This window comes from Melopsittacus undulatus, chromosome Z (genome assembly GCF_012275295.1).
Source record: "Melopsittacus undulatus isolate bMelUnd1 chromosome Z, bMelUnd1.mat.Z, whole genome shotgun sequence".
Lineage (NCBI taxonomy): Eukaryota > Metazoa > Chordata > Aves > Psittaciformes > Psittaculidae > Melopsittacus > Melopsittacus undulatus.
The window spans coordinates 92926540-92998628 of record NC_047557.1 but is presented as its reverse complement, the minus strand read 5'-3'; the positions used below and the strand labels follow the sequence as shown (position 1 = coordinate 92998628).

Below are 72089 nucleotides of genomic sequence, written 5' to 3'. Positions count from 1 at the left end.
CTACATGTTTTCCAAGCTGCCTCCTCTTAGCTGCAAAGACTTCAGCAGTTTTGCAAGACTTCTCCACTTCTCCACTAACTCCACAGTTTAGAAACTACAATTTGTTCAAGGTGCTGAACAGCAGAAAATCAATAGGAATTGTATACATTATGTACTGTCATTGCATGCTGGCATGATTCCCTTTGCATAACAGATTAGACTACATCTTCAACATGTTGATTTCCTAATAAAACATATTAATTTGTCTATGACAGTTATTGCCTTGAACCACCACAAATTAAGGATGAAGTATTTTATTTTTAACATTTTAATTTATATGCTCATCTGTTGAAGTACAGGCATTATTTTCATGCCAGTTATGATGTGCATGAATCAGATTCAGCTTGCTTGTAAACTCTTAGTCACTTGTAATTAAATAGCTTATTTTATATACAATTCAGGGCACAGTTTAACCGCATGTGCACTGTCCTGGCATAAGTGCAATTTCCCTTGCAGACCTGCACAATATGGGCACTACAAGCCTCTATTTTTATGCTTAATATTCAAAGTCATGAATGATTAACATTACCCAATAGAGGAAGAACAGACACAAAATCAGGGGATGGCTGACATAGGTCTGCTGAGGCCAACCTCTTCTGAGCACCTGTACCTCACATACAAACACATTTGCAGGCAAACATCCCCACGTTTTTCGGTCCTGGCTGGCCATGGTTAAACTCACAGCTGCTCACAGGGGCTGTGCCTGCCAAAGCACAAGTAACCAGCCCTGGTAACAGTGCAGGGCAGCCACTGGCTGAGGCAGCATCACCATGATAAAACATTCCAATCATATATCATATCCCTAAACTGCAGCACTCCCTCAAGGCAGGAAAGGAAGAGCAGATCCCTCCAGTTTGAGCACTCAGCAGTCAGAATTTTCATCAGCTTTAATATGTGTTTTATTACCCCCCATAGAGCAGGCAGTGCGAGGCTGCCTCTGAGAGAAGAGGACAAACTCTCTTGGCTGTATTCTGGTCACAGCTCCTGCTTGCAGCTTCCACAGTAATTCAGTGTCAGAGCATGGTTCCTCATTTTCATATTCCTATCTCATTTGTGTCATGGGGCCAAACTGGAACAGGAGCATTATTATGCCAGATATTGAAGGGAGGTCACAGATGCATACTGCAAACTACAGCAATTACTGCCAATGGGAACTAGCAGTCACTGCACAATGACAATGTGAGGCATTGCAGCTTACCTTTCAGCAGAGGTACGCTGAAGACTGCCTATAAAAAGTATGGGTAACTGCTAAAGATGATTGTGCTTCCATTTACAGAGTATCATGTAGTAATCAGGATACAGTAAAAATTAAAAGAAGAAGAATAGGAATAAGAATAACCTATGTTACTTACAGTACCCCAGCACAGACTGCTGGAACCAAAGTCATGGTGCACCATTCAGGAAGTTACTCAAGTATTCTGCAGAAAGGTCATTGCTTTCTAAATTGTGCTACAAGCAGAACTGATTGTAGCCTTTGAAAGACAGAGAAGCCACCAGATCACGGATTTTTCCCCTTACAACTAAGACCAAGTCACAACTATAAATCACTGTGGGCCATCAGAGAAACCTCTGGCTTTCTCAGGAAACTGCATTTTCTCCTCCAAAGAAATCCCACACTGTGTGAGCCCTTCTCTCACTTCACAGTAAAGCAGGTATATTAGGTACCTACGGTCAACCTACAGTCTCCAATTTCCTCACAGAACCCTAGAATGGTTTGGGTTGGAAAGGGTCTTAAAGATCATCTGGGTCCAACCCCTCTGCTGTGGGCAGGGACACCTTCCACTAGACCAGGTTTCCTTCCGGTCCTTTCAGCTGAGCTCAGTGCAGTCTAAATTCAGCTCTTGAACAATTAGTATTTCTACCCTGACATGAAACACATCAGAAATTACACTATTAATAATTTCTTGAACTTGTCAGCCACTGAAGTGTCAACCTTTTGATAGCTGAATTTTTGAGGTTGTACCCATAAGAGATGATATTAAGTTTTTCCATGATAGTTCAGGCATCCATTGGTTGCTAGGCAAACTTTTTAATATAGCATTGTGTTAGATGAAGAGGTACAAAAGGATTCATGAAAAATGTCAAAGATCCCCTTCCCTGAAGCAGTTTAACAAAAAGCCATTTAGAAAATCAAGACAAAAGATTGTAGATATTACTGAGAAATTTGAAGAGGGGGAAATGTACTGAATTATGCATCATTTGGCTGAGTTTTGCACAGCAAAATATTTATCAGAAAATTCAAAACAGTGGGTTTTTTCTTGAAAATTCAACAAAGCAAAACATGAAAATCTGCCAGTTTCAATCTAAATTCTTCCAAATCACTAAGCATCATTGTAGCTGCATTAGCAAAAGGACCACTTGGGAATTAAGGCACTATTCACAAGAGTCTGTCCTCTGGTTCTGACTAATATTTACTCTGTGATAAGTACTTAATTTCTAAATATTTCGCTTTCAGTTGTGTCTTTATTTTATCAGTAGACCTAAACTCACCAGAATAGCTGCACGGTATTGACGATAACAAGGGAGCATTTGTCACAGAATTCACATTTTTGTGTGTATAGCTACAGCTTTAGGCCTTTAATGGAGACTCTGTCAAGTGGCTGAATAAAAAAGAAAGGCCTATCATTAAGCCTCTTTCACCTCAGCCACCCTTTATGCCTGCAGCCCCTCCGCCTTCTTTAGACTGGCTCTCAGTGAGACATGCAGTTTGCTCCAATCTCTTTCTTGTCCCTGCACCACCTCTGATAACCCCTTCTAGACTTGGAGGAAGAAACATCTTTTCTTCAGATAGGAGATTAAAGGATTAAAAATCTCCTACCACCTTTCACCAGCAGGTTTGGCTGTCACGCTGAAATATTCACTTTCTTGCAAGTGTGTGAAGATTATTCATCCTTCCCCACCAAGTCTGTGCCACCCAGGAGCTTCCACTCCAGCTGCTGGTGGCAGCCAGGCCCCTGCAGCCCCATCACCACTGTGAAACCATTCCAGTGCATGTTGAAAGGATTTTGTGTCTGCTCTGTGCTGAAAGAAGCTCTTGCTCTTCAGTTCCAACCTACCTACTATCCTTCATGAACATCTGAAATAGGCACCAACATTTAGTTTGTCTCCTGAAAAACAAGGGGGAAAACATATGGGTAATATGCAGCTTGGTTTGCAAAACAATAATGAAGCATCTGGTAACTTCTCCAGGAAAAGAAATGAAAGCTGAGGGGATATTTTACAGAATTGGAAGCATACATAGGATGGAGTACTGTTATCCAGCATGTGTCTAAACACACATGGTCTCCTAGCACAGCTTGAGGAAAGATATTTGGTACATTCATTGTAACTCTCTGGCAAATGCAGCATAAGGCTACTCTCTTCCCGCCAGCAGGCACAGGAGCCAACCCTACTCCCATGCAGCCAGCCCAGGCATAAGATGTGCCTGAAAATACAGACAGCCAGGCTCATGACAGGGCTGCAGGCAGACTCATACCTTCCTCCTGGCATCAGCCAGCAGACCAAACCCCTCACAAGGGACTATTTCCTGCTGGGGCAATAAACCTATCCTAAAAATTCAGGTTTTCCCTATGTTTAAAATCTATCAAGTCTAATTCTATCTCCTGTTATGAGGAATAAGCAAATCCAGTTTGTACGATTGAAATCTGTGGCAACAAAAATATGCCTTCCAGACAGCCCTTTTATAGTATTACTATACTACCTATAACCATATGTAAAATGCCCAATTTAACAAGCAGCATATATTATGCACTACACATAGCCCATGTACAAGTATTAAGTAGTAAAGGTTGAGCTACACTATCAGCTGGTACAACAGACCCAGAATTTGCCTTAGTAGTGCAAGAAAGGAATACTAATTAGAGAACTGTAAGACAATTTATACCCAACTTGTTATAAAATATTATAAAAAAGATTGCTGCTGATAGAGGGAAGGGCATGCTGCTCGCATACAGTCAGCAAGATCATGATCAAAGCTAGGACAAATATACTGCAAATACCATATAATGTGCAAACACTTCTAAGGTACGCATCAGAATGTGAAGTATCATCACAGCAGGAGGCTGGAAGCACATTTGGTGTAGCCTCATTTGCTAGCATATCACAGCCAACTAATAAACGCATTTCCCAAAGACAGGCAAGTTCTGCTGGGCTGGCCTAGCACCATTAAAAAGCTGTTCTGCATACAGCACGCAGCAGCCATCCAAATATGTGTTACACTTTCAGCACTACATGTAAAACATTGTTAGAGCATGGTGCTTTTTTGCAGAAATTAGCCGTGGGAGGGCACTTGTCAGCAGGCAGCCCTGCATTAGCAAGGAGGATGGTTCAGCAGCAGGCTGCAGTTAGGGTCCTGCAGTTCGGGTCCCTGCTTGCACCTACTGCAGCAGCAGGGCTTAGCTGGTGCTCCTCATGCCTGGGAGGCTGGGACACTGAACCCCCACATCCCACAGAAACCAGAGAGCGTTTCATCTCAGATGCCTCAAGTTAGCCGCCACCTGAGCTGAACAGATTTTTCTTTTAGGTGCTGCCTGTTTCCCTGAGCAGCAACAACTCTGCCTCAGTTTCCCACTGTTGAGCAAATCCTACAGGGAATGGGACAAGGGAACAGCCATGCTACAAAGTGCCTGTGCCTGGGGGTTAAGAGTAAGCTCCAGCCACACACGATTGGCCTCAGGTGTCACATCAGCTCACTCAGCTCATGAGCAAAACACCCACACTGGATAAGGACAATTTCGTACCTCTTCCCCAGCTGTAGATAAAGTTACGCTCTATTGCTGAACTTGGTTTAGCTCTCTGCACCTACCATTGTAGACAGACTGCTGGGCTCCTGAATACCCATGTACTTTGAAAATTAAAAGAAGGGAGAATTTGGCAGTTTTGACAATTGCAGCCTTAACCCAAAGCAGCCTTCCGTACAACTACGTGCAGCGCCTAAGCTTGCACATTTCCGAGGAAGAATTAATTATTAATAACTTAATGCAATAAGAGCTGCTGTTCTCATTCTCCTCACAGCTGTCAGGGGGGCACAGATGCAGCACCACCTTCTGTAATTGGAATCTTTATTTTACAAACGGTGCAGTAGACTTATCTCCTTTGATCCCTGTGTAATACAATCAAGGCTCACTAATCAAAGCTCCTTCCCCTTTGTTTGCCCTTCAAACGCTGCAGAGAGCCTCTTCCTGCTGGATGTTGTTGTTGTGTACATTGCACAGTGAAAATGTGTGTGCTACAGCAGGCGTGAGAGAGAGGTTTTGTCCTAACTTTAAGGTATCTCCATTGTGCCAACTGGCAGCACATACCAGCCTGGCCAGGTGTTGTTCTCCTAAAAATACAATTAATAACAAATCTACAAACAGATTTCCTTTATGATTCTTGGTGCTACTGAATTAAAATACACTGAAGAAGAACAATAGTGCCTGGGTCTTATCTAGCTGGCAGACTAAAGCATGAGCAGAGCAAAACAGGTTCACTAAGCCACAGAAGTGAAGGAAGCACATGCAAATCATAACCTTGTTGGAAGCCCTTCAGGCACAGCTGGAGCAGAGGCTCTTGCTGCGATTTCAAACATTTGGGACTGCAGACCACCATCTCCAGTTGGAACTTTGTCCAATCTTAACCAGTTAGGGTGTTTCTAAGGGGAGACATTTTGTGTGAGCATTTCAGTCACAGCACTTCTGCCATTTCTGAGAAAGACCCTGAAAGAACAAAAAGCCAATTGTGCCCAGGTTAACTACAGATTTTTACAAGCTTTTTCTTTTTTTTCTTTAAAAGCAGGAATGTGTGCAGCAAGGAGACAAAATATAAACAGCCTTAGTTTTCATAACCTTCCTGATTTTAAGATAACTTCCTAAGCAGAGTTCATGCCCATAGAATATGTTTCCCTAGAATATTCCAGAGCCAAGACATTTCAAGGATGTCTGTGCTTTTTTTGCCTGCTTACTATAGCTGGTTCTAGGGGCCACAAAGGGGAACATTTTAAAATTAGAAAAATTTAGTGCCAGGTAATGAGGGACGGCAGGATAGATAAGGAGCTGGAGATAGATGGCACTGGCTAGGGAAGAAAAGAAATCAATAAGAAAATGAATGTAATGCCAAACAAGAAGTTTGGCTACAAGCAGTACAAAAGCCAAACACAGATGAATTGATGAATGAGCCATATACCAAGGAAACAAGCACTCACTTAACAAAGAGCAGAGTCAGTGGAATGCCGGAAAGCCAGTAAAGACAGAAGCGCTGGGAAAGCAGTGTGGACAATGTGAGGAGTTGAAGACTTAACAGAGTTGGACACTGTATCAGGCTTTGCAGGTGAGCCAACTACTTGCAACAGGAAAGCAGGACTACCCAAGTAATGATTTTAGCTTTAGGGAGGTGAGGAGCACAGGTTATGTTTGGATACAAACAACAGAGACAGGGCTTGTTTGAAAAGGGAAGGAAAAGCAAATGAGCTTTGGACAAGTGAGCAGTAGGTGTCCAAAGAGCACATCCTCTCCTTAGACTTAGCATCACATTGTGGGATAGTTATTACATGATGCAATTAATTTAGCTGTGCAGTTCTCTGGTAACCCTGCCATCCAAGACTAGAGCAGATTTTGGTGGTCTCTTTCTCCTCAGGGTGTGAGCAGGATCTCAGCAGCTGGGGCCCAAACAGATGTCACTGCTGCCATGAGATGTGGCCACTCTTCAGCCAGCAGTGGCAGAATAGGGAAGATTTTGGAGTCTTTCATAGACAGAACCTGTAACTGTAGGTGAAGCTCACCTGCCGCCAGACTTGCTGCACTAGCCCAACTGCTTTGCTCTTTGAGCACATAGGGAAGCACAAGCACCTTTCTTCAGTGAAACCAGGGTCAGGCCCACTCAGCTGGCTCTGTCCTGGTTCTGTGCCCTGGAGTGCCTTCCCACGTATCTTTCCTCTCTCAAAGAGGTGGAGAGAAATCTGGCAGTAAGGAGATGGGGGGCTTTGGATCAGTCTGCATTCACTCCCAAGAGCTCAAAAGCTTTCAGCTGCATCATATTCACATCTTTTTCTTGTCAGATGTCCCTTGATGAGAACAGAGCTTGACAGGAGGGGAGGAAGAAGGAAATTACATAAGCAAAACAAAAGCGCAATTAAATTCCCTCTGCAGATGAGCAGATCAGGTCTCTGCTGTTACTTTCTTCATTCTGTCACATTCTGGACTGTTCTTTAAGGAATTCTCTGTTAAATGAAACTAAGAGGACAGCTTAAGGTTTGCTTTTTCCAAGGAGTGCCATATGTCTGGTCTGTTTTGTTCACTCCTGCTGTCTTATGCCACTCTTACTAACGTGAGCATTGACTGGGTAAAGGGCAAAGCACGTATTTTCAAGCTACTAAAATGAAACCACCAAACTCATGGTTGAATTATGCAGAAAGAAAGCATGCTTCCACCAGCAGCCAGCCTCCCTGGAGTATTGCCCTCAGCTGTCTTAGCAACTGCTTGCAGCAGTAGCAAAATGCCAGCTGACTGATACTGTTAGCATTTCTAAGGCATCTCATCAATCACAGCTTCAATCTTTCCCAGTGAGTAACTTAGGAAAACAAGGCCATTCCTCCTGCTCTGATGATTTTCAGTGGCGCCATTATTCTGAGTTACTGACAGATGCTTAGTTTCTCCTGTGGCACAACATCTAGGTGCAAACTACTTTTGATTTAGCGCACAGATTAAGTCCTTATCCCATCTCGCTTTTCTAATTGGAAAGAGGCCTGAGGCAAAAATTGTCAATGATTTTTTCTTTCAAAATGGAGATGTGAATATTTTTTAGAGGCACACAGAGGATGTTGGTGGTAAACTGCATTTTCAACACCGCCTGGAGAAGAGACTATGAGGTTCCAATAGGAACGCTAAGTAGTATTACATTAAACTGCTGTACTTTAGTTCAAGGTTATTAGGCAGTACAACCTGAAGATACTCCTTATAGTGGGAAAACTAGATCTATTCCAGATATATTATCTGCATGGAAAATATCATTCTGACATTCTTAGAGACCAAGATAAACTCAAGTCAGCTACCCCAGATTAAGGTCTTTTAAGAAATGAAATGCAAATTGCTGAACTACAACAGGCCTCTATGGCCCATGTCCAAAGAGAACAATATTTTTATTAACTTATTTGCAATACATGCACCCTGATACATTGTAAGGCCACTACGAAAGGTGCTGAAACACTAATTTTAATTAGTAATCTAATCACCACTCAGAAATGCTACCTTCTTTCTCAGATCCTTTTAACAGCTGGCTATGAAATTCTAGACAATTTATCCAAAATCTCTTCAAGACTCTTAAACACCATGAGCATAAGTCCAATTGCTCATAAAAATTATGTCTGATTTTCTCTAAGGATTCTGATCAGCTAAAAGCTATGCCCTATTTCTGGGGCATGCAAAAAAAAAAAGGAAACAGCAAAGATTTAATGTTAGGAATAGAAATTATGAAGTTTCTTGCAAGTTGTAGGGAAAAGGAAGTGAATCTTTCAATTCAAAAATGCAAGGTAGACAAGAAGTCCTGAGCATTTGAATCAGCTGAGATCACATAATGGTGCAATCAAGCTTATTGCATTGACAGCTTTATTTCTCAACTTTTAACTTCATAGCATTTAGCACAGGTTTCAGAAAGGATTTTATATGGATGTTTAGTTTACTTTTAGGATATTTGATTATTTGGTGGGTAATTATTTGACAATGATTGTTTAAAAAAAATTGAGTTATAGCTACAGTAGAGGAAAACTGTCTCTGAATACCATTTTATTTCCATGAGAGTTATTTCTCAAATTTAGACTCCAGAAACTATCAATTTAATGCATTAGATGGATTTGCATGCATTTAAATTCATGATATAAAATACCAGCAACTGTGCTCACACAAAATTAACATGCACACATACGCTTGCCTACATTCACTCATTACAGTTTAACTGACCCTTATTGAAAGTTACTAGTGTTTTCCCAGGTTGAGGAAGTGATTTACATAAATGACCGCTAAGAGGGAGAACTTGGGCTCCAAGTTCTGCCTTCCTCAACCTACATTAAAACCTCACCAGGACTTCTGGAGGAAGCAATTCCACATCTCTGAAGCAATGTTTCAGACCACAAGCAGCTAAACTGGAACACACTGATAGTGGCCTGTATGGGAACATGTTTCTGCTCAGTTCAAGAAACAGTAGGTTTGAATCAGTTTGACTATCACAGAATTATTTCTCATTATATTAGCCACAGGGTTAATTAGTCTTATTTAGGAAGGCATCAAATATAAAATGAAATGATTTACAAATATTGCACAATCCTTAATGACACAGATTTTGAGAGTATTTTATCATATACCTTGGGGAAGACTTTGCACATGCAGTCAGGCAGATGGCTGGATGACTGCATATCTATATAGTTTATTAACTGTATGAGTTACTAATGATCCTATTTCCAGTCACTTTGACCCACGGCTTCTAGCTTTTATGCTCAAAACTGCACATACAATTGCTTAATCCCTGCACTCAGCTGCTCACCCCTCAATCTTGCATGACCCAGATCCCTGCATGCAGTCAGCCAGTGCAGTTCCAATAAATAGGGAGCAGACAAAGATGTCCTGCTGGTGAGCACTCAGCAGGTGCAGAATCTGGCTACACATTCTGGCTTTTCTGCCACAAATCCCCAGTCACAGTGAACAGTTTTCCAAACCCTGTCTTAGGTGCAATTTAAACAATCATTCCAGGTTAAAAAAGATGAACCATTAAAGCATTTCTACGCTATTTAAGGTCTATGTAATTACGTGAATTAAAATTGCTAAATGAGTTGAGGCTTATGATTGAACGTGTCACTTCAAGAAACCACACTGTTCTATAGTCCCTGAATGTTTGGCCTTCAGGCTCACACATCTGTGCTACGTGATGAGCACACATTCGCCATCATTGAGAAACAAAAGGCTGATCTTGTTAGCATGTATTCAGACATCCCTCACAACTGTAGTGAAGAAGAGAAATGTCATAGTCTGGGAAACAGCAGAATTTCTATCAGATGAAAATTCAAATAGAGAAGTTGTTGGGATAGAGCTGGTTTTGAAGAAAGACTTCACAGAATCCCAGATTGTTTTGAGTTTGAAGGGACCTTAAAGCTCATCCAGTTCCAACCCCATGCCATGGACAGAGATGCCTTCCACTAGAACAGGTTGCTACCAAGCCCTGTCCAACCTGGCCTGAGCAGTGCCAGGGATGGGGCAGCCACAGCTTCTCTGGGCAACCAGTGCCAGGGCCTCACCACTCTCACAGGGAAGGACCTCTAACATCCTTCCTATCCTTTGCGTTTAAGGCCATTCACCCTTCTCTTGTCACTACATGTCCTTGTAAAAAGTATCTCTCCAGACTTGGGGACCTATAGGCTCAGTTTCAAACACCCTTTATATAGCATTCTCTAAAAACAATATTATACTTGATCTCTTATCTAAGAAAACATATTTCATCAAAGAATCAAACTAACAGCAGCATTTCTTTAAAAAGAAAAAAAAAAAAAAGAGTGACAACCTAATTGTGGCAAAATGTTATCCCTCCCATCAAACCCTGAGAATAATTTTATTGTGAATCACAGCAATGTTTGCCTGTCTTAACTGCAAAGGACATACCGCTTATATGATACAAACAATTCCTGGGAACAGACAAAAAAGTAAGGAAATATTACCCAGATTACTAAAGTGGCAGCCTGCTGTAATATGTGTATATGGTATAACTTGTAGAAAGTTATTCATGTATTTATTTGCTTAATGCAATGTCCAGAACATGAAATTATACTTTGTACTATCTTATCTACTACAGGTGTCATGGTTCAACCCCAGCCAGTAACTCGGAACCACACAGCCACTCATTCACTCCCCCCACTTCTTCCCCCTGCTTCTGCAGGGGTGGGGAGGAGAATCAAAAGAGTGTGACTCCCACGGGTTGAGTCCAGTAACTAAGGTATAACACAAAACCACTACTGCTGTCACCAATAATATGAAAGACAAAAACATAGCACTGCACCAGCTACAAAGAAGGGGAAAAAGGACTGCTACTGCTGAACCCAGGACAAGAGGGAAGAAGGTTAATGCAGGAGAACATATTAAATGTTATTTTCATTCTTTGAAATAATTGTGGCATTTGCAGAATCCTTCTGAGGAGATTTGCAGAAAAAAGTGCTTTTAAGTAACTCCACAGGTAGCCACATTAAAATAAATTCTCAGACAGTGAAGAGTTATTTAACAAAGAACTTGGAACAAAACAGCAGCCCCCACTGGAGACCATGCTTTCTGGTCTCAGGTTTTTTATGTTTTCAAAGCAGCAGCATCCACTGCACACCATTTTGTTCTATGTGAGCACAATAAGAAAATGTTCCTGTATTCACAACCAGATTAATTCAATATTTTCATATTGTATGTAACCTTTTAATACAATACAGTCTGCACAGTCATCTTACCCTGATGTCTCAATATTACCAAAAACTGAAACCATCACAAAATTGCAAAGGGAAGCTCAGCAAACAAGAGCAGGAAATAAACTGAAAACATCATAATCCTGTGGAGAGCTCCAGGGTTGGAGGCAGGGACTCATCCTGGCAACACATGGAAAAGGTTTATTCATCTGGGGCAGAGCAAACTGTCAGAACTCATAAGCCAGCATGGGGAAACCAGGTCTGAAAGCACAGCTAGGAAGAGCCCAGGAAAGTCCATCACCACTGGATAGATGGAAGAGCTCCATCTCCTGCCTCTGTTTGTTAGATGGGGCACTTTTACAGATCTATTTTTAATATGTATTGATTCAGTGTTGTATCCTCTCGAGGTAAAATAGCTAAAATATACAGAGGTGATAATAATGACAGATATCCACACAAAAGAGGGTGAAAGGAAAGAGAAGTATCCTGTATTTTAATCAGCAATTATAACATACATGGCAGGAATGTCTGGTCATACCACCTGGAGGAAGCACAGGAGTGGGAAGCATTTTTTCCCTAGATAAGATTATAAGAGAAGCATAGGGCTGTGTCAAAATTACTGCGTTTAGAAACTCCAGCCTCGGAACATTCTGGTGGTCTTTGTCAGCTCCAGGGAGGCTGCCTTGTTTGAATTACACTGGATGACATTATTCAAAACAGTTCAAGTTTATAATCACCAAATATCTGGTCTTCAGTTTCACTGAAACATTACATCAGTCTCGAGCTGACCACAAGGACAGGGTGATCCTAACAAACTCCTATTTGCTCACTGGCCATCAGCACGCAGACATGGAGATGAACTAGAAACCAGGCTTTTAATAGCAGTTGTGGACTTAGCTCAACTATGTAGATTTTTTCATTTTTACAATCTATCACTTTTCAGACTGAATAATAATGACCTGTTTCTATGTAAGACTCATGAAAAGCTGAATGGAAAAGCCAAAGTGATGGGAGCTTTCAGTGTGTTCTTTAAACATCAGTAAGCTAAGAACTGAACTGGTAGGGCCAGTAAATCTATGGCTACTGCCTGCTCATTAATCTTTACACCTACATTTCTACCTGTGAGAAGCAAGGCAGCCTTTCCAACCATGTCCACAGTCCCTTTCACGTCATGGTAACCCTCCAAGGAGGCCAGCAAGATGCTATTGAAAGACTTCTTCTGGCACAAATCACTGTGGCACAAACATAGAACTATTTTTCGTCTGACTCTGCTGTCATCTACATGGCCATATATTTTAGCTTTAGACACATTACATGCATAATGGAGAATACATAAATGAATACACAATGATTACAGATATTTATATGCATCCTGCCAGTGAGAGATCATGCCTATAATTCATATGTGGTAAAGGCACAAAATTATGATGGTTTTCCTACCACTGCCATTTATAATCCAATGGGAATCCATTACCATTTTATTTCTCATGTTGCAAGAGGCAATTTATGACAGTCTGTATATCACATTACAGTTTAGAGGTGATGATAATGTAAAGGCAGCCTGACTTCAAAATGGACTGATTCAAGAAAAACGTCATTTCACAAGCAGTATACTTGGTTTCTTGGAGAAATGAGGAATTACAGGTAAAGCTTTTTAAATTTTAGTGATGGCATTCACTTTAGAAAATCATTTTCATCACAATAATCTCTTTCTGGGTCATTTCATTTGATTTTCCTTTTAGGAGCAGAGGTGCAGTTTTACTTTTTTAATCACAACAGAACATATGAATTCAACCTATTTCAGAAGCTTTGAATAACTCATTCTCTAATGTTTTAGTTTGGTCATTCCCAAGCCATTTTGTTACCAATACAGAGCTGTTCCCAGCCCAAATGGAGATTTCAAGACTGTTACTATTTATCTACCTCTTATGTTGTGAGGCATAAGCTCTTGGTGCACTTACACACACTTAAGGCTTACTGTGATGCCTGTTTAGGCAGAGTTAACATCAGACAGCTGTAATATCTAAATACACAGGACTTGATGGGTTAGAGTCGTACCTGATATCTTCTACTTAGAAATGAAGTAGCATTTGTGATAACAACTATCCAATGTCCTTCACAAAAGCTGCCTGCCACTCCTGAATGAGATATGATATGAATGTTCCTTTATCACTGTTATTATTATTGGTTTTGCTATTATTTCTAAGGAGAAGTGTTCTTATTTCTAAGAAGTGTTCTATTAAATTCATTTAGTGCCTTAACAGCAACATAACTTTGTTCACACCTTTGCAAACCTACCACATTTGACTTTTCAGCTTCTTAAGTTTGCCATATTAAGGATAGTATTGCTATATTCTGGTTACAGTTTTTCAAAAGCAGTAAGTTCCATTCTCTGTTGAAGGGAGAAACCTGCCTTTCCACAGGCGTAAGTATTTCAGAGCAGATTCATAAAAATTGACAGCTAGCTAAACTTTATACATCTTGACCTCACTAAAAGTTCAGTTTCACCTGAAGCAGAGCCATTTATGCTGGCATAATAAGTATAGCTGAAGTCAAATTACACTTAATAAGCTAGACTGTATTTTAAAAAGATGAAATAATGGCTATAATATTTAATGTGCCACTTAACTGTCACATTAATAGTAAATCTATGAGTAAAGTTGACAAAGATACAATGGCTTAGCAGTTGCCAAACCAGACCATTACTGCTTTATGAGTAACACCAGTGAACAACATTATGTGAGCAATTCATATCTTTTCTTATGTGGAAGATCAGTCTCTTGAAATTCCTGAACAGTCCCAACTAAATGGGATTAGTCATGACTCCACTCAAAGTCAGTTGAGATGCCAGCAGGTGGCTCTAGCAAGTGCAGAACTTTATTCCATTTCTCAGGTTTAGTGGAATACCTTTTGCTATGTCTTCTACACAATGTCTAAATGGACTCAGGGGTCTGTTACTCTTATAGCACCTAAAGAAAGACAACTTCTTTTCAGCATCAGACAGGAATTCCTTGTTAGACTCACCTGCATCAGCAGAACGAACTGTTTTCAGATAGGGCACTTCCCCAAACCTCAGTGAGTAGGGTGGAGGTGCCACAGATCCAAGAGGGCAGGACATGAGACAGGAGTAGCCCAGACTTTGGTCAGTTTAAGCTGCCGTGAAGCTGAATACCCAGAGAGGAAACAGTTGAGGACTGATTCAGTATCCATACAGCCCCCAGCAGCTGCTGAGTGTAAGTACAGATAACAACTTTCCCATGCTTTGCTTTCACACCACACTGTTAAGGAATAAGCTATCTGAATCATATTTTTCCTATGTAACTTATTTTACTTTATATAGGTTATTGTCTAAGTTTAATGCAATATTAAATAATAAATACATGTGAATTATAAAATATGTAAAAAGTTAACATTTTAAATCCATTTATTAAAATTATTTTTTAAAAAAATCTGTCATTGGAAAATGAAAAGCAAAGTTTAAGTTTGCTTGCTGTATTCAGTGCCTGGTCTACTTCATTTTTATGTCTTGTCATTTAGTACCTCTTAATTGAAGGTCTTACACTGATCTGCACTGTATTTCCTGTCAGTATCATTCAGTTTATCCTTCATTTAGCTCACTGAATGTAAAGGAAAAAAAGGATCAAGAAGTGAAAATAGAAAAAAAAAAAAGAGGGGGGGGGGGGGGGGGGAGGCTAAAAATTCAGGAGAGCAAAAGTCTTAAAACTCAGGTCAAAATAAACCCTGGATTCATTTCTAATCTTTTCAGAAAGCCAGCATAATTCTTATGTTTACCTGTGCTGTGTTTATCAGAAGACAAGTGTTTGTTGGCAATATAACAAAGTATTTTCTCTAATTGTCAGCATTTTACACCAGGACTTGAACTATGCTTAGAGCTGTATGGCATTTGAAACAAAGAAATTATTATCTTGACTTTGACTTACCCTTTCAAAGGATTTGCGATGCAGCAGTTCAGCAACAACAAGCCTATGGGGGGTGCATTCAATTTTTAAATCTCTTTTCTAATGAAGGGTAATCTGTGAGTCCCAAAATTTGCAATTCATCTTTTTTCCATGTGATTAAGGGAGAGGTTTCAACACAAACAAGAGTACATTACACAAGTGTCTCTCCCTAAAACTGATGTTTTCTCTGTTACAGCAGTGTGACACAACTTCCAAAAAGGAACGAGCAAACATGATGAAGAAGAGATTCTTATTAAGGCTTTGAAAATGTCAGAAGAGGCAATAACATTGGTTTAACTAGTTTGGTTCTGCAAACATTTTGCCATTTCACAGAAACATCTCTGGTGTCAGAAGGGAGATAAAATTATGCTTTTGTTAGGTTTTCAGTGATGCATTTTAGGGCTTCTCCACCTATGAGGAGACTATTTATTTTTTTTAATATAATCCTGACAATGCAACACTTCATACTGAAAGAGTGCTTTCTTCTTTTCATATTAAGCAAGCTTAATATTGGACAGAGGTGAAGATTTATCTTCCACTATCTAACACTTAAACTTTCAGCTTCTGAACATTTCAGGAATGTCATCCTCAAGCTCTCTTCACTCACCAAGAAAATCTGCAATTGCCCAGATAGCCTTCTCTTTATGGCAAGACAACAGCTCGAGTTCCACCATGCCCTATTCATCTCTTCATTCACTGAACAGGCTGCCAGTACAGGTTTAGCAGATGCTACGTGGCCCATGTGCTTGAAACTATTTTTTTCCTTGGGCACTGAACATTGTTCTTCAGCCATGTGCTAGAACAAGTTAAAAGCTCCGCAGCCAGTTACAAACATGATGAGCTATTTGATCATTTGGATTAGAAAGCTTCTGAAGATTATACACAAAAACATGCTTGTTTACAATTATCTGCTTTAGGATGTATGCTGTATAAACCTGTGCATGGTGCACTCTGTGGAAAGCTTTCTCAATGGAAGCTGAAGCCCTTGTTTCTATCTTTAATACCGACCTCCCCCAACAGGAAGCTTCATGGACACTGTGGTCTGCTCAGAAATTCAGTTGCCTCTGGCCACAGATAACCATCCACTAAGTAACCCTAAATATTATCCTCTCAAGGTTAAAAAAGTGTGTTTAAGATTACTCTGGCTTTCAGGTCACATTCTTGCATCCTTCCTGAACTCCTGCTTCCCAGGAGATTCTGCCTGGTGATGGATACAATCTGTTTTTCCTCTTGTACTTAGAAGTTGATTCATTCATCACACTAGGTGGGGAGCATTTTTTAAGCACTGGAATGAGAGCTGATCAGCACAAAACAGCATGCATGAAAGATAAAACTGTGAGGAAAACAAACCTAGGTTAGGATTGAGGAGAAGTCAGAGAAGTGCACAAAAACGCCTCCTTGCAATACACGACACCTTGTATCACACAGCTCACTGTATCTCCTTCTCAAAACTCTGTAAATCTCAACTGCATGATATGTAAACCATGATACATTATGGTTTATTACCATTAAACTGGAATATCACCCAAAAAACCCAACATTCAGGGAGGGCACTCAGGACGAAAACTGCTCAATACACTGCCTGGATTAGTATTGTCTACATAATGAACCCAATTACATCAACAGAAATTATTACAAGAATTTTCCATATAAGTTTTCAATAAAGAGTGACTTTTCTCCATATGTATTTTCTGCTTCATGGTATCTACACTTGTCATCTTAACTCTCCCATATAACTGCTACAGTTTTCCTAGAAAATAGACCAGCTTTCACTGCAGCTGAAGTCGTACATATCATTACATGTCTCACCATTCAGTTTTCACCTCACAATCAAAAGGAACTAGGATGTAATCAACACACATCAAATAACAAAACTACTCATAAGATTACTGAGAAAATTTACTTCAAAATCAGAGGGAATTAATACCAGGGTTTGCCTTTGCACAGTATAGATATTCATACTTACCAAAAACTCTTCAGTCACGGAAGATTTGGCTTGTAGGAACAGCTAGGACTTTGGGACAGGTCACAAAGCTCAAAGAATGTAATTTTCATCTACAGGGGTAGTTACTGTTGTGCTGTACATACAGAAGCAAACCAACTATTTTAAAGCTCAGGTTGCTTAATGCAACAAAATGCCATAACACATTCTGAATTCAGAACTAAAAGCACCATTGGTATAGAAAATAAATTCAGTTCAAAAGATTAAATCTTTCTGCTACTGTTGATTTTCAAGTATCGCTAATCTACCCAATCTGTTACTTAACCTGACCGTGCTACCATTGATTTCAATGGACCAATGCTAATGATTTGATCTTTTTCTAAAGCTGTCCTTCAATACAGAGAAAACACAAACAGATGTCATAGCCACAGAAAAGACACTAACAGGGCAGAGCCACCTCCCTGCTGAAGTCCTGTCAGTATGTAAGGTGATTACCATATCTGGGGTCACCACAGCTCTTCAGGAGGAGATATCAGATACAGGCAAGGCAAGACAAAACCCTTATCTATTGTTGAAAACTGATACATACTGCAAAGGGAGTATGCTGGGTTTTTTTTAAATATGACTCTCCTATTTCCCTCCTCCAAGATCTCATATTTCTAAAACTTATTAGCACTAAAATACTAACAGAAAAAAAAACATTCTTCTCCTTTTCCTTAAATTTTGCCCTTTTTTCCCCAACAGCCAGTTTCTAAAGTATGAAAACAATTCCAACAGAGAAAAGCACACTTTAAAGGTACATATCTAAAATTTTACAACAGTCTATACCTTATTTCAGCAGAAGTCCTGACACAATGGGCTTCCTGTTCAAGGCTTTGTTATGCAACGGAAATCCTTTCAATAGAAGCATAGATGGGTCAAAACAAGCCACAACTACTGTATTTGGAGAGGAAAAAATCTTCCATTCCCATGTATTATTCTATTCAAAGTGTACCTGATAGCATTTGATGGCATTCCCATTGCATCTTCCCCTTGCACCACAGTACATGAGTTTAACTGAATGCCTTAAAAGAGCTAAGAAATTTGTAGCTTATTTTCTTTTCAATAAAAGTCTTGACCAAGGAAGGGGGCACTTCAGAAGTCATCCAGTAAGTAAGCACATGCAATATCATGGGAAACACTACTCTGGGGCTCTTGAACATCACAGCACTGCCTAGCAATTCCAACCTAGTTCCACTCCATAATGGATGGACTGAGATAGAGACAGAGACATCAACAAGGAGAAGAATAACTCACACCTGGCTTCATCTGGTATATTCTACATTCTGCTTTCATAAGTTTCAGAGATCCTTTGGCCCTGCACGTCCCTGCAATGATTCTTAAACCAGAGAAAGAAGAGATCCTGGATGACAAGCAGGCCCCCCTGAAGTGACGGTAAGAGTCCAACACGTGTATAGCATACAGCTTTGCAGCATCTTCAGCTCCAGCTTTTATTGCTGATGAGTACTTTGTGAGATTTGCATCATTTATATAACTGAAAGTAGCTACCACTATAGAGTTATATGATGCCTACAACAAAATGTTACCACTACAATTAAGACCAGAACTCAGCCTCTGCTTTTATTTTTTTTTCACTACTTTAGAAAGACACACTTCCAAGTTGTATCAAACTTCAGCAGTCCCAAAGCGACTGCTTCCTTCTTGTCTTTGGAAGTTTGAGGGGCACAGTCTCATTTGCAGTACAGAACAATCTGAAGGTGCTGCAAAGAAAGCAGGGCAAGAAAAAAGTAGAGGAGCTGCATGAGGGAACAGGAGAAGGATTTTGAGTGTATGTGGACTGGCAGGGAAAAAGGAGGAGGAAATGCAGTGTGCTGGCTGGAAAAGGAGGGGTAGGAAGGGAACCCTTAAACAGCAAAAAAAAAAAAACCAAATCCTCAGCACCCCAGGCTCTTGGCTGTACTTCATCAATAAGGATGCATGCAAACATGCTGCTTTGCCTAATAGGCAAAACTTCTACAGAAGCAGGTTTCTCATCTTCCATTAATAAGCAGAAGGAAGCAAAGATTGTTCCATAACTAAATTATTTTGGTTACACGAACTATGAATTCCTGCTGCAAAATATGTTTTTTCATATTTATTAACAAGGGCACATACCACAGCACTCTCATTTCTCATATGCCACTTGGTCTCTTGCTCTGTAAAGCCAAATCAAAATTCACAATTTCTCATTTTCCTGATGTGCGATGCATTAAGCTCTAACTGGGTAATGCAACTCTGTGACTACAGTTGCTCTTTATTTCCCCTTCCACCTCCAGACTGTCAAGGCAAAAAAAGCACAGCATTTCTTCAATGACAACCTGTGATAGCTGAACTGGTCAATCACTGCTAAAAAAGAAAATCATAGACTCATAGAATAGTTAGGTTTGGAAAGGACCGTAGGATCATCTAGTTCCAACCCCCCTGCCATGGGCAGGGACACCTCACACTAAACAATCCACATTTTCAACTATTATTCAAGTTATTGTAAAAAGTGTTTTAAAACTGAAGTTTACAGCCTCAGTAGAAGCTCTTTATATTTACATTTGTACAATTGTCAAATACCAAGTCTGCTTCAATAAGTGTAAACTGACTCATTATAAAATAACCTTTACTTTGTTTCAGGCTTTCATGTAGCACATTAAATATCTCAGCCTGACAATAGATGCAGCATCACTGTCAAATTGTGCTCAGGCACCCATTGTTTTGAGTGTTAACTTGACCTCCCTTAAAACAAATCTACTTTTTGTAATGATAGCAATAACATTTCCCATCCCCCCCTCCGGATAAGACAGGACAGAAAATCTTTGCAGTGACAGAGAGTGCTGATGTGAAATAAAGCTTCTGTAACACACACATGCACTTCTCTATTCTAGTGCTAGACAAGCTATCCTGTGTAGCACTGGAGAGAGCATCCTTTCTCCCAGTGAAATCCTCCAGAGTCAGGATTCATCCCACTTGGACTGAAACACTCTCTCCAGAGCCACACCACACACATTTTCTTCCCCATCCAGATGGAAGCCACCAAAGAGTATCACCCCCAGCCAACAGCACATTCCAGCTTGTTGACTCACTGCATGTCACTGCCATTGGGTTAGGTGCCTTTTTGTTTCCAGCATACCAGATTTTTTAAATCTGCTCAGATTTACTGCTTCCATTTCACAACACTTTTGCACTCAGTTCCTACGTGCAGCTAAAGTGTAATGCTCCACATTACAAAGATAGCAAAGATAATGCTCCACAGGGATGATTAGAAAGGGCTCACATTTCATCCCAGCCTTCCCAAAATGAACCTTTCTGAAGATGTAAAGGAAACACGTAGAAGGCATTTCTCTTTGTGCTGCTGTACACCTGCAGAGACCAACCAAGGTCAGGAGAGGAAACAACAATTCTTCAAGAAAGCCAGTTCCTTTGTCATCTGAACACAGGCAGGAAACACTGGAAGTGTCATAAGAAAGTTTTCCTAATGAGATCCTAGCCCAGTCTTGCAGAAGCCAAATACTGATGATTGCTGTTAGTCCCTTCCAACTGTCTGTTCTGTTCTATACAGCTCTGAGGTATAAGTGCACTAACATCTGGCCATTTCAGCCTAACAGTCAACCAGGCCAGATCCGCACATTCACAGAGGTTTCTGTGCTGCAGAGCACAACAACAGTCACAGAGCTGTGGTTTGAGGGGAGGGCAAGGTCAAGATCTAGGTCTGGGTCTGGGTCAGAGCTCCTCTGGTTTAGCTGATCCATTTGCCAAGAAAGGCCTGGGTTGGGGATCTATTGCTCTGGGTTAACCTTGGCAGCCTTCAGAGAAGGCTATGAGTTATTCTGTAACACAAATAATATTAATTACCAGCCATTTACAGATACTTGAAGCACATTTAAAAATATTCCATTATTGCGCAAATAATACGCAAAAGGTAGGGTTTTTTGAAAATAGTGTTTTGAAAATATGCTTTCTCTTCAAAACAATTTTTAAAGTTAAACCAGCAAAATTTTCTGCTGCATTGAACTGGTGACAAAATAGCTGTAAATCTACTTGCAGTAATTCATGAACATTTATCTTTCCTCCTGTTTAATGTAAATATATCTTTACACAATAACTTAATTTAGCAGCATTCTTTTCCAGGAGCATGGTCAGGAAGTTAATTCCTGATAGAAGTGCTCATGCATAACCTTTGCAAACCAGCAAGATCAGTCATCTTTATATTTCTCTGAATTCCAATATTAATGTAAATCCTGAAAAGTCAAAGCAAGGATTTAACTGTCTTAAATTTTCCATTGTGCTTTTAAATATACATTTTCTCTCATTTGAGATTCTATTTGGATGTTAGCAACTAACTCTTATTCTTTTTAATCTCTGTTAAAGTGCACAGGGATGGGCACAGCATAACCATTTGTAGGTTCAAGATGAAATATCAGCAAAAGAAAATTGTCCAAGGCAGATATATTTCAGCATGAATCATTAATTCCTAAAGCTTGAGTCTCTTCATTATTCATTACACATTTTTCATCCTGCATTATTCCCTCAGTTAGCAGGTTTGCAATGAGATACTTACAGCTCAAAAGTGTTAACACGTACCTGAGGAGACGAGGCCCATGCCTCAGCACCATCAAACTGAGCAATTCACAGGTAACCACAAGACTAAAAACATTTTTTCCACTGTATTGCAAAAATCTTAGTCACTGAAATCTGGCATTTGACAGACAGCCCTTCAGCCTCTGTGACTAGTTTCCCTGACTATTTGCAGGGTGCTTCCTTTTGCCAAAATTGCAAACAAGAAAACCCAACCCCACATATTTGGATTTCTATCAGATTTATGCAGTCTCTGTGCTGTTAGAACTTAAGAACCTATTTGTGCAATTATTCCATTAAGAATTACATGCTATTTTATCAGTTCTAGAGAAAGACTGTTACTTTATATTCCACATTCCACTGCAGTGGCTAAATTCAAACTGGTGTAAACAAGAGCTGCTTCATTGCAGAGAAGGAGACAACATCACAGCAGAGAATGGCCTCCAGTGTTTAAATAAGGGAAAATACTAGCTGCTGCTGCCTCCACACATATGGCTCCATTTCAACAGGCTGGGGAAAAAAATCCATACTGACTGATTTCCAAGCCATTAGGAGTTCTTACACATACTCTCACTGGCTAGAAGAGGCACAATGCAGACTGCAGAACAGGAATAATACATGGGGGACTGTCAGTGAAACACTTAAACCATCTGCATTTTCACAGCGTTTGGCAGCCTAGGTCGGGGGGGTATAATAAAGGGAGTGGATATAAATGCATAAAAGTCACTGAACCAATTTACAAGGCATTAGTGCATTGGCTCTCAGACTTCAACCCCTCAGCAAGAATTTTTTCAGAGCAGCTCTCTCCACCCTCCTGTTGGCAAACGCTCAGACATGCTCAGCCCAGCAGACAGATCCACAAACAGCTTTTACAGAAAGCACATGTACCTCCTTCCCTTCTCTCTTGCACTACTTTAACAAAACAAAACCCCAGTCTGAAATCCCGTGCCCTTGGGAAAAGGGTGGCAGCAATCTGAGACTCAGGTCCATCTGATTCCTGTCACAGAAGCCTGTGGCATCTCACACGCAGTCTGTGTGGTGCAGCAGAGCCTGGATCCCGTGGCTTGCACATCTCCATCCTGGCACTAGCACCTCAAGTTTCAATAGCAGGGTGTCACAGCCTCTCTCCCACTCCATGAAACCATATGCCAGAGAGATCTGGCCAGCCCCAAATGCGATCTGCCCACCAGCTGGGGCTGGCACATGGTGGCCAAGTGAAGCCATGGTTGTGCAGCAGCGAGACAGTGTGTGTATGTGCATGTGCATGTGCATGTGTCTACCTTAGTGGGGCCCAGCAGAGCACAGCTGGAAGATGCTCCAAGCACAGCAGCAGAAAGCTTCTGCCCACCCCTGTGCGATGGAACTTGGCAGGGAGGTACAGAAGATCCATGACGTGGCACAGGAGACACCAACTTTGATGGCATGACTTCACTGGAGTGCCAGCAGTTTAATTTCACAAGATAAAAGGAAAATAGAGGGGCATCAAGGAAATCATTTAAGATGCGGGTCATCTCACGTCCTGTAAACACTCAGAGTAGCTTCCCGTCCAGGAACTTGTTTATTCTCAGACTCATCTGGCACAGAACAAAGTAATAGACAGATGCATCCCTTCTCCAACAAGTTTACAAGTAGATGGAGTGCATCAGCATCAGGAAAGACATCGAGGTGAATTGCAGCCCAACATCACCCTGAAAGCAACACCAAGTCTGTGATCCACTCTTTGTTGCACTCCTCTCTTTTCACCCCAATACTGTAAAATCTTATTCTCGAGATCAAACTATTTCTGCACTTGATTAGTCACATGAATCCCATCATTACAGAGCTATTTGTGTGCTGCAGCTTTGGGGATGACATCTCTTCAATGCCTGCAATGGTTATTTGGTGTATATCTTGCAGTTCAAGCAACAATCTCACTTTTTATCTCCCCTGAGGCACTTGCAGAACAATAAGAGGTGGAAAAAATAGGTTTCAGTCTTGTTTGACAGAAAAATCAACATTATTTCAACCCTTTTTATAGTTTATCTGATCTTCTGATTTAAAATTTACTAGCAGACATTCAACTTCAGAACAAGTCAAACAGTTGCAGAGTGCAGGGACACAGATAAGCTATTCTTGGTCACCACAGCACTGAAGTCAGGAGCTTGCAGCCAAGTGTTTCAGCTGGCAACATCTGACCCATTAATGGGGAGAGTGCCCAGGAAAGGCATTATCAGGATGGGCATCATGTCACTTACACAGATTCTGTAGGAAGGAAAGAGAGGGGTCCATAACCCTGCTTCTCTCTAGCTCCCTACCTCTGATGCACTGCAGCCCTTACAGAGTGAGGAATCACAGCACACAGTCAGGGCAGAGTGGGCTCAAAGAGGGAAACTTCTCCCAAACCTCCTGCCCCAGCAGACCCACAACACTACCTGTGCATCACCTACTGCAAAATCTGGTTCTGTCTATTCGTTAAATTAATGCACAAGCAAGAGAATGTTTGCACTGCCCATTTTACCAAAAATGATGATCGATGCTATCACTATCATTTCAAACCTGGCATAACAGAGAAACTCTTTTATGCCAAAATGTGAGCTTCCCATTTACACGACCAGTTAGAGGTGAAAGCTAAGCTGCTTTTACAAACAATCAGCATTATTAGTGAATGAAAGGTGACAATTTTCATCATTTTTTTTAGTAGCAGAAGAAGAAATTGTATTGTTCAGGGTTTCTATTTCAAGGGAATTTCAATTAAAGCAGATATTCTTTGGGTGAAAAAGTTTCACTAAAATCAAGATTGTTTATCAAAAACCTTTCTGGGAAAAAAATCTATCACCTTCATACCTCTGCATTAGAATTGCTCTTCAAACTCAAATCCCATATCAAGGTTCATGTGCCTGAACCTGACTACAGACTTGCTCATTACAGTCCTTGTGGATTGTGTTTTCAAAACGGTTCATGATTCCTTTCTTTCAGTCCAAGATGAGGCAGTTTCCTTTTACAGCTCCTGCCCAGAGTGCTACTAAGAGCTTAGCACAACATGGGTGCATTTTCCATCATCTGTTTTTTCCTGTCATTTTCAAACAAGATCATTTGGGATCATTCCCTGAGAAATATTATAGATACAAATCCTATGTCTAAGCTTATTTAGCAGGCATCAAAACAGACCTTGGTAATCTAGACCTTTGCGTCAGGGCATATATAGAAAACACAGGGGTTTTCTCTTTTCCTTTTCTGAGCAGTGGACGTGAAGGGCTCACTTAACCTTATCCTTTGTTTAGGTTAGCTAAATAGCATGCCCATTCCCAAGTCCACAGATCTGAACATCAAAGGCTCTGCAACGGTTGTAAATACAGTTGAAGTCATTTGCAAAAGTAAATCATATCTGGGACCGTTGTCTGCTGTGGGTACCAGATTATCTCTGAGCTGCATCCTGACCAGATTAGCTACACTTCCCTGGAAAACTCCTATCAACATCCTCCCTGCTGTCCTCTCAGCAATGACACAGGAATGGCTAATTTTCTTGTAAGAAAACTTAATTCTGGTTGGTCTCCTCACGTAAGACTCTGAGAAACATCTCATTAGCTCCTTTTCTGAATAATTAACGTACCAGTTTTTTAAAAAGCAATTCATATTTGCTGCTATATGTCATAAAAACATGAAACAACCTGACCAACCTCAGCGTTTTAGCAAGGCAGGAAATTAATACCCTCACCTGTGCTGGATTGTGATGACAAATAGGTGCAAGAGAGTATTTAACTGTAGAACATTATTATTTAAAGTCCTGAGTAAGATACATTGTAACATTTGCCTACACTTATAACAGGCTATAAGTGAGTTTTAAGTTAGATCAAACACTTCTTAGATTTTCTTCTGCATTGTTTAGCTAAAAAAAAATCCCCTTCCATTTGTACTGTCCAATGCCAGAGAGAGACCTTTGTGTTCACCTTTAGATAGGGTTCAGAAAATGGCAGGTAGCACTGAGAAATGCATCACAGTCCCACAAAAGAGTTTGGGTAGTCTAAGGTCATCATTTTACTTGTGAGATATACTACTAAATCTCATTTTTACACCCAGCACTGACAGCACTTTAAAGAAACACAGTCACATTCACATAAGGGTTTTAGCTTTTTGCAGGTATAAAAATCTTTACAGACAGGACATCTCCAAGCTGCTTTGGAAATTCCATTTGTGCAAAACAGGCATAGCCTGTGCTAATCAAGTCTCAGACACTATTCAAAGTACCAGCTAACTCCTAAAACTCGTTATAAAACAATACTAAATAACATACCAACTTTTGTGTTACACTCGGAGCCTATTTCCTTTTATTCAGCTCCCTCATTAGAGTCAGCAACAAATCAGTAGGTATAGCAATAATAAGGCTAAGTTTATCTATTTCCTCCACTCCCTCTTCTCACTGTATTACTTGGAACAATAACAGGATGCCGGGATGCAGGACGGGAAAAGGCTGACTCCCAGCTGGAAAACCTTAGAGACTGGAAAGCTGAACACTCCCAGTATTGCTTAACAAAAAGAGAAGTGTATTTTTCTGTTTGATCTTCATTTTCTGTACACTGCTTAACGTTGTGGGATACTGCTCATTTTCGTTTGCCTGATTTAGGAACAAACCCAAGCTCCACCAACTCTGACTCAGGTAAGGAACAAATGGTATTTTCTGTTCTTTGACTATAAAGTTAATTTCAAAGGTTTTTTAACTCCAAAAATCTCTTCCAATGTCTTAAATAATTTAAGAAATATTACCAGACAGGCTATGAAGTTTATAAATATATATATATATATATATATATATATATCCACAGAGCACTCTGGGCCTAACAAAGATGGCACTTGAACCAAATAAAGTGCGGATAACAGCAAATCTGTTTACAAATGACACTGGAAGAGGAAAATGTCTTTCTTGGGCTATATCACAATATTCCTAGATTGTTTAAAAGAAGAGACATTTTATGCGCCTTTTGTTTTCCTTTTTTTATTCTGTTTTGTAATACTTAGATCATGTTGCTGATGCTTATTCATAATGGAAAATGGACAGAAATGATACTGCAAATTGCACCTGTAACCTTTAAGGAGAAGATTTCACTTGCAGTGTGGACAGTTACAGGCTTAGTACTGCTTTGGGTGAGAAGGTGTATGCTGTGCTATGATCAGGTGCAGAATGCTTTATCAAAGTGGGGGCTGACTTGCTATCTGTGTTCAAGGTGCTACAGCTTTACAATCACCAATGCCCAGAGGAGGTAAAGGCCATGTACACTAGCCAACTTGGACATATTTCTCAAGCTAATAGATTTGTTAAAGGCTTAGAGGAAAGGTTACATAAACACATCAGTGACTTGGTCTCCTAAATTTCAAGTTTAATTGCCCCAGGTACTTTAGCACCCTAAATCTGGACTACCAGGTTTTATAGCCCCTGTTCTAAAGGACCAGAAATTCTTATTTTAGAAGTTTCTTGACTTCAGTGGTCCAAAAAGAAACATTTTTTCTGACATTTTATGTGCAGGGACTTTCTACAAAAAAAAAGTTGGTTAGAAAGGCTTTTATCTTATCCTAAAGATAGTGTAGCAAGACCCTGAGCTAATAAGTTTGCTGTACAGCTTACAGAGACAAGGCATTTATGCATAAGAGATGAACTGATACTGCTTTTCTGTAAGAACTTTATTTTGTAATACTGGGACTGTCAGTGTGCACAGCACCTTACTGTGCTCTTGTCAGGCTGTAATAAAGATAAAGGAAGGAAAGAAATGCAAGGAAAAAAGATACAGAAGAAGATGAATTTCTGTGAGAAAATCTGTTCCATTCTTAGCTATCGAAAACATTAGGAGTTGGTTGATGCTGCAGTTAACAAAGGCATAGTTAATCAATGTGTCACTGCCTCCACTGATTATAAAACATTATATCAGCATTTGTAAAAGCATACAGTATTATAGATGTTCATTTAAGAAAAAATATTAGACTAAAGCAAGGATACTCCAATGATTTACAAAAGCTTCTCATCTTAGGCTAATTTGTGCCTTGTAACAACAATCAATACACCAGAAACAAATCACAGAAATGCTGACTTGCAATTTATGTGCAGCTATCTCTAGGAGTTATTTTTTATCCTAAATAAAGGGTGACCAACACGAGAAAAGGATAAGGAATTGATTTAGCATATGAAAGCACTGGAATAGTGCAGTATACTAGACAGAAGAATGTGAAGTTACACACACTAAAACAAATTAATTTGAAAGCAAAAGATAAACTCAATTAACAAATCATTCCTGCTTTGCCCACAAACCTGGGCTTTGTTTTTCCAAATGCTATGGCTGTATTGCAACAAGAAGAATTTGCCAAAGCTTTGCTCTTTAACATAAGATCATAAAATTGTTACTTCAACATTTTAAAACACATGCTGACACTGAAATTATTACATGACATAGCTACACTTCCATCAGCAACCTGCAGCTTGCAGAGCACTAGGTGCAGGGCTCAGTGCTGAAGAAGCAGAGAAAGTTCCACCCAAACAGTGGACAACAGGTTTGTTGCCAGGTTTGTTTCACATCCTGCCTCTGTGTTGGGGGAAGCAGAACTGAAAACAGGATATAGGTAAAAATCACTGGGCAAGGTTTAGAAGCTCCTCTGATTTATAGCATTTATGGAACAAAGGACTTCACTGTGCACCCATAAATCTATTAATTCCATTAATATTACAAATGGAAAATAGAAAAGCATTTTGAAAAACTCTTTGTTCTTGTTAGGGTACATGTCTACAGAACTACAGGCTTCAATCAGGCCAGCTAATGCTTTCTATTTTCTAAAAAAAGAAGTTACATCACAGAATAGACGTAACTGATTATTTCAAGCAGCTGAGCTTTCTGTAAGGAATCTTCGCCATTATTTTTGTCATGTATTTGTAATTCCAGGTTTTGCTCAGGTTCTAGAAGTTAAATTCAGAGGTTCAGATGTTAATGCTAAGAAGAAAACTTGAGGTTCTTTGGGAGAAATTTGTTGGCCATGAAAATATTCTGGTGTATTTAAAAAAAACAAACAACAAACAAATGTCTTCCCCTTTGTTATCCTTGTGGGTTTACAAACCAAAAATCCCTCAAAGTTTAGCCCTCATAGAACTGTTTTCCCTTCTAACCTAGAACAAAGCAGACAGTGAGTTTTCTGTGTAAACTAGAGACTTTCTAAGACAGAGAGATGCCCAGCTCACAACCACTAAGGTAAAATAATTCCTTACGCATGGAGAAAAGCAGATGAGAATTTGAACCAGAACAGGCCTTAGGGCATCCAGAGCTTGATACTAGTTTGATCCATAATGAATTTTCTTGATCCATCTGGGGAATTCAGCTCATCATCCTGCTTCATTTGAAGAGCTTATGCAGGTGTACATCCACTGCAAACACAGAAAGCAAACAATACACTGGTGCCATGATCAGGAGCCACCATTTCTGCTGCCAAGGAACTTACCATCACCCTGCTCTAGTGCCCAGATACAGAGCCCACTGCAAACCCAGGAATCCCACCAACAGGATTTATCAATGCATGTACCACTTAATTCCTCAACTCTGCAATCAGCTTGGTCTTGAAACAGAAACAAAAATAATAATAATGAAAAATTGTGAAGTGTTTACAAATCAAAAATCCCTCAAAGTTAAGCCTGTTTAACCTGTTTATAGTTTAACCTATTTATAGTTCTTCAGTGCAACAATACAAATTAGCCCTTTCATTCAATGAGAACCTGATCTTCACTCATTTTGATATGAATTTCAAGTTTGTCAATAAGCATGGAATTAACCACACTGTGAATCTAAGATCTTGCTGAATATTTTAAGTAAGTTGTCTCTGTAACATACTTCTGAGACATTATCTGTCCCATGAGTCTCTTTTGTACATATGCTGCTATACATATCTGTCGGGCAGGCTGAAGATTTAGGGCTCAGTCCTCCTAGGTGCTTGTTAAAGCCCACAGATGTTCACAGGAGTGTCTTCCAAGCTGGGCAAAGACAGGGGAAGCGCAGAGGAGAAACTTACCTATCCATTGCAGGTGTTCACACTGCCTACACTTCAGTTATGGTAGTTTGAGTATATTCAAGTAAAGATTTACAATCAATAAAAGAGAGACACACAGTTGGAGGGGGCCTTTCCAAAAGACCAGTGGAGGAGAAGGAGTATTCTTCTGTTATCTGAAATGTTAGGAGTTATAGAGCACCACCATAAACAGAGGTAGACCAAAAGCAGAAATGTTTTAAATTCTTCATTTTTCAATATCCAAAGAGGTCAGTTCTCTTGTCCTACCTAGGAATCATCAGAACCTTCATGTTCCTGTGGGATCTCACCACTGTCCTATCCTAAAACTTTAGGAGAAAGAGCTTCCTGTTTCTGTAACACATTCTTTCAAAAATTCGACTATCAGCCTCCCCAGATTAGCAGTAGCCTACCTGGCTTTGCCCCCACTGAAGTCATGCATTTCCCTGAATCCTCCTCTCTCCCCAAGCCCACCAGCAATATCTGGAATGGTCCTCCTAACACCTGGCAAAGTTCACAGCACACAAGATAGGTTATCTGCAGCACACACAGGACCTTGTCCTTATTGTGTATGACAATATAAAGGGAAATTCAACTTCCACAGTATGCCTGAAGGAGACACTTGAATTCCTTCTCCTGCCTTTGTCCACATTTCTAAGCGATGTGTTGGTAGGATTAGTCATCCTTTTCCCCTTCCTTTTATGATGCTATCTACTATGAATTTGTGTCCTGGAAATCCTCTAGGAGTGCAAATTCTACCTTATAACATACTGCTTGAGAAGACTAAGGGCCTAATGCTGCTCTCCTGTAAATGATAGGAAATCCTGCCATTGATGGGAACTGTTCCTGTTACAGGTTCAGCTTCACTGGCAGAATCTCCAGTGGCACATAGCTTTAGATTAGCTTCTCCATTCTTTCTGTGGGACACTCCCCACCACCTCCAGTCCTAGACCTGAATTCAGAGATTTACATTATCTTACTGGATTTTAGTGCCATTATCTTTCAGATATAGATATATATGATCTGTTCACAAGAGAGCTGGTTTACCCATGTTATGGTTAGGCCAACCAATTAATATTACTAATAAAACATCAGACTTTTCACCATCTAATCTATGAGTCCAGAGCTACAATGAAGTAGTATGTATTTGCTGTTGATTTAGGATTCTAGCACCAAAATTAAAAAGTGATAGCAGAAAGCAGAGAGCACAAAAAAGCAGGCATGTTTTTCGTAATGGGTTCATTCTACAAAGACAACAGTGTGAGTTTGACAGTGACAATGCTACTGCAGAGCTCTGTTGTTTGTAGTACCATTTAATGAATACATTTTCTTTGTACACTAGATTTGTCAGCAGCAGACCTGGTAAGAGTTTAGGATTAGAATAGATACTGACTCCTCCAGTAACTGCACTTGGAGATGACTTAAGTTTCAAACAGGAAGAAAGCTGCATATTTCTCTCTGGAATATATAGCGTCATTTTCCTGCTGTGAAATGGTGAGCTGGATTACCTGCCTTATATGGCTTGATTTTTGGCTTCTTTAAATGAAGAGAAAGGGTTCATTCACACAAGGAAAGGGTTTTCAGTGGCCATGAATACAATATGAGTTGGGGCAGAATAAATGTTTACACTGCCACTAAGGAGAGATCCAACCTCAGATTAAGAAATACCTCCAGTTGTGCTGTGGATTCAGGCAGCAAACCATCAAGTGCAGCAGTGCTGTGAACAAGAACTCCTCAGACAGACAGCCAGGTTACTTTAAAGCTGCCAGCAACCAGGGTGGCACAGGCTGCTCCCCGGTGCTCATCGCACTGTGCCCCAGCAGGGCAGCAGCAGCAGCCACCAGCCCAGATCCTGGCACTGTCTTGAGAAGACCTGTAAGCAGAAATGTCCCCTTGTCAGCCAGCTGGCATGTGCCCAGTTCTCCCATCACTTTCACAAGGGCTTCTTACCACACATGAACAGGCACATGGCATGCCTTGAAACAGGGTCATTTCTGCAGTCATGACTTACATGTTGAACTATCACCCACCGTGGCAGCAATCTGCTTCATGAAGCAAGCTCTTCTTGCATGCAGGTTCCCTCATTGCCTCAGGACTGGGGTAGCAAAGTGCATCAGACTAATGTCTTGCTTAAGTCAGTGCATAGATGAGGGAAGAAAACTGTGTTAAATCACCTTAGCTCCAACATGGAAATAAATCCATATGGAAAAATGTCTAGCTCTCAAAAAAACCCACAAAACTTACAATAGATTTTCCTCATCTTTTTAAGGTTCCCTGTGTCTGAGGCCCGAATTTTCAGGCCCTCCAGATTCCCTTTCTGAGTACTGTAAACTGGAAATTTGCTTCCCTAGTTTTATTTTGATATGAAGATGAGATTTTCCAGACAGGAGCTAGTCTGTAAATAAAAATATTGAAAGGCTCATTGTAAATTCATAAGAGCAGTAATAATATCATTTGTATCATCTCACAACACATGGTTATTATAACAATGGAAATGTTCCAGGAAAAGACTGAACTATAGAGGTAAGCAGAAAAGGTCTTAAAGTTAATTAAGCCTGGTCTGGAAGTCTAGTTGTATAGGGGCAGGAAATAGATAAGAATGAACTGACATTTGAATTAGACATTTTTAAAAGGGAGAGAAATACTGAATGCTAATTACCAAACAAAACATACACAGACACACCCAGGCTTTTTAGCCTCTTGCCGGGCTGGAAAACAAGAGATTTATATTTCTGTACATGCTTTCTCTATCTGCCACAAAATTCATTTTTAGAGGAAATACTAATGGATTCAGTTACGCAGTACAACAACCTGGACAAAGGGATCAAAACACATAGCCAGCTAAACAGGACTTCTCTGCTTCAGATTACTGTTAGCGCATAAACACCAATTACTGTGACCTGTGCACGATACTCGTGTTCAAGGCAGATACTATTGCTCTTGAGCTTTGGCTGAAGGAAAATGTCAAGAAAATCTTATCTGCTGTAAACACAGCTACAATGTACTTTAAAGAAAATAATTTGTATTTATTGCACAGTTTCTCAAAGGATGGGGACTTTCCCTTAATCAAAGCCTCTCAGTTGGAGCTCTGTGCTAGGAAGCCTCACCGACACTAAGGCTTTATCTGGAAACAAAGGGAAAGCGCAAAAAAGCTCTATAATATGTTATTCTCATAGTGTACCTTATTTTGCTTCAGCTCGGCCAAACTCTTAAACATTCAGTGGCAGATTTGGCAGAACCAACCAGGGGGCCGTATGAAAACAGCTCAATTCTGAAATGGGCACACTGTTTACTGTAGGAAGCAAAGCTTATGGTTAGAGATGCTTGAGAAATCTTTTTAGTGATCACTAACATCTTCAATATAACCAAACTGTTCCAATTCTGCACTGCGGTGAGCCGAATAATTTTTGGAGGATTTCCTTATCCCCTTCTCACCCAAACTTCCGTTGCTCCCAAAAAATTAAACATCATAGGTGTGAAAAGTGCTGGGGATGAGGCAGGCTCAGTGCTGAGACACCTGCACCTCTGTCTCTCCTACCAAAGCCACTTTAGTCTGGGCTACGCAAGAGGAAACTGGCTCAAAGCAAGCAAAAAAGATGATGGATCTACAGTCACAGAATCACAGAATCCCAAGGGTTGGAAGGGACCTTGAAAGATCATCTAGTCCAACCCCCCTGCAAGAGCAGGGTAACCTAGAGTACATCACATAGGAACTTGTCCAGGCAGGCCTTGAATATCTCCAACGTAGGAGATTCCACAACCCCCCTGGGCAACCTGATCCAGTGCTCTGTCACTCTCACAGTAAAGAAGTTCTTCCTGATGTTAATGTGGAACCTCCTATGCTCCAGTTTACACCCATTGCCCCTTGTCCTATCACTGGATATCACTGAAAAAAGCCTAGCTCCATCATCCTGACACCCACCCTTTACATATTTGTAAACATTGACGAGGTCATCCTTCAGTCTCCTCCAAGCTAAAGAGACCCAGCTCCCTCAGCCTCTCCTCATAAGGGAGGTGTTCCACTCCCTTCATCATCTTTGTGGCTCTGCACTGGACTCTTTCAAGCAATTCCCTGTCCTTCTTGAACTGAGGGGCCCAGAACTGGATGCAATATTCCAGATGCGGCCTCACCAAGGCAGAGTAGAGGGGGAGGAGAACCTCTCTTGCCCTACTAACCACACCCTTTCTAATGCACCCTAGGATGCCATTGGCCTTCTTGGCCACAAGGGCACATTGCTGGCTCATGGTCATCCTCCTGTCCACCAGGACCCCCAGGTCCCTTTCCCCTTCACTCCTTTTCAGTAGGTCAGCCCCCAACCTGTACTGGTACATGGGATTGTTCTCCCCCACATGCAAGACTCTACACTTGCTCTTGTTGAATTTCATCAAGTTTCTCCCTGCCCAACTCTCCAGCCTGTCCAGGTCTCGTTGAATGGCAACACAGCCTTCTGGTGTGTCAGCCACTCCTCCCAGTTAGTGTCATCAGCGAACTTGCTGAGGGTACACTCAGTTCCCTCATCCAGGTCGTTGATGCAAGTATTAAACAGCACTGGTCCCAGCACCGACCCCTGAGGGACTCCACTAGTCACAGACCTCCAGCTAGATTCTGCCCCATTGACCACAACTCTCTGCCTTCTTCCTCTCAACCAGTTCTTCATCCACCTCACTACCTGATCATCAAGCCCACACTTCCTTAGCTTATCTATGAGGATGCTGTGGGAGACAGTATCAAATGCCTTACAGAAATCAAGAAAAACCACATCTACCGCTCTACCATCATCCCTCCACCTAGTTACTTCCTCATAGAAGGCTGTAAGGTTGGTCAGACACAACTTCCCCTGGTAAAACCATATTGGCTGTTCTTAATAACCCCCTCATCCTTGATATGTCTAGAGATGGCATCAAGAATAAATTGTTTCATCACCTTTCCAGGTATGGAGGTAAGGCTGACTGGTCTATAATTACCTGGGTCCTCCTTCTTGCCCTTCTTATAGACTGGTGTGACATTTGCCATCCTTCAATCCTCAGGCACCTCTCCCATTTCCCACGACTTACCAAAGGTGATGGAGAGTGGCCTAGCAGTGACCTCCGCCAGCTCCCTCAGCATCTGTGGGTGTATTCCATTCAGACCCATCGATTTATAGATGTCCAGTTTGCATAGCTGATCCCTAACCCAATCCTCATCTACCAAAGCAAACTCCTCCTTTGTCCTGACTCCTTCTGGGGCTATTGGAATCTGGGGCCCCCAAGGAGAGTCTGCAGGAGTAAAGACAGAGGCAAAGAAGGCATTCAGTCCTGTAAATGTATCATTGAGACCAACAGAGCCTCAGTCATTTGCAGGAAGAGTACACCTGACTGCAAGACCATCCCTGAAACTACTTTTTGCATACAACAAGAAAACAAGTTCTTTGCCTGTCTGTAACCCAGCATTTCATCACTATTTTCAGCATCTGTCTTTATCAATAATTAATCTGGATGAGAGATATTTTCCTCTTAGCTTTTATATTTTGGACAAAGAATTCACAGGGGAAAGTTTTGCAGTTCCAAAGTATGCATATGCAGGGTTAATCCCCCTCCACCTTATTAGCTCATTTCAGAAGAGAAGGGCAGTACTTAATGCAAAGTTAATCCCCCAACATAGCTCAGATTTCAACAGCATTTGGCAACTGTCATCAAAAGACGTGTGGCCAAGAACAATTTTTCTGTCATTTAATTGTTAGTTTCACCCTGCAACATCTGCAAAGCAAATGAATCACAGTAGACATAGGTACTATGAGCTTCCTGATTTAAAAAAATGAGCACTCTAAATCAACAGAACACAGAATCTGTATGACATCAAGATGATAAGGTGTAATATTCTCTGTACCAGCTCCCAAACTCTGCTTGTGGGTTTGAGCATTCTCACTGAACACCAGAATAATCCTGCTCCTCAGGAGTCATTCAGCCCTCATATACACACTCCCAAAGCTCAGAAGCTGTGAAGAACTGTAAGAAAGTAGTTCATGACCTTAAACTCAGTGCTCTGCATGCTGTCAACAGTTTAGAGTAAGGCAAATCTTCTGTTTATGTAATATATTTATTTGTCATTAAAAAGTGTCATAAACTTGCTTAATAATTTAATCACAAATGAGTTTCAAAATATTTTAGTGGCTGGGTTTATATCAGACACTGTGCTTATCCCTTGTTATATTTTATACTATCATATTTGTATGTGAAGTAAAAGGCCTTACGAAAAAAAGATTGGACAATACCACTTGCTTCTTTAAAGTACTCTAACCAGTTTTGGGGTCACTTCAGGAAAAGGTTCTGTAGTAAAGCATTATATGACCATAGTAACAAGGCCCAAGTAAGAACTCTTAAGCAGCACCAGAATATACATATTTCAGTGCTTCACCTACTGCATCTGTTCATTTTCAAATTGATTATCATCAGCTCTCAAGTATCTCTACAGCCTCTGTGATGACAAATACCATTATTATGAAAAACAAGTAAAGATATTGATTCTGCACCTGGCACGATACATGATCTGCATGCTGAAATTGTGAAATGAGGAAGATTCTGAAAACTCACATAATGATTTGGCGTGGTTCTCAAAACCTTCACAAGTATTTTCCTCCTAGGTGGGGTAGAAGACCAGCAGTATTATTAAAACTGGTAGGTTATGTGCTAGACATACCAGGATGCTCATATGGAAGGAAAACAGTCATCCACTAGAAAAAGCAAACAATTAGATTGCATAACTGATCTGATAAAAAGAGAAGGCCATTGCTCTCATCACCCATTTTTAATGATCTCAAAGTATTCTTTTACTTTGCCACGACTCATCCTCACCACAGCAAACAACCCTCATTTAAACAGTGCACTGTCATTTCAACAACAGAAATGATTCAAGAATTATTAATCTAGTCCAAATGTAATGCTTCCTTAAGAAGCCCAGTAACTAAACCGCGTATTTCATTTGCTTCTCAGTTATCAGATTTGTAAGTAAGAAACTCAGATAAAACACCAGATCAATAGAAAATTATTTAACTAAAAATTGGAATAAGAATCATAGCTTGTGCATATGAAACACAGAAGCAGTCCCTCTTAGCTGGATAACTTCACTCTGTGAGATTTTTGACATGCCACATAAAAAAACACCCCTATCTTCTCTCCGATCTATGTGCACATTACTGTTGTACATGCTAGACGGGTACATAGAAATACAGTCACATGTTTTATTAGATCTCGTATGGGATTCAATTCCACAAACAGAAACGTTTCAAATCAGCAGATGCAGTTAAACTAGCATCATCCACGAAAGGCTTCCAGTTCTGGCTCACTATGATGACTGAGTGCATCTGTAGTAGTGCACTGGTCATAGGTTGAAATTAGCATGCCAGTCTTTCCCCACCCACACCAATATGTTTGTTTTCATTTGTCTACTGACCTAAAATACTACCAGGTACATCACTGTTGTAAAAAAGCCAACAGCAAGTCAGGAGAATTTACTGATGCAAGCTCAGATTCTGCACCTGACTCATCCTGCTGCTCTTTTGTATCTGTGATGTGAATCAAACTGCAAATCTATAAAACCCTTTGCCATAAAAGCTTCTTGGCAAGGAACAAAGGAGATCTTTGTGACCTTTTACAACTTTCTTCCTCACCCATTTCTCCAAAATCATTCTGCTTACAGCAGATGTCTGCTTAGACACATTTCTTATTTTCAGTTCACACTCAGCCTTTTCATATGCCCTTCTCTCGTTATTTATTGCAGGACTTTAATCCTGGAGTCAGCAAGTTACTTGCTAAATGCAAGCAGGGGTGTCAGGAAGCTCTGGGAGGACATTCAGATAGATTTCGTTATTGCTGCTCACCTGCCTTCAGAGAACAAGCTCTCACACATTACCTTGGAGAGGGCTTTCTTTCCTTAAAAAAGAGAAAAAAATAAAGACCAAAAAAAAAAAAAAAGCCAAACCAGTGCTTGCCTTCCCCATTTATAGCCAGTTCTGTATCTGAGATAACAGAAAGACTGGGGGACCAATTTGGCTGCCTGCTGTCCAGACAATTAATCTTTAACACACATAGTAAGTATTTATAGATGGGTTTTAACCACATTTCTTCATTTCTGGAAGAGGCATGTCCTAGCTCATTCCTCCATCTACTTATGACTCAAAGATGTTTTGTATCATGCAGTAGAGAATTTTCTGTTGAGTTGGACAGAGGAAAAAATCATTAATTTGAGGGCTGCAGCACCTCTCCAATGAAGACAGGCAGAGAGAGTTGGGAGACCTTGTAACAGTCTTCCAATACCTAAAGAGTCCTGTAAGAAATCAGGAGGGGGGATTTTTACAAGGGCATGTAGCAACAAGAAAAGGGGGAATGGCTTTAAGCAGACAGAGATTTAGATTAAATCCTAGGCACAAGTTCTTCCCTGTGAGGGTGCTGAGGTGCTGGCACAGGGTGCCCAGAGAAGCTGTGGCTGCCCCATCCCTGGCAGTGTTCAAGGCCAGGTCTGACAGTGCTTGGAGCAACCTGCTCTAGTGGAAAGTGTCCCTGCCCGTGGCAGGGGTTGGAACCTTAAGGTCCCTTCCAACCCAAACCATTCTATAATACATTTTCCCGAGACCTACCAGAAACTTGGTGCTGAAAGCATGAAGAACTTTCAGAATAGAACTATTCTTTTTTCCCTGCAAAAAAAATGAAGAGCTAAAAACTCAAGTGCTGATTAATCTCCTCAACTATATTGATATATGGTGTTGCATTATCAACACCAAGAACTGAACAGCACCAAATGCATCCAAGAGTGCTCTCACAACACTGAGTGACAGGTGTATTTCTTTTCAAAGTAGGAGGTTCAGTTAAGATACTGCTGAAGTGCCTATTCATTCAAAGGTAATATGACAAGTGTAAAATGTCATTTCATAATCAGTTTTCAGATAGGCATTTGCTCTCAAGATTGTTTAGTCATCAAAGTGGCTATTTACTCAAAGGTACTATCATGCATATAAAAAGTCATTTTATAATCAGTTTTCAGGTAGGCATTTGCACTCCAGACTCCAGTCATCAGTGAAAACCACTTCGCAGATGCATAAAATCGACATAAGGACAATCAGAAATGTAATACCAGGTAGTCAGGCACTTGGCACATTTAAATCAGCTCAATAATCTGGAAAAGAAAAAGTGTCACGGTGTTCTCAGGAAAGGCCTATTTTAAAATGACTCATTATACATTTTTTAGGACGTGTTACATGGCAGCTTTACTAAGAACTAAGATAAACATTGAGAAACCACAATAAAAAATCACATCTGAAAATGCAACAAAAACAATTGCTCCAGGTCAAATGTTGCACAATTTACTAAGTAATGTTACCAAAGTTTGAAGACCTAACCGAGTTCCTTTTCTCACTGCACTCACTTGTGCCCTCAACTCTTCCCACACTGCAAGCTCAAGGGAGTGAAGGAGGATCACAGGTTTGCAGCTTAGATGCCAAGCAGAAACTGGAGTGAAGGTAACAATTATAAAGACATGATTTCTTGGCTGCTGTGGCTCTCTGGGTTTTTAGAAGCTGGTTAGAGCAACGTTGCCTAATTATGAGATAAGGAAACTGGCAGAACAAAACCTGAGACTGTTCTTACTCCTTACCTTGGTCTACTGTCAGAGGATGGCAAAATATGTTTATGTCCTCTGCACTTCAAATGTAGCTTCTGAAGTGTATATTTCTTTTTATCTAGCTGCAGCACTTCTCACAGAGAAATCATGAGGCTTTATCAGTTGATGTTTGCACAGCCCACTACAGTCCCTGAAAGCAAGTCTTAAGTATTGCTAAGACTGTTTTCTTTTAATAATGTTTTGCCTGCTTACTACAGGCATTGAAAGGAAAAAGGTTCTTTACCCCCTTCTGTGTATGGTATGTTATCCTTCTATTTCTTAATTCTCACTGCATTCACACATTTACCTTTGGTCTTAAACATAATATAGATGACAAATTAATGTTAAAATGGATTCCGTATAGCATGGCTCTTCAGGGTTGTTTTGCTAGCTGACACTGGGTCAGATTTTACTCTCTTTATATCTAGCATGGCTTAACTGAGCATAGTAATTCTGGAGATGTTTAGATGATACATCAAAGAAAATGTTTTCCATCTAAAAAAAAAGTACACTGAATTGTTGTCTACTCTGTGTTGTAGGGTTTTATCCACTGTAAATGCAAAAGGATTGTTTGCACAGATCTGTGTAGGAATACTGGAGAGAGTGCAGCAGACAGGAGGGGAGAAAGTCAGAAAACACTAATTAAACTCAACTAAAGCAATCCACAGTTAACTTTTCTGCAAAGCCTTTTGTGAAGAATGCTTCTTAGTTTTCTTTCTGTCTTAGCCCAGCTACTGCGTTCCAATGGGCAATGCACCCACCCAGGCACCCTGCAGGGTCAGGGCCTACATGCACAGCAAGAGCATGTTAAGCTGAGAAAAAATCCTCCTTCCAGCTCCATACTTCTTCCACTTGATTGAGTACAGTATTTCAGATATTTAGTACCCCTTACATTTACATGGCTGCAGGCATTGCAGCTGAGGTTTCATTAAAGAACAGAAACACCACTATTTCCAGTTCTGTGGAATAGATTATGCCCTATAGTATTGACTTATTAGTAATTTTGTCAGATGGAACTCTTGGTTTTGCAAGGGAAATTTTCATTTCCATTTACTTTGCTCAGATTCCAACCAAGATACTGCAAGCAAAAATAATCATTAAGCTCCCAGTTCAATCATCAATAATAATTTCATTTCCAGCTTCTCTGACAATGAGGTTGCAAATTATTTAAACAATATGGACACAAACCTTTTAGAATTTATTTCTGTTCTAGTATGATAGCCACTTCAAGCCAATCTCTCTCTTAAAATGTTCCTTTCACCATTTCTAGCACTATTTCTGGTTTTTAGATGCTGAAAAGTATTGAAAGATTAGCATAATATTTGCTAATATTATGGTTGGTATTTCTGGTTGGTGCCACCAACCAGAAAAAAAACATTGTTTCAGCTACAACTGTCTCCTCATTCACCAAAATCTCTATACAGAAGCCTGATGTAACTGCTATTTAACAAGCAAGCATAGAACAAATTTACTTGCCAACTAAACTAACCTCACCTAAGCATTAAGATAAATTTTTAGAGTAAGTCAGATGAGGCAAAAAACAGAAAAAAAAAGAAAACCCACAAATGTTCATAAGAATATTTCATTGTGTTTTCATTATATTATTAGCTGCTCATCAGCCTTACAGTTGATTACTTACCAAAACCACTTGTAAAATGCAAACCTCTAATTAGTACACCATTGTCTGTACCTCCACCTGACATTTTTTTAATAATTACTTCCAATCTGAAAGAATAAACTACACCGAATGAGTCATGTGTCCCCATAAATCAGTTTGAATACCAGAATTTCTCAATTAATAGTCTGTAGTACCCTCCAAACCAAGAGTTTTTTGCTAAAATAATTGAACGCATTAAATGAATAATGTTGGTGGAAAAACCCATCATTTGCTGAAAGAAAATCTAAGAGCAAAGCCAGAAGCTTCCCTACCAAAATTAACCATTCCTAGATCAGATTGAAAGAAGCTTGAAGGATTGGTCTAATCAGAGGTGTAACTGGAGATTGTATGCTAAGGTAGACCAGCAATGGGGCCTCATGGCAGCACGCCAGGGATAGCCATGTGTGGGACACATGGGTCACAGCACAGGCTGTGCTGTCCGCTCCTCCGGAAGGGTGGCTGGGGAGTCAGTGCTTGAAAGGGTGTTTCTTAAGTCCTTTTGTCAGTCCTGGCTGCCACAGCAGCCACAAGAAGAAACAAAAAGCCAATTCCTGCATGTCATCTAGCTGTCCTGCCTCAGAAACTCTTTTGCTTCTGACTCCATGGAAATGAACTGCCCTGCTCAGACTTAGGAATATCTCTCTTCTGCTGCTACCTCTGGCATTTTAATGTGATCTCTTGGAAATGAAAACTATTGCAGAGAAAAAATGAGAGTGTTTAGTACAGTTTGTCAAGAGCTAATATCCATGCAACGCAGCCTTCACAACAGGACAATGCCCTTATCCAGTTACTGCTCAGCAGGGTCCTGCTTCTGAAGTGCTAGTTTGTGCTGCCAAGGAAGGGTATTCCTAAATATTGTGATGAATTCAGCTACAAATTCAACAGGCGTGGAGTTCCAGCTGCCAAACTGAAAACTTGCATGGTGTCATAGAGAAAGCCTTCTCAGAGTCAGACTGTTCTATGGAGCAACACGTATCACGTGTCCCTAGAAAAGATAGCATGCAAAGTGCTCTAGGGTGCAGTGCTACTTGTAGCAAAATGAGAAATTTTGAAAGATGTCAAAGAGAAGCAGAAGTCATTTTTTTGCACGAGGCTCTTCTGTCTCAGTCTGTGTTTGACCTACAGTGCATAGCAGAAGGCAGACCAAACGGCACCAAACTGGTCACAGAGGAACCACTGGAGGTTAGAAAAGTTTTACCAAGCAATGCATCAATGAGGATTTAATGGAAGTGAAGCCACCTTAAAAATCTAAGAACACAGAGATGGAACTGCTGAGTGGACAGGGTAGCCTAAGTTCAAACAAAATGTGCACAGACTGAGCTGAGCTCTTAGGCAGAAGCTCTTCCCTGTGAGGGTGCTGAGGCGCTGGCACAGGGTGCCCAGAGAAGCTGTGGCTGCCCCATCACTGGCAGTGTTCAAGGCCAGGCTGGACACAGGGGCTTGGAGCAGCTGATCCAGTGGAAGGGGTCCCTGCCTGTGGTGGGGGATTGGAACTGGATGAGCTTTAAGGTCCCTTTCAACCCAAACCAGTCTGGGATTCTATATATTTAGAAAGACTCCGTTTTAGTGTATTAATGGCCAGGCTTTCAAATAAGGCCTGAACTGTGAAACATGTACAGGCCACCTACTTCAAGGGAGAGTTTGCACTTGCTGCATGAATCCTCAGGAGTAATCAGAATACTACCACAGTTCCAGAGGTTCTATACAGATAATTGTATACCTGCTGTGAATATGAGAGTTCCATTTCCTATAAGCAATGTTCTGTGTTCCTATAAGCAATGCATGAGGACGCTGAAGGTCACGAAGTTGCACTTACTGGTAATCACTCTCAGCAACAAAGAGAGAAGTACCCTAAGGCATTTGACAGGCAGGGCATGTCAGGCCCTGAATAGAGCATTAGAGAGGCAAATACCAGGAAAATATTACTAGGAAGACAAAAATTTCTCTTTCTAAAGCAGATTCCTACCGAGACCACTATGCTTTAAAGAAGAGTTGACTATTGAAGTTAAAAATGCTTTCTGCGCGGATGTTTGTAAACATGAAATGAAACTGAAGTGGGCAGTCTTGTTCTCAAATTTTCCCAATTAATCTCTTCACTACAGCAGTACAGGATATCACCACGGTATCAGAACAACTAGAGAAAATTACTTTGTAAACACTACAGTCTGTTTTTTTCCAAAACCACAGCCTGCACTACTTGTCATTAACCAAATGGTTTCCTTTGGTTATCATGTTTTGTAATTTAAGACTAAAAGACAGACTCATGTCTTCACAACAGAATCACATCAATACCTTCCAGTGTCCAGGTGTAAAGTGTTCATGTATACAAATAAAACATAGCAAAACAATTAAATTTTACAATTCTTCTAAAAATATTCAGAGCCAAAGTGCCAAAGTAAGCTAGCTAAATCCAGAATGTTTCATATGAATCCATAACACTGGATAAAACACAGCTCAGCTATTAAAAAGCAACTTCAAAGCCACCTCATTTGGTCACTTCCTACACAAAGAGCAAGGAATGTTCCTCAGTTTATGCACAACAATGTAGAAGAGAAACAAAAACAGGAAAGCATAATTTCATGGTGGATAAGATCATTTTACTGACAATGAAGCTGCACCACAAGATAAAGTTCATTGTCTGGCTACCAAAGAGTAATTTTGGAGATCTCAGCACCTTCCTGATGAGAATATTAATTTAATCTTGCATCTAGCAACCTGCTTGATGTCAACATCCCTACCAAAATTAACAGTTTTATTTTTGATGTGCATGCTGACAGCTCCTAAAAGCTAACGGAAAATCATTTATGTGTAATTTAAAGTCTGATTGAGTGTTGAAGCTCCATTACAGTGTTTTATGTTGGGAGGGGGAAATTTAGTAAGAAAATTAACCAGCTTTGCTACATTAAAATAACTTCTCAATTTGATATGAAAGTCAGGCCTCAAGTTTGCTAATATTAGCAGATGATGCGAATATATGGTTTTGGAATAATTTCACAAATTATCATTTTGTAGATGGTAAAACCTGAGAACAGTGGATAAAGAAACTTCATATGAGTCTTCTAATGTTTCAAAAGACAAGGAATTGAATCAATACATGCACTCCTTGAGAAAGATAATTTCCTACATCGTATTTGGAATTGACTGCAAATTTCACATGAATCATTTTTTCCACCAAAAAAAAAAAAACTAGATTTTATTCTAAATCAATATTTTCCATATGAAGATATTGACTATAGCATGTTCTATATTCTATATATGTTCTATGGCTATAGAACATATAGCTTAGCTTACATATCAATATCTTATAGAACATGCTATAGACATAGGCTATATTAACTATAGCATATAGACTATAGCATTTTCTATCAGGGAAAGTCAAATCATTGTATTTGGGTTTATCAAGCTGGAACATTAAATTTCGAGTTGAGTTAACAGAAACTTTTACCTGGGTCAGCTTCCCTCAGTGTTGCTTCCCAGGACTGCTCTTCCCCTGAGCTGTGCTAAGCTCTTCTTTCTGCAATACAACAGCTGATCTTCACTTCTGAATCTTCTTTTCAGATGAACAATGGTAGCTCAGGTGGATGCTGGCTTTCAAAACTTGCACATTTTTTATCTCATTAAAATATCTTTGTTGGGTTTTACAGTTGCCTAATTAAAATGGAAGGAAGAAGCCTGGTATTTCAAATTTTAATGTTAAGGCAGATGAAAATTAATACAGAAAGTAATCAAACATTTCTATAGAAGAAAAGTCCATCTGAAATTATACATGTGTTCTAATTGATCTAATTCTCTTGTTACTTATATAGTTTTCATATTTTATATATCTTTCTAGGCTACAGAAGAAGATGAACCACATTATTCTGCTTTTCTCATTGTTCATGGTTCCAGCAGTTGCTGATGAAGAAAGTCATAAAACAACCCAAAACTTTTCTTCAAACAGTGCCAGTCATAAACGACTGAAGAGAGACTGGATATGGAACCAAATGCATATCAAAGAAGAAATTGATACACCATTACCACACCATGTTGGCAAGGTAAATAGCAGTCTGCTAGTAATGAAGAATTAGAAATGCAGACAGCAACCCCCCAGAAAAGTATTACTTGTTTGCAGTCTAGGCAGAATAGAAGTTAAAAACAAAAAAAGGAAATAAAAATGGGACTTTATAGCAACATACTCAAGTGTTAATCTTAAGAATATGGATACAGAGTAAATCAAGAATAATGGCAAAGGCAATCTAATTCTTTTGAAGAACACAAATAAATTTTGGAGAGTGGGAAGTACAGAGCATCCACAATGCAGGAACAACTGCACTGCATGCAGGTGCACCTTTAGGAAGGAAGTCTGGCAGCTGATGTATATCAATATTTTTCTGGTAGCTCAAGATTCTTTCAAAAAACCCAGGAGATCAGCTAATAAAAACATACATATTGAAACCCATACAGTTTATGTCTCCCAGCTTAGACACAAAACAATAGTGCCATGTTTAAGATTGCTGCTGCACAATCAAAAACGTTGTTGCACAAAGTGAAATAAAATAATTTTTAAGAATAACAAGCACTAACCTGCCTGCAAACACATTTCCCTCAGGGAAGCACTAATAAAATCCTATGATTAACAGCATATCACCCAGATAAAGTTCTTCAAATTTAGTCTTTCAAACTTGGAACTACTTTGACACTTTTCAGATAAATGCAGTTGTGGGTTTTCCTCCCATGTACAACAGTCAGCATCTGTCAAGGCTGCCTTGGCAAAATGAAACAGACCTTTCTGGATCAGCACTGCTCACTGGCAGACAGTACAACAGAGAGAGGAGAGAGGCCACAGGGTACTCTGAGCTAACACAGGGTATCTCTATTTCATTTCAAATCAATTCAGTAGCAGATTGAGAACACTTCTATTCCTGGAGCTGTTCTAAATAAGAGCAATTCACTTTGTCCTGTGCTGTGTGGTCTTTCAACAGTGAAATGCTTCTGATTACTTCTGCAATGGCTGTGTTCAGAGCACTGCATTTGCAGGATTGAACACTTGATAAATCCTTTAAAAAAGTCCACAGGAGCAGCATGGCAGGACTCAGTGACAGCAGCAGAAATATGCTGATAAGTTTTGATTCTGTCTTTTATGACGTTACATGCTTTCCTTTGTACGTTCATCCTTAGCTTTACAAAAGGCAGTCTTGGAAGTCTATACCTGTTACACTGCATAAATAAATAAAAATTGACAAAGCAGGCAGTGTGTGCTTACAGCCCAGAAAGCCAACCATATCCTGGGCTGCATCAAAAGGACTGTGACCAGCAGGTCAAAGGAGGTGATCCTGCTCCTCTACTCTGCTCTCGTGAGACCTCACTTGGAGTATTGTGTACAGTTCTGGTGTCCTCAACATAAAAAGGACATGGAACTGTTAGAACAAGTCCAGAGGAGGGCCACGAGGATGATCAGGGGACTGGAGCACCTCCCATATGAAGACAGGCTGAGAAAGTTGGGGCTGTTCAGCCTGGAGAAGAGAAGGCTGCATGGAGACCTCATAGCAGCCTTCCAGTATCTGAAGGGGGCCTACAGGGATGCTGGGGAGGGACTATTCATTAGGGACTATTCATTAGGGTCTACAGTGACAGGACAAGGGGTAATGGGTTCAAACTAAAACAAGGGAATTTTATAATTGGATATAAGGAAGAAGTTCTTTACTGTAAGGGTGGTGAGGCACTGGAATGGGTTGCCCAGGGAAGCTGTGAATGCTCCATCCCTGGCAGTGTTCAAGGCCAGGCTGGACAGAGCCTTGGGAGACATCATCTTAGTGTGAGGTGTTGCTGCCCATGGCAGGGGGGTTGGAACTGGCTGATCTTAAGGACCTTTCCAACCCTAACTATTCTGTTTCTGTGATTCTACACCATCTTTGAGAGAAGGGTGAGGTTTTCTTATGTTACATCTCCAGAGCTCAAATTGTTCTTCAGCAGCCCCAGCAGCCACAAACATGAGTAAGTATGTGAAACAAGGGAAGAAAATTTTAATGACGCACTTCAAAATAGAAAACAGAAATGAAAGAATGTTCAACAGTAAATGACAACTGCAGGATAAATGAAATCCTGAATACGAAGCAGCTGCAAATGATGAGAACATCAGTAACAAAAGACTAGAAATTCTTGGTCAAACCCAGCAATTATTTATGAATAGCTTGCTAAAATAAGAATGTTAATGTACTGCATAGAAAATTGTGGTTTAAACCTTCCATCAGTGTCCTTAGCTGGGTGAAAGTATATAGAAAAGCAAGAATCATCAGATAACCTGTAGATTAAAAAATATGCAAAACCATTGGATTAAATTACATTTTTTAAACTGATTAATGTTTGTTACTTTTATGCCATCCCTTTTTCATTACATATAATCTTAAATTTTAAAATCCTTCAGGTTGAAATTTAATCCTACTGCCACAGCATGAGCCTAAAAGACTGACTAGAAAAAAATTGCATGTGATTAAATACAAGAAAGCTGTCAGCTATGGCAGGAGTTCTCTAAATGCTAAGTGATAGAGATAATGCTGAATAATATCAATAGCTCTGAATATAGATTAGATTCTGTAATTCTGTGAAATCTAAGAAAAATCTGTTCTAAATTCGGAAGGTTACTTGCAAAAAAGAGTAGCTCAGGCTGAATATGGTGGCACATGTTATTTCATGAGATTAGTGACTTGCATGTGTTAACTGCATGAACAATTTATATCTTTAGGAAATATGAAATATGATCTGAAAAAAAAAATGCTTCCTGATATATCATAGAATCATAGAATCATAAAATAGTTAGGGTTGGAAAGGACCTTAAGATCATCTAGATCCAATCCCCCTGCCATGGGCAGGGACACCTCACACTAAACCATATCACTCAAGGCTTCATCCAACCTGGCCTTGAACATATAAGCAAGAAAGTTTCAGTCTGGATGCAAGCTTCATCTTACAACCCTACAGGTTGCCCAAGGAAGTTGTGGCTGCCCCGTTCCTGGCAGTGTTCAAGGCCAGGTTGGACAGGCCCTTGAGCAACCTCGTCTAGAGGAAGGTGTCCCTGCCAGAGGCAGGGGGCTGGAACTAGATGATCTTAAGGTCCTTTCCAACCTAAACCATTCTATGATTCTATGATTGTATGGCTGTAGCTGCTGTGGTGCTATTTGTTTAGTAATACTCCAGCTGACATCAGCCTCAATGGCTATTCTATTTTCAAACTGAGTCTGAAGTAGTCCTGATCATGTGTATCTTCTGGTAGGAACTGTATTGCATGTGGATGACAAAGCCCACTTTTACCTCTTGGAATTATACTTTCCTTCTAGATCACATCAAGTGTAAGGCACAACAATGCTAAGTATATTATTGAAGGTGAATATGCCAACACCATTTTTAAAGTGGAAGAAACCAGTGGTGATGTGTATGCATTTGAGAGGCTAGACAGAGAAAAGAAAGCAGAGTATGAGCTGACAGCTCTCATTATTGACAGAAGAACCAACCAGTCACTGGAAACTCCATCCAAATTCATTATCAAGGTTTATGACATTAATGACAACGTCCCTGTGTTTGTACAAAAAGTATTCAATGGATCTGTCCCAGAAATGTCACCAGTAGGTATGTTCTCCCATCACTCATTTCCATTCATGTCTCTGGTTAAAAAGCAGAATTTATACTAAATATGCTCTTTGAAAACCCTTTTCTAGGAACTTCAGTCACTAAAGTGACAGCTGTAGATGCTGATGACCCAACAGTTACAGGTCATGCCACAGTTACCTACCAAGTCATTAAAGGAGATGAATACTTCACAGTTGATGATTCTGGTAGGTCAGATATGCAAATGTGCTCACATTTTGTCTTTACCTTACACTTAGAATAAACTGCAGTCTTAAGCCTTTTTCATTCTGGACAAGGGGAATAATAACTCAAAAATATAATTTTAACCATAATTTAGAAAACTTTTTCATTCACACTCATACAATAGCACTGCCTGCCTCTGGAAATGAACTAATAAAGTCAGGATTTCAGGTGCTCATTTCAGCCTAAATGAGAAGACAAAATGTCATTTTTTTCTAACTGATGAAGAGACTGACTAGGAGCTAACTGAAGTTCCTGTTTTCACAGTTTAGCATAGATACTATTTTTTGACCAAACAGTAAAAAGGAATACACAAATTTGTGCATTCAGTGATCAGTGACTCAATCCTTTCCCTTCTTAAACTTTCTTGTAAATTTCATTCAGTTTTTAAAAAATTGCTAGTATCACTTGTAACCATACTAGTCCTGTGAAGCAAGTAACTTGGACAAAGTGGTGCTCAGATGATCTCTCTAGATGCTGTAGTGACCAAGTTTAGACATTGTCAGACTGTTTCTAAGCAGCAAAGAGAAGTTTAAAAGAAGGTATTGTACAAAATTCCCCAAATATTCCATCATGTGGAAAGACTTTTAACATTTCTAGCCTTGGAAAATTACTACTGTAAAAATGGTACTTAGAGCTGAACATGTGGCATAAGGCAAAAATTTGCTGTCAGTATTAAGACATGTTGGACATGCTGCAAAATCTAATCATATTCAATGTTATTTTTTTCAAAGGTGTTATTTCTACAACAAGGGCTGACTTAGACAGAGAGAATCAATCAACATATGAAATTATTGTTAAAGCAAAAGATGGTCCAGGTTCTTCTGGGGATTCCAGCACAGCCACAGTCATTATCACTTTAACTGACATTAATGACAACTTCCCCGTATTCAAACACCGTAAGTATAACTCAAGTGCAGCATCATTTGGAAACCAAGGGTTGACACAACTATAACAAATTTACATTTAATTCATCACAATTCTACTTTTCTTAAGAGTGGACAAAAGAATTGTACATGTTCAGAAGATCTGTATTTCAGCCCTCGCTACACATTTCAAGGGGTGACACAGACTAACAGGAGGAAATAAAAATTAGAATTAGCTTTATCACCTTGTACAAGGTGACAGTTTTGGCAACTTTGAGAATTAATTATGCTGTCTTAAAAAAATACATCAGTGCTGTCTCCAGAGATGCACAGTGCTGATTTCCCAAGGAAACATTTTTATGTACATTTATAAACTAAGAACTATTTTTAACTAAGTTTTAACTTCTAAATACACACTTAATGTCTTTTTTGTTGTGCTTTTTTAACAGCATCATTTCACTTTAAAGTTCCTGAGAACATTTCAATAGGAGGAGAAGTTGGCAGAGTCAAAGTAGAAGATGTTGATGAACCACAACACAGAAATACAAAATACAGTTTTGTCAGAGGCGACTACAGGGACACCTTTGAAATTGTAGCAAATCCATTCACAAACGAAGGAATCATTAGGCCAAAGAAGGTACTTCACCTATAACAAGGATTATTATTTTGGTTTTCCATGTAACAAGAATTTGATTTGGTTTGGCACTATTAGCAGGAAAAAACTGAAATGTGTGGAAGTCAGCATGAAATACATTTATTCTGTGAGAAAGAGACCTTCTGGTTTCCACTGCCAGTCACTGGAAAATCTAGAATTACTGCAGAGCGCAATGGGGACTGTGTCAGATATTCAGTTTATGCACTTCGGGCTCCTCCCAAACTTCAGATATTCTAACTGACTCTTCATATCCATCAGTGACTTTAAGAGTTTAACCAACTGACCAAGTCAAAGAATCTTTTCCTTCTGCAGCCCAAGTGAAGCCAAAGTAGAAAATGTGAACAAGTCAACCTGACCATTTCTAAATGTGCTCTTTACAGTTTGGCACTTGCTCCAGCCTAAGCCACAGGTCCCTTGCTTTCCTCAGGGTGTTTTCAGAGCTTTCCCACTAATTCCTTATAACTTTTTAAGAAGGCCCAGACTCTCCAAAGCCTTTACTATGGTTTGCTCTTTGTTTTGTAGTTCTCAGACATGCTTGATTTGTACCAAGGGATGGACATTCCTGCATTATGCAGAGCATTGGCAAGCAACAGTTCATTGATTTCAGTGACTTACAGTAAAAAAAGAAAAAAGAAAAAAAAAAAAGGAAGAGGATGTAAAAAATGTCCCTTACAGTTAAGACTAGAAATGTAAAAATGTCATTAAGAGGAGGAAACTTTAAGGAGAAAAGTACCAAGTATTCTAAGACCAGCAGTGAAATTTCTTCAGCTGTGGTCACACTGGGTGTAAACAGCTCTCCTTCCCCAAATGCAGCCCTTTTCCTGGTCTGCTCAAGGGCTGAGGAATGCATTGCTGGGAACATCTGCCCAAAAGAGGAGGGATAGGAGAGCATAGACATACTGGGTGATTTGGAATCGGCTCATCTTTCAACATGCAGTGGGCAAAGTTCACCCCATTGTTTTGTAACATGCTTTTGGCCATGCACATTTTAAATATGCAGCCATGTGAGATAAGATTTCAACTGTTAGATAAACAGTTGGAGCAGAATTCCATTGGCAACATCTACTTGAAGAGAAAAACAAGTCACCACAATTAATTCCTGTGCATTTCATGATGCTGTTGTAATCTCAGGCAATAGTGCAAAGGGACCCAAACTTCAAAATGGGTGATGGCTTGGGCATTTCTCGCTGCCCTAGCTCCTGGCCTTCCTTCCATTGTGTAATCCCCTTCCTAATCTCAGTCAATGGGAAAATCAGGGAAGCGGATGTCATTTATCACTAAATGTCCCAGCTATCAGTCACAGCAGTTATGAAGTCTGCCTTGAATGGCAGCCAAGAAGAGAGGTCTGGTCCCCAGTCTTTGAGAAAAAGAAGCTGAAGTTTTGTTAGCTACAGAATTATAAAAAGAATATTATTTAAACCATTAAATACTTGTTGAGCTTAGAATAGTGGATGAATCTCTTCAAAATGAGAAGCTGCTCAAACTGCTCTATGTAAAAGAAGTTCAGTCTGGGAATGCTTCAGTATTCCCAAGAGACTAGCCAAGATGAAACTCGGTAATATTTCTAAACATGAATTAGGGCACAAAGCTTGAATTTACTGATGCAGTTTATTTTGACATTTACAAAGGCAAAATATCTGTGTTGGTCTTTTTTCTAGCCCCTGGACTTTGAAAAAGTAGCAGAATACAGGTTTGACATAGAAGCAACTGATCCCACAGTTGATCTTCGCTATTTTAAAGCTGGCGGCTCTAGGAGCATTTCAACAGTCACCATTGAAGTCACTGACGTTGATGAGCCTCCTGTCTTCACTAAACTACCATATGAATTTAAAGTGAGGGAAAATGATGCAGAAGTAAGAACACTTGGTTCAGTGTGGGCACACGACCCTGACGCAGCTAAACGGAAAATCAGGTAACATGGCCCTGGCTTTACCAATTCTATTTTACAGTGGAGAATTAATTCATGATTAATTAATGATTCCAAGAATTTGACACAGAACTGAGATGTTGGCCCTATTTTTCAGAACACGTCAATTTGATTTTTCCAGTACTGTACCCATGGGTATACATGGTAACCAACAAATATGAACATAAATTATATACACCTATGTAATTACCACACAAGCCTACTGATAAAACATTTGCACAAAAAAAAAAAAATTAAAAAATGGTAAAATGCATAATCATAGATATCTTTACACGGTTATAGTTTATTTTTGCATTTTGTCTTGTAACTCTCCCAAGCACGTGCTTTGAAAAGCAAACAGACTTCTGAAACAGCAAAAGACAATAATCAGGAAACTTTTCCAACAGATATGTTTTGCTCTCACAGCTTGTGTAATTCTAGGGAAATATTCTCAGACCACCTGGTCAAAATATTAACATAATTTGTCATGCAAGAACTCTCTGACCTTCCATGATGAAGAACTTAGGAGAAACAGAGTATTATCACCCTTGCATTGACATTATCTCTTTTTACACAAAAAAAAAAACAGATTTATCCGAAGAAGAGCTAGTCCTAATGGAGACTATATCAGGGTATCTGATACTGGAATTATTCAACTTCCCAAGCCCCTGGACAGAGAATTCAGTTCCTCATACAACATCACTGTTGCAGCTCAAGAAATCCTTGAAGATGGTAAGTGCTATCTACTTCCCCATTAGACAGAAATCAGTGTACAGCTTTACAGCAGGACTCCATCTTATCAAAGATGTAGAGCCACAACCTGACAGCCTGTTTCCACTAACATACAAATGAAAAAGGATATTTGCAGGGTTTGTACGATAATCTGCCAAATCAGATGAGTACCTACAAATGCCCAGGAGCATCTCTGCACAGGCATCCCTGTATAGCTTCCTCAGGTTCAGGAAGCAGGGCAGGCCTGGGCCAGAAATGTGTTGCATTTAGGGAGGCCAGCCTTTCCTGGAGGATGAAAGGAATTTAATAATATAGACACAGCATGTTCTGTGCCTGTTACCTTAGTGTCAGAGAACGATGCTGGATCTCATAGCCACACAGTGTGAAGAAACAGGAAGTCATAAGAAATTGTCATTTTCTTCCTCACAGATGTTTGATGACTTAGTCTAACGGGAGATTTTTTAGGAAAACATCTTAATCTGTCAAAGGAAAAGTTTAAGTGAATGATGGAGCTAGAAACAATCCATATTTGTCATGCATGAGGCACAGAGGCGGACACAGTGGAAAGCAGGAGGGAGACCTAGACAGGAGATTCCAGACATCTCAGAGACCTGTACTACTGTTGTTGTCATTTCAGGCCGTCTTTCTGACAGAGAATCACATGCCCAAGTTCACGTCATAGTTACTGATGAAAACGATAATGCTCCAGAACTTGTTTATCCTGAGGAACCCAGAGTGTGTGAAAATGCTGCACCAGGAAAGGTAAGAGAGGAGGGAGAGTTTTTCCCTTAAACCTCAATTACCTATTTGCAAGCTCAAGCAAAATATGTCTTTTATGAATAAAAGTTAGTCTCAGTTTTCATACCCAAGCACCTGATCATTTCACTGATTTCCAAAATCAGTGGTCAGAAATCTCTCTTCAGGATTTTACGCTGTTGGAATATTGACTTTTACCTGATTATACACAATGTGCTGCACAATTCCACTCCCTCCAGGCACTTAAGTATGTACGTGCATCAGCAACTGAACCATGAAGCACAGGCAAGCCTTGCAGAGTAAAAATTAGCAATTTGGTTTTATCACACAAATGCTCATACATGAGTCAGAGAATGAAACCATTTCAAAATACAAACAGAAATATAGCTGAATATATTGTATATGTAGCATTCATCAAAGTGCTAGTACCTGCAGGAGCAAACATTGTTAGTATTTTTGGGTTCAGATGTTTGGCCTCAGACACAACTATTTAGCTTATACATTTTGGGTTCAAACTTACACAGGGGAAGTTTAGGTTAGATATAAGGAAGAAGTTCTTTACTGTGAGGGTGGAAAGGCACTGGAACAGGTTGCCCAAAGAAGTTGTGAATGCGCTATCCCTGGCAGTGTTCAAGGCCAGGTTGGATGGACTCTAGAGTGACACGGTTTAGTGTGTGGTGTCCCTGCCCACGGTAGGGGTTTGGAACTAAATGATCTTAGGATCCTTTCCAATCCTAACCATTTTACAATTCTATTCTATGTGAGGTTTGTTTAATTAACAGACTGTCACAGGCTGGACTTTCTGATGAAGTCTGTTAGAACACATGAGGTATTATTTCACCTTTAATTTCTCTTTTTTTAAAACTGTTTAGAACACAATCATACACATTTTTTATATTTTATACAACTAATCTACCCCAGAGTTTTTAAAAAACAAACATGGCATTGAGGAGTGACGGCCTTTATGACATTCTATGAAGGAGTCATACTTTAACACTAGAAGACAGCCATGTTGGATTCCTCTAACACACATTATGTCTTACAGCATAAGACTTTTTTACATTTTAATTTGTTCCCCACCTGTGAAAGAAGGGGTAAGACTGCCCTTTTTGAAGACCTACAAGGAAATTACTTGCCTGGAAAAGATCTGAAGGGAAGCATCACAAGATACCTTTGTCCCACCCTTTACTAAAGGGCTATACAGGATACACAGCCCAGCCCTAACCTAAATCATTGGAAGCAATGTATACTGAAAACGGTTACCTCTTCCATCTTTGTAGGTAGTCATCAGGATTTCAGCTACTGACAAGGATGAAATACCACCTAGAGGGTTCTTCAAATACTCCCTGGCCACAGAAGATAGCAACTTCTCCTTGGTTGAGAACTACGGTAGTGTATCCCTGCAAAGATTTTTCTCAGCTAGTCAAAGTGAGATACTAGGACAGGGGAGAAAAGCTCTAGCAATGGCCTGTGACTGGTCTAGCTGAGCTAAATAACTGTTTATTTTTAAAGACTTCATTTACTGGAAAAAAAATCCTGTTGCTTGTTGTCACCCAGGTTTTACAGGGTTCCCTAAAGGCTGTCTCTGTCTAAGGGGAAGATACACCAACTGACTTATAATCTATAAGGAAAATCTGGTGGAGTTTATCACTTAATTAAATGTCCTTACTTCTTCCAGATAACACAGCTAATATCACTGTCAAATATGGACAGTTCAATCGTGAGCTTGCCAAAATCCACTACCTGCCTATCATCATCTCAGACAACGGTGATCCTGAGATGAGCAGCACAAATACACTCATCATCAGTGTCTGCAAGTGTAATGAAAAAGGGAACTTCACTTTTTGTGAGGAAAGAGCTAAACAAGTTGGAGTTAGTATACAAGCACTGGTGGCAATTTTTATCTGTATCTTCACAATCATTGGTAAGTATCTGGCTTTTGTGTCTGACTTTAAATGTGCGGATTGTTTTGTTCTTTCTTAACTGAGACCTACAAAAGCTTTCTGGCTATAAAATGGTCATGAAGACAGAAATACTGTAACTATTTAATTCATCCCACTTGCTCTTGCTATTTGGACTGTTAGCATAGTTTCAGTTACAAAGCTGCTCATTCTATTGGAAAGGCTGAGTCACTGTAAAGGTTATTGAACATATGCATAGTATACTTGGCTTACTGTCACCTAGCTCACATGCAGCTATAAAACAGGAAATTTGTGCTGGGGCAATAACAACAGGATTTCTGTTTCCAAAGGCTAAGCTAGTGGGGAAACCCTTTAAACAGTACAGTGAGCACAGATACATATATATATATACATAAATTAATCTGTAATAAACCAGCTGATCAGTACCTATCTGCTGTATTTGGAACCTGTCAGAGAAGGAGCAACATTTTTTCTTGCTTGAGAAGAGTCCTCCTCTGCAATTACCACACAAGCAGCATTTGACACCTGGCACTGAAAGATTACCAGTTTGAGGCAGTAGCTGAACTTGTGACACTGTGCATCTGTACTTGTGATTCCAGCTCAAGAGTCACTTGTACAATTCCTGTACAGACTGAATTGCTTTGAGATGATACAAGGCCTACAATTAAACAGTATTTTAAGCTATTTTTTTAAATAATTATATGTTAAAAAAAATCACACTGGGAAAAAAAACAACACTTCAGACTTTATTGCATATCTTAAATGCAATTTGGTTTACTTCCTTACTTCTCTATTTACATGTGCTCATCTAAGTTTTCTTTGCAGTAATCACATTGCTAATTCTCCTGAGAAAGAGACACAAGAAGGATTTGAGTGGTCTTGGGAGGAATGTGGCAGAGATTCACGAGCAGCTCGTCACTTACGATGAAGAAGGTGGTGGTGAAATGGATACCACCAGCTATGATGTATCTGTACTCAACTCTGTCCGCAATAATGGTGCAAAGCCAGAAGCAGTTCCCTCTCCATATGCGCAAGTCCAAAACCCTCCTGGAAATGTAACTTCTGGTGCTGGAGAAATGGAAATGATGATTGAGGTTAAGAAGGATGAAGCCGACAATGACAGGGATTTGCTGCCATACGACACACTTCACATTTATGGCTACGAAGGTGCTGAGTCCATTGCAGAATCTCTCAGTTCTTTGGAATCCAGCTCCTCAGACTCAGATATTGATTATGACTTTCTAAATGACTGGGGACCCAGGTTTAAAATGTTAGCTGAGCTCTATGGATCCGAACCAAATGAAGATTTTGTGTATTAAGTTCAAATTAGCCATGAATTTTCTCCCTCCCACTACACACAGACATCAAGAGACTGCCAATGGCCAAAGAAGAACTCACAGCTGTTCATCCAAGCTGTACTAGAATTCCAAAAGACATGAAAAAATGAAAACTGACAGCTGTAGGGTTAAAAAGAAACACACAGATCATGTATATTGACTTCCCCCAGCACTGCCATCCTTGCTAACATGTAGCTCTTTCCCAAAAAATTGCTGCTTGAGGACCTGCTTGAGTCTTCTAGGACACAACTCCTCTCCCTATCCAGATAGACCACCCCTTAAAAAGCAGTTTTCTCCCCAGTTTCTCCTTCATTCCTCTCCTCCTGTACTCCTTCATCAGCAAGCATTGAAGGTTACCATCCATTGTGACAGAGAGGTCCACTGGCATTGGAAAAGAATGTTTTGAATACCCTTCTGCACCTCCAGCAGGCTGGTTTGCCTGGCCATCCTGTAACATCTTTATTGATGTTCCATGCTTATGCTTACCCAGCAGAGGAGAGGAGGAACATATGGCCCATCACTTAATATTAGAAATTATTCCATCACTTTCAAAAAGAGGCATGATTTTCCTTCTTTTCAATATATTAATTATTCTCGCTTTTACAGTCTTCTACTATATACATGAGTTACTAAATTAGACAGGGTTTTTAGATGCACAATCTGGTTTCATCTGTCATTTTTAAACAGCCTGATGATGATTTCAGGCACCTTTCTGGCATGCTAGAATTTGCTTTAGCTAGCAGCAAAATTGTTTTTTCTTTCTGTAAATAGGATCTCAGTGTTACTCAATGAAACATATCCTGCAGGGCAGGAAATGTGGAGATCAGGGGAATGTTCAGACTCCAATACTGTAAATCTCTCTAGATGAAAACATAGGTCTCTCTAGATCTCTGAACAGGTTGAATAGGCTTTTATTCAACATTATTAAAGCAATTGTATTTTTTCAGGGACAAACAAATGAAGGGCCTCATTACTGTGAAACTGTTTGGGGTTTTTTCTAAGCAGGTACTGTAAAATGGGGATTTTCCACCTAGGAATATATTGTAGACTTCCAAGTCAGAATGCTAAACACACACACATTTGTCTGGATAAAAGAACCACAAACGCATGTAAGGTTTTGGAGGTGCAGCTACTATGTCCCTGGTAAGTGTGTGTTTGGCTTCTCGCCTGATGAAGAGCCACAAATTAACAGAGTGAAACTTCCCATGCAGGAAGTTACCCAGCCAAACACAGTTTGTACAAAGCAGGTCTCTTAGGACAATGGCCTGTCAATGGCTTCCAGCAATGCAGATTCCTGTTGCCTTTAACAGCAGCAGAGCCCTACCACACAGACTCTCAATTTTGCAGAATGTGTGCTGGAGCTACATGTATTAGTTTAGTTGATTTGATTATTTAAATTTGGTAGCTAACCAAATAACACTAATCTTTTTTTTTTTCCCTAAACCAATATAGTGGAACCTCATGATTTTGCTTTTCACTTATTCTTGTCATCTTTAATTTCCACTCTCTTTCCCCAAGATGCTTTCTTGGCAGGAAATCACAGCGCATGATAATATGGCCTCACATCAGTCCTCAGTATTTTAGAAAGCTGTCCAATACAGTACTCAACTGGACACTGATGCCTATTATCATCAATAATGCAATCACTCATATTTCCAAATATGAATTAAAGGAAAACTAACTAGAATTCTATCCATCAGTCATGTCAGCTTTGGATCACGTCCTTTATAAAAGTATATTTGGGGGTTGCAGTCTTCGTTTTATTTTTAATGTGCTCATTTCTCTTCTGTTTTGCTTAATTCAGCCAACAGTGTATGTTACTGAGGTTCCACATGGTAGTTTATTATAAAGAATGCTAACTAATAATACTTACACAATTAAGGTTTTCATCAGTAACTAAGGTATTGGCTATCAACAGATAAAGTTAGTTATGAAATTAGTGCATTAAGTACTTTGGTATGCATCATCCAGGTAGTATTATCTGTAATTGCTATTTTTAAGCCTGTTTTATAAAGCTTATTTTAAAACACTGTATCAATTACCTTTGTATAAAGATGTTTGCACTGGATAGTTTCTTTTTATATTCCTGTACTGTATTTTTTTTTTACTACATAAAGTCAGTCTCAAGTTTGGATTTTGTCTGCATTAATGAGTTTCACACCGAGTATTATACCAGGCTTTGTACCACAGTGAACCTACTGCTATCTCCACTCTAAGTGAACTCAGACTAGACATAGAGTCACCAAAGGACTTGCTGTAGTAGTTTTCTCCACTCTTTGGAAAGCTGTCAGTAAAACTCCCAAGTAAGGAAGAGAACAGCCCAAAAGTGCAGCCTGGTTTCAGCAGCTGGTGAGGTTCAACCCTCTCTGACTTTGGAGGACTTGTGTCTGCCAGTGCTGAACAATGCATTCAGTTTCTAAGCAGATGTTTGGTATGCCAGGCATCAGGCTGATTTTGAACCACCATGTTTAGTGAGATCCCATCCTTTCTTCCGACTGGAAAAGTACTCCTCAAATGGTAAAGAACATGCTGTAGAACAGATGTACTAACAACCTGGGTCAGAACATGCACTCACCTGCAGGGAAACTACACTTATGCCCATCACCTGAGTGGTGCATCTGCTTCAATGGGAAAAAGAGGATGACACCGCAGCCCCTGGCCTGCTATCATCTTCTCTCTTCTGCTCCTACAGACATACAAAAACAGGATTACTCTGTAGTACACAAAAAGCTTTCTCACAGTCCAGGATTTAGACAGGACATGAAACAACAGTATATATCTGTGGCAGGAAAAAATTACCCTTAAATTTGCAGCTTTAGATAGCACAATTTCTTACTACTTCTTTCTGCTGCCAATAATCACTATGCCAGTATATTCCCAAGACTACTCTAGCACTTTGAAAAAATCACATCCATTTTCCCCAGATATGGCTGGTATAATTTACAAAGCCTAGGATAAAGAAAAAAGTTCAATTCCTTCACTGCTAATTGCCATAAGCAAACTCCAGATCAAACACACTTTGGCACAAGTTGTATTAAAAACACAATAGATGTGCTAATTATGCTATAATGAAATGCATTTTTCCATAGAAAGAATTTGATTAAACAGCTCCTCGCAACTTGTAGCAGAGAGTCTCATAAAGGTTTTCATTATTCGTTTAATTAATATGCATTTTAATCTCTTATCCCTAAAAACATATAAATTATTATTTTATTACATTCAGAGGCAGAAGTTCATGCCACTTAATAATGGTTTTTTCCTCCCACCCCGTTAGAAATGTTTATGAAATAATGACTCGTGAGCAGAATTCTTTATATGTATGAAAGCAGCAATGAAAAGCTGTTTGAATATTACTACCAGGCCCATTGCTGTATGCTCCAGACAGGTCAGGTGAGCCAAGGTCTCATCATCAGAAACAGTTTACACTGTTCAGAGAAAGAAAGAATTACCTGACTGCAGTCCAGTAGTACTGCTACACTGTCTGAAGAACAGAACAGCAAATCCAGTGAAAACAGAAGGATTAGATAGAAAAGGAAAAAATTACAACCTGCTCTGAGTTCTTGTTCTTCAGTTAGTGGGTCCTTCCCTTTTCTCCTTTCAGCTACAAGGGCTTTGGATAGCACCAGAAGGGACCAGCCAGCCCAGCCAACAGACCTGCTCAAGCACAGCCAGGGTTAACAGGAGTGAGTATGTAATGTAAAGCCACACTGGGTTTTGGAGTTCAGAGCCTGCAGTTCATAATACAGATCCACATATATATACATTTATTTTACATGTTTTCACTCTTATGCGTATGTCACAAGCAGGGGAAACGCTCATGGTGGTAGTAAATTAGTTTAAAATAGTTTAAATTGCTTAAATTACTTGGCAGATACACTAACCTATTTGACTATAATAGTGATACTTATTTCCACTATATTTCAGGTGGGGCTGGGACAGAAAAAAAAGAATAATCACCATCTTTGCTGACCTATTTTCCCTTCCTACTTTTTAATAAATGTTTCAAGTTTGAGGGAGAAGAAATAAAACTCTTGTGGTTTTACATTTCACATGCTTCCTGGAATGAAAGAAATCACCAAGGTGATATCTCTTCCATTTAAGAATCTATCACAATTTGACTGTAGCACAAGTCATCAAGTCTCACCAGGAACTGAGTAAGAGACTGATCAGATAAAAGTGGAAGATTTAGCCTAGAAAAAGCATGACAGAAAACAAAACAGCAAAGATACCCTCTTAGTCTGCATCAGAAAAAGGAAAACAACACCAGCAAAACTCTTTTATGAGCAATAAAACCCCACAGATCTTTGCTGACCTCTCTCAGCTTCCTGACTTTGTTCCTGCCTGACCTGAAAGAAAAGGGGAAACCAGCACTTCCTTCCACTTATCCCCAGTGCCAGGCTGTCCCACCTGCTTTCCCACAAGACTCTCTGATTTCATCCTAGTTAACCCCTTCATCAATGTCACAATAACCATAAATCTCTGCAGTTCTTTCATTCCTCATTAAAAAGGGACATGTACTTGAAAGCCAGTATTCTGAATGAAGTTACCAAAACAAGCAGAACAAAGCAATGCAGAGCTCACCAGGCAAACAGACCTCAAAAAAAAAGCCAAAATAAGGTTTTTCAGAGGGTCGATAACAGCTGGACTGCAAATGGTCCAAGGAGCTCTTCTGGCAGCCTCACTGGAGCTCAAGGCCTGACCTGCAGTGCCCTTTACAATCCAGCACATTCTCAGCTGGAAAGGTTCAGAAAGAGGCATCTTGTAGATGGTTCAGAAAGAGACCTGTTGCTCTGGCCTGCAGAAAACCTCCTACACTGCTGATATTTCCTGGGACAACATCTGGCTGCTACAAAAGACTTTTACACAACTGGGGCAGTAGAGAGAAAACATACTAAAATATGAGTCCAAATTCCATCATTTTCAAATGTCTTTTCTGAACAAATGTCTGTGCTTCCCTCTCCCCATTTAGAAAATTAAATCTGAAGAGCTTAAAAAAATGACAAAATGCTGAAGCTCCAGATTTTATTGCCGCAGCACGTCACAGGCGCTAGTACAACAGCGCAAATCAGGGCTCCTGCTGTCGGCACGGTCTCATCTCGTGCAGTGCTGAGGCAGAGGCGCTGCGGCGGTAGCGGCCGCCGGGGGGCACCCGAGCCCAGCGCTCCCGCTTCCCCTGGCTGTGCCAGCTCCCACGAGCACTTTACTCGTGTCCGATGATAGTAGCTCCGGAAAGCGAATCCAACCGGTTGCTTGCTTTAGCGCCAGCTTCACGAGATTTCCATAAGCCAGGAAGGCTGCAAAGCGTCAATTTATACAGGAAAAAGCAGTGATGCTGTTCAGGCGGGAGTTTTGAAGGGTGTGAAGGGCATGGAAATTGCTGTGGGGAAAGGATGCAAGCTCCAGGTGTCTCCTTTGCTCAAATGTCAGTCCAGATCATGCTAGTTGGGCATGTTTCCCTGTTTGCTGGGAGTCAAATGCTAAGTTTCTCAGAAGACACTTTTAGGAGAGGACTCGTTTTACTAATTGTTAGCTAAAGCAAACCAGCAAGTTGAACTTTAACTAAACAAAACCATACATATGTCAAGAAGGAACAAGACAAAAGATAAAGAACATTCTTTGCCTATCCAGGCCACTGAACTAGGAGCCATTGTTCACAAGGTGCCTCTCCAGCTCATTGAACTGGGAACCATTCCTCACAAAGTCAGAAGAAAAGCCAACCTAAGCCCATAAAAGGCAGATAATGAGAGAAGTTCAGCTGAAGGCCAACAAGGATACGACCACCAGGTACCCAACCACCGTGCAATACTCTAGAGGTTGGTAACCTGTGTTAGTTCTGGGAAGAAATTATAAGATGTATAAGATTTCTGGGAATTACAATGTACACGTATGAGATGAACGCTGATAGGCAAGAAACCTGTAAGAATCAGTATGCAAGTTAGGCAGAGCTATGCCCTGTGCACCTGGTGCCATAATAAATAATGCCTGCTTCTTAATGCCACATTGGAATTAAGGAATTTAATTACCCTGACTTTTGGTGGCAACGCTGAAATCTGTTTTTATGGAAACGGTGTTGTCCAACCCTATTTTTTTAGAATATTTTTCTTGCCACACAAACCTTCAACTACAAATCAGGATTTTCCCAAGCAATACCAAATAATTTTCATTTTTAGTGACTCTTGTGAAACTGTTGGGGTTTGCCTTTAATGAGTGTGTATGAAGGCATGCATTATCCAATAGTCATTATTATTATTATTTTCATGTCATAACCATGCAGCAAAACTTTCCCAAGTAGCCACACAAACCAGTGAAGAAAGAAGTACAAGGAACCCCACAGTGACTATCTCAAAGTTGAGAATATTCACAGAAATCACCTGTTGCACAATTACTGATTAATCACAGAATAGTTTGGGTCTGAAGGGACCTTCAAAAGTCATCCAGTTCCAACCCCCTGCAATGAGCAGGGACATCTTCAACTGGCTCAAGTTGTCCATAAACACATCCACCCTGGCCTTGAATGTCTCCAGGAAGGATTCATCCACCATCTCTCTGGGCAACTGTGCCGGGATCATTGTAAAGAATTCCTTCCTCATGTCCAGCCTGAATCTCCTCTCTTTTAGCTTAAAACTATCACCCCTCATCCTATTGCTACAGGTCCTGCTAAAGAATCTCTCCTTATCTTTACTATAGGCCTATTTTAAGAACTGAAAGGCTGCAATAATGTCTCCTGGAGCCTTCTCTTCTCCAGGCTGAACAACCCAAACTCTCTCAGGCTTTTTCTCTCAGGAGAAAAAAAAATAGTTATTTCTCCCTCTGATCCAGAAAGTTATGTTATACACAAGTACCAGATTGCAGCAGAGTCTCTGTAAGCAGAGAATAGCCTGAGGGACTTGGGTTCCTTAATCCTGATTTGCAGCTGAGCCGCCTTGGCCTGCTCAGCCCCCACATCTGCTCCCCTAACACACGTGGGTCCCATTCTGCTGCCATCCACTCCTCTTCATTCCCACAGACATGCAGTATGACACAGCCAGCAACCAGGGCACTGCAAGCGAGTCCTGCCCTGACCACAGGTACCCCTCGACAGGCCTCCTCCTCAGGGAACCAGGCCCATTTCACCAACACATGCAGCTAGGGTTTCTTCCTAAAGCTGCAGTCCTGGTTCATTGGCAAGCAGAAGTGACAACCAGGATCCCTAGCCCAGGTCAGAGGGTTCTGCAGCATCCCCAGGCAGCCTCGGCCTCCACAGGGGTCAGCAAGGGGAATTCTGTGCCCTTCAGAGACCACCAGCAGGAATGGCTATGAAGTTGTACCATGCCTGGGAGTAGGTGGCTTCCTGCTTGCGGAATTACTGTTTGACCAGTATTGCAACATTACAGTTTGGATAGAGGTTATACAAGTATGTAACATAGTTGGGGAGAGTACAAACCTCTCCTCTGTATCACTCGCTTGGGTAAGATACTGAAACTTGCAAAATATCATTGCTAACTACTCCGGCTTTGGGTATATGACCATTTGCCAAACCTGGAGTATTTTTGCCATTGCACACATGGGTGGCAAGCAGACACAAGCAATAGACTGCCCTCCTAACAGCTTGAGAATGATGTGAGCTCTGCAACTGCAGCCAGATAAGGATCCAGAGCAGCAAAACTACAACTGTGGGACCAGTGTAGACTGCACAAGGGTCAGAAACACATGATGGCCATGCCCAGTTATACTGCCTTCTAGTACTCAACAGCAATCAACAGCAGAAGCAGAAGGTAAGACTAGCAGGGATCCATCAAGGAAGTTAACCATGCGAAAAAGTTGGCATCAAGGAATACACCTAGAAAGCTAGCAGAGGGCTAGACACAGGGCAGTCAGAGGTACCAGGCAGCAGAGCTATATCTCATGCTGACAAAAATATCACATTCTATTTATTTGGCAGTGACCACTTGGCACCTGACTGGGCAATCACATCTTGAGCAGACTCAGATCTGCCTCTCAGTACCTTCATGGATATGACAAAACTTCTCATCAAGCCATGCAGGCTGATAGCTTTGAGTAAGTAAAAAGCATTATACCCTTACTGGAGAGCCATTTAAAACTGTTAGAATATAACCATCCTTCTTGTCCTCCTTTACTAAAAGAGCTCTGATTTACCTAGAAAAATTAAGTGACTCTCTTCAATTCTAGGAAAACAATCTCCACAATTAATTCCTCCTATAAATGGATGCTGAAGCATCAACCCTAATCAGAACTGGGTTTCCTGGATTTTGTCATAACATCTGGATTGTTCTAGATGTTGGTCCAAGTGCTTGGCAAGCAGACAAAGCATTCTGTGGTCATAGCTGTGTATAATTAATCTGTTGTCACATACATCACTTCTGAGTGAACTGGAAGCACCATTCGGCCCTCCAAGAGAAAGGTAGCTGGCAGAACATCAAATGGTCACCAGACCTACACAAAGCTGCCTGCATTCTATGGAGACATATTTCAGGAGGGAATCGGAGACTTACAAACAATATGTATTAAAAAAAAACTGTTTGCAAGAGCAGAACTCTGGGCTTGTATCCTAGCTGTGACACAGAGCTCCCTTTTCATCTGAGGTACACCATGTACACCCACATATTTGCTTTTACACACGGTGTTCAAAATGGGACTCCCTTCTGAAAGGTTATCTGGCCACTGTCTTCCCCTTCATGCACCACAGCAGCCATATATACACACTTCCCCACATCACTGAAAGGGTTACTTAATATGCATAAAGGCATTCTGAATAAGTAACATTCTCTAATGCTTACTTATTTCAAGGATGAAAGCTTTAGTACTATTCATTATTTTACATACACTTCATGGCACAAGAGATTTTCGCAAAAAAATCTACAGAGACTTCTAATTAAAATACACTCCCCTGCACATATTTGCAGCTCTGCATGATGTACATAGTATTATTACCACTGCAATTAACATAGAACCAGTAGCACTGCATGAGCAGAACCTGCATTTCAGAAGTCACTGTGAGCAAAAGTGATGGGCAGCTCAGTTAATGAGGGAGAGTTAGAGCAAGGTACTCATGCACATATCTGCAAGTTAAAATCACTTGTGTTAAGCATTAAAATTCCATGGCATAGCCACAAAGAGTATTTCTTGCATGCAGAAAACACTGGTGAGAAATAAAGCACAGATTTTATTTTTAAGAGATGCTAAATGCATGACCAACATACCTCCTGTGGCTCCACATGGGACGGAAAGAGACTCACAGTTAGTCAAGGGACTCAAGTTTCAGTGTCCTTTCATTACTTCAGTTCAGCCCTTAAGAAACATATTTATTTTAGCCATTCATACTACTTACATCAGACTTTTATTGCAGCTGCCCAAATTATTCTGGTTTAGACCACCACAAATAATCAATACTCAGTTGTTTCTCCTGCATAGCTCTAAAATTAACTTTTTTAATTTCTACCCACCTGTAACAATTTTAGTTACCAGGTTCAGAAGCCATCTGGATCAAATCCTTTACAGCACAGGAAAGGACTCATGAAATACATTTAGTTAATAGTTAATATTTCCTTTGATCTTGGAAAGCTTATCCCAGGACAGTTCTGAAGACCTCAAAGAACAGCTGAACAGTTGGACAAGCCTTCCTTTCCCTGAGAGCAGCTGTTTGGGCTAATGTTCAAGGGGTTAGCCTTGGAAACATTCACATGTAGAACTTAAACTTCAGAGCTGACACACTTCAAAGCCAGGTTGGATGGGGCTTGGAGCAACCTGGTTTAGTGGAAGGTGCCCTGTCCATGGCAGGAGGGTGGAAGTAGATGAGCTGTAAGGTCCTTTCCAGCCCAACCAATTTTATGATTCTGTGAAATGGGGTTAAACTGGACTGCAGTTAAGTAGATAACAAAGAGTAACATGCACAATCAAGGTGCTACACTGTATATGTTTATGCCTGCATTTCATTTTGATGCTTGTCAAAGGTGCCTAGAATTGCATCACTATAAATATGACCTCCTTCTAGTCATCACTGAAGCAGCAGGAGCTGTGGCTGCATAAGCTACAACACAGAATCACTTTAACATGCCCTTAATGCACAGTAACACAACACCGCTACAGGGTAGTTGTCTCAGAGACTTGCTTACAGCAGGCAGCATTCAAAGTTCAATGTCTCAAAACTTTTCCTTTCTGCTAGGAAAGGAGAAACCTTCATTTTTATGAAGCCCAATGATGAGCAAATTTTAGTCCAGAATCACTACAGACTTAAACTAAATTCTCTGGATTTATGGCTAGCAAAAACCCTGAATGAACATTACACTTTTTTAATTTATTGTTAGGACTCTGAAATACTTACATTAAGCCCAAAGGAGATGGGAGAGACTGAAGTGGGTAGCTGAGATATTAGCACTGAGTTCCTAGACGAAAACTGAAGTGCATATCTGCTGATTCTCAGAAACAGCACAAAATGTTAAGAATCTTTAATGGCCCAGGAAAACATCCTTGCATTCACACACTGGATAGAAAAGTATTGCTAAGTGCTGCCTTCAGAAGCTGAAGTCTTCCTGAGGCTTCCTTGCTTTCAGGAAAAAAAGAGGACATTCATAAAGACGATGCCTGCCTGAGTCATTGTTAAGCACCTAGAAGTGTGCAGAAATTGAAGCTTACTGAGGCTCTTTCTTGTCCTTTCTGCAGTGAACTAGCAATCTTCCCTAGCTCTGTTATCAGATGAGGTGTTTTCAATGCAGACCCAAACTTCTGCCCACCCACATGTGCAAACACATGTGCAGTGGCTGTCAGAGATTCTTAATCCTGAAAGACTTTCCAATACTGCACAAGGAGAGAAAGGGACTGGCACTGACTACATTCCTCCCCAAGCAGAGGAGATGAAATAGGAATCAAGCTGTGACTTTCACTGTGATTTTCCTGTCCTCTTCTAAGCACTGCACAACTACTGAAGCACACAGGGATAAGGCTCTTGCTGAAAACTAAAGCTATGATTTCACATATTCAGCTATGCATTTCCCTACAGGCAGGACAGTCTGCAAAAAGTCAACACTGTCCATAGGACTCTGGAACATATACATTTGTCTAAGCACCTCTGATCTGAACAAGGCTCCACCACTATGAGAGCACAATCTCACATTATAATCTTTGGACAAATGTTAGACCACAGTATGGAACATTGCAAGGACCAAATAAAGATTTGAAAGCTGGATTATGGGACCCTTAAGATACATTTATCATGGAAATGCTGTTGGAAGCTTAATTACAGTGATACGACTATATGCTGCTCTGCTAGGCAAGCTATTTAGGTCCTTTCAATAATGTTTTGCTGTAATTGGAATGGTTCAAGATGCAATAATCAGATTTGCAACACAGAACACATTATAGCAGTTGATCTTATACTTTCCAATGCACTCATTTTAATATCGTTTTTTCTGCTGCTCCACCTACCAGTTGCCTTTACTTCTAGAGAGCACAATTGCCTTTTTTCTGCCATTTCCAATTAGTTATGGTTTTCAGATTTAGCTTAGAGGAGCTTCACTCAATCTAAAATATGCACATCTTTTTCATATATCTTATTTATTTGAGAATACCAAAGTTTTGAATTTTTTGCATGCTGAGCATGTTATTGCACTGCACCCAACTAACTGCTCTCTGCTAGGTAATGAAGAGCTGCAACACTTACCCACCTGAGAAGCCTGAGAAATTCAATGCCCAATAGATATTTCTACAAAAAATAGCCAGACAATTAAGAATGGAGGTCACCTAGAGAAGCAGCTTTCCAAGCCCTGACATCAGATGGTGGGATACCAAAAAAACAAACAAGAGGTAGCTGCTCTTAGAACATACTTTGGACTTGTTCAGCTTCAAGTTTGTTTTCCCTTCATCCATGCTCTCACACATATCTCTTCCCCCTTACAACCTCACATTTTCCAGAAAGGATCCCAAACCCACCTTCTTGTCACACCTTTACCCACCCAAACTATTTTCTCACCCACACCTCTCCACATCTTTAAAAATAACACCATGAGGTCCCTATCTAAATTCATAAACTCCTATCTGCCTTGCAGCTGAAGATCATAGAATCATAGAACGGTTTTGTGCTGGAAAGGGCCTTAAGATCATGTAGTTCCAACCCCCCTGCCATGGGCACAGACACCTCACACTAAGACCATGTCACCCAGGGCTCTGTCCAACCTGGCCTTTAACACTGCCAGAGATGGAGCATTTACCGCTTCTTTGGGCAACCTGTTCAGTGCCTCACCATCCCCGCAGCAAAGAACTTCTTCCTTTTATCTAATCTGAACTTCCCGTGTTTAAGTTTAAACCCATCACCCCTTGTCCTGTTGCTACAGTTCCTAATGAAGAGTCCCTCACCAGCACCTCTGTAGGCCCCCTTCAGATACTGGAAGGCTGCTATGAGGTCTCCACTCAGCCTTCTCTTCTCCAGGCTGAACAGTCCCAACTTTCTCAGCCTGTCTTCATATGGGAGGTTCTCCAGTCCCCTGATCATCCTCGTGGCCCTCCTCTGGACTTGTTCCAACAGTTCCATGTCCTTTTTATGTTGAGGACACCAGAACTGTACCCAATGCTCCAAGTGAGGTCTCACAGGAGCAGAGTAGAGGGGCAGGATCACACCCTTTGACCTGCTGGCCATGCTCCTTTTGAGGCAGCCCAAGCCCACTTTGTCTGCATGCAATTCACAAATGTCAGTGACTAACCTGCATCTACATCTACTTACCTGCTGTAAAAGAGCATCATAGCACAGCCTGGATCTGCAAAGAGCAGATCTACTCAGTGTTGATCAGCTTTAAGTTTCAGATTGACTCATCTTCAATGGCAAGACATGATCTAAGCCAGTTGCTGTACAAAAGTTAACAATTGTCTGCCATTTATCCTCAGCCTCTAAAATCATTTTTAAATATTAAGACACTTTGTTTAATCCTATCTCTAGCTTCCCAAGGATTCCGATTTTCATTATGACTCATCCTGTTTTTTATGTAGCAGCCTAATGCTCTGTCAAAAAGTGGTAGATTATTTGCTCAAATAATTGTGTGGTTTTAAATAAAGCATTCTAAAACATAGGTAATAATTGTAGGCTTAAATTTCTCTAAGGAAAAGATAAGGTTAGATCACTTGAATTTTTCTTAACTTAGTAAAAATACATTATTCATATGATAATTTTATATTAGTTTTTTGTCTTGTTCCTAGAATCACAGAATCATAGAATGGTCTGAGTTGGAAAGGACTTTAAGATTATCAAGTTCTAACCTCCCTTCCATGGGCAGGGACACATTGCACTAAACCTTGTTACTCAAGACTCCATCCAACCTGGTCTTGTTATATCATTTTTGTGTGTGTGTGTGAATTAACTGGTTTTACATAATAAAATTTGAAACACTAAATGTCCAGCATAAAGGTACACTTTTACTTTTGTAAGCTTCTAAAGTCACATGCAAGCCAACAAACTAATGGCAATGATGCACCCAGTTTCCCAGGGTTTCCCGATCTCGCGTGACCATTTCATCCATGCAGATTACAAGACCTTCTAGGGAAGCACTATGCAATTCCCAAATCCAAGTTCATGCACAGCCTGCCTAAAAAGCCACTTCAGGATAGATGGACTAGGTAAATAAAACACTTCACAGCAATGGTAATCCTTTTCCAGCAATAAAAGGAGTGCTCTTCTTTGCTCTCCTTTACCTTGGAGCTCCTGCCCCACAGGCTTACATCTGCAGCAACTTAAATGAAGCTGGATATTGGTTTCTATTAAGCATAAGATCTACATCAAATCCCTTACATGGGGTAACTAAAGGTAAAAAAAAAAAAAAAAAGAAAAAGCATGTACCAAAACCCCTAAGTACGTGTAACATATTTTCATTTTGTTGTCAGTTCACATTGTCAGAAACAAAATGATTTTGAATGTAATAGAAAATCTGTGTAATAACACTGTCCTCAGCATGGCTTTGAAACACATTCATGGGAGTCTCACCGGTAAAACACATATATAATTACAACTGAAGCTGTATTTAGCTCCAGACTAATGCCATCATGAGGCAGCATGTTAAATAATGCATTTCCCTAGTGCTTTTATCATTTAGTACATTAAATTTATTGTTTTGATAGTACAGTCTAGTAGCTTCACACTGATGTGCAAACACTTTTTGAAGATTTCAGTGATACAGGATGTATCTGCACTCCGAGAAGTGATCACTGATAGACACAAATTTCACTGTGTGTCAGACACACTCTCCCTGCTTCACCTGGAACAAACTAAACCCCAAAGAACCAGCAGTATTGTGATCCAGCACAATCCCACTGTCCTAGGTTCAGCAGTAGCAGTCATTTTTCTCCTCCTTAGTAGCTGGTGAAGTGCTGTGCTTTTGACTTTCAGCCTGGGAACAACGCTGATAACACCAATGTTTTTTGTTGCTGCTCAGTAATGTTTACTCTGACCAAAGACTTTCTGAGTCCCATGTTCTTCCAGGGAGGAGGGGAAGCTGGGAGGAAGCAGAGACAGGAGACCTGACCCAAACTAGCCAAAGGGGTATTCCATACCACAGCACATCATGCCCAGGATGTAGAACTGGGGAGAGTTACCTGGAAGGGCTAGATCACTGCTGGGGTCAGGCTGGATATCAGTCGGTGGGTGGTGAGCGGTTGTGTTCTCTTCCCTTGTTATTTCTCTTATTATTACTATTGGTGGTAGCAGCAGTGGTTTTGTGCTATACCTTAGTTACTGGTCTGTTCTTATCTCAACCTGTGGGAGTTACATTCTTTCAATTCTCCTCCCCATCCCTCCAGGAACAGGGGGAGTAGGGAGGGGGAGTGAGCAAACAGCTATGCGTTTTTTTCTGGGTTGTG

The 72089-nt window shown here is 40.3% G+C and overlaps 1 protein-coding gene across 1 annotated transcript; it reads left to right on the top strand.

The window, feature by feature from the left end:
• Nucleotides 1-26424: 26424 nt before the first annotated feature.
• CDH5 (cadherin 5) lies at nucleotides 26425-59335 on the top strand. Its single transcript, XM_013129870.3, has 12 exons — nucleotides 26425-26576; nucleotides 45071-45272; nucleotides 48552-48840; nucleotides 48930-49046; nucleotides 49815-49979; nucleotides 50396-50583; nucleotides 52260-52513; nucleotides 53097-53239; nucleotides 53877-54001; nucleotides 55276-55384; nucleotides 55674-55919; nucleotides 56743-59335. Exons 2-12 carry the CDS (start codon nucleotides 45084-45086, stop codon nucleotides 57234-57236), a joined length of 2319 nt encoding a protein of 772 aa, XP_012985324.1. The 5' UTR covers nucleotides 26425-26576; nucleotides 45071-45083; the 3' UTR covers nucleotides 57237-59335.
• Nucleotides 59336-72089: the final 12754 nt, after the last annotated feature.

Coding starts and splice junctions, on each gene's coding strand:
- CDH5 (XM_013129870.3), top strand. CDS start 45,084: ATGAACCACATTATTCTGCTTTTCTCATTGTTCATGGTTCCAGCAGTT. Junction 49,047..49,814: donor CTTCACAGTTGATGATTCTG/GTAGGTCAGATA, acceptor TTTTTTTCAAAG/GTGTTATTTCTACAACAAGG. Junction 53,240..53,876: donor TCAAGAAATCCTTGAAGATG/GTAAGTGCTATC, acceptor TTGTCATTTCAG/GCCGTCTTTCTGACAGAGAA.